Below are 72089 nucleotides of genomic sequence, written 5' to 3'. Positions count from 1 at the left end.
CCGAAAATGGAGAATATGATAAACTGAGGATGTAGCTCGAAGGTTGATAAGGTGAATACTCCATGCGGTCCTGCAACAGGAACGGAGTTAGTGTCGGGCCAAAAAAGGGTTCCCCGCAATGATCTTCCGACGCTTAAGTTAGTGATCCACACAAACATAGAAGAACAATAAGTATGTTGTAGCAAAAGTGTGTTCAACAATAAAGCATCGCATACTTTCTCTTGTAAATGAAAACGTCTTTTATAGTATCATTGTAGCGTTTGTGCATGCATCTCAAAGCATGTACACATTTTCCAAAGCATCTTTGGAAAAGACAAGTCAAAAAGTATCTTTGACACCTTTTCTTAAGCGAGCATATTAATCTTTGACGTGACAAGATGAAAGCTTCTAAAGTACAATTTACCTGTTGGACATGCTCTGTTGTTAGTGGCACAAACCTTCAAAAAGATACGATGAGATACATAGGTAAGTCCCACTATAGGCCAACTGGTAGTCAATCGATTGTGACGTCCGGTTAGCCTGGATGATGGTCCAGGGATTTTACTGTCATCTCTATCATTCCGTCGTAGGCTTTCAAAGACTGGCCGCTCGGAATGGCTCATCTGTTTAGCTCTATGCTCGTCTGCTCGAACTGACTCACCATTCGTCCGGCCTTGCTACCCCGTTCGGTTACCTTCACCTGATCTATGGACCATGTTTCTTTGACTTTGACCTCCACATCCGCTGCTCTTCCCTACTTTGGCCCATCTCTGGTGGGGCCCATTTTCATCATCGTATCAGAAGTCTTCCCCTTAAGTCTAGTCGAAGGAGATTGTTGTTAGTGTAGAAACCACCAGATCGAACCTAAATTTTTATCATGGCAAAGGGTTTAAAGTTAAGTTGTCTTATGATCTCATAAGTTGAACTAAGTGTGCAGAAAAGTCTTAAGTAATCTTAGCCAAAGGAAAGACCTAGCTACGGTTAGGTAACGAAGACCTGGTCCGAAGGACAACGCAAAGTCTTGGCAGGTCGAGGGCATCAGGCAAAATACTAGGATTATGGATTCTAGGTGGAAGTCCTGGGGGTCGCAGACACCAAGTAGAAGACTGGACGGGTCATGGAATGGGCGTCCAGTATGAAGTCTAAAGTCTTGGACATTAAGCAAAAGTCCAGTCGGTTTGAAGGGTCAGTCTGGCAAAAGGTAAACTTTCCTGAGAGGAGTACGCGAGGATGCGTTCCCCGAAGAGGGAATAGTAGGCGTTGGTCTGACCTAAAGTTTTAGCGAAACTCAAAGTCAGAATCGGGCAGTCTGAAGGTTGTTAAATCTTATCATTCTTTACATGTTATTTGTCTTTTATTCTAACTCTATTTTACATGAATACTATCACTTTGCAGGTTAGAATTTTGGCTTGTTTGGTCAACCGAATATCCAGATTAGTCAATCAAACCCCCAAGCAAACAAATTAGATTCTAGCTTGTGGTGAAAGTTTCGCCCAAGGGATTGGTCGATTGAACCTCGAGTTCAGTCGACCGAATGGTGGATAAACTTTAGACCGGGTTGATAGGACCAAACAAGCCAAGGAGCATCAAGGGTTCGGTCGATTTCTTCAAAGATCAATTTTACGTTGGTCTACAATTTTCCATGCATTCCTTCTTCTTTGAAGTTTGCCAGTATTTCCATATTCTCATGCACTAGCTGGTACCTAATTCATTTAGGCTATTGTGTCGGGTGGTGATACTATTCTGTGTGTATGGCATTCCCCTTTTGCCCTGCTTTTTTCACTACTTCTACTACCTCAAAACTTTCTGAGTCGGACACCTTCCATTTTCAAGCCTGAGTGGGCGCTGTTTATTTTGACAAAATACTTACCTCAAATAAGCACTGGAAAGAGCACTATTTCTTCATTCGTTTACTCGCTCAGCCCGCCTTTTCGTCCAGCTAGCAGATAGAACTGTCGAAACCTCCCCCGCTCGGGAGATATTGAGCTGAGTCGGCTTACCTCTAAGCAGCCACGAGTTTGGTCGGTCAGAAGTATCACATACACAGGCTGCTGTTGAGGGAGTCTTGTATGTGTTCGGGCTAAGCCTTATCCGAACACGATTGGCTGCCCCTCTAGGTATGCTATTTTTCTTCCTACCATCTTAACTGATTTCTCTTTCTTATTTGCAGCTCAAATCATGATGAGGGAGATGCTGAGCGGTAAGAGTAAGCTTGCCGACATGGAGATCAACGCCAAAGGAGTGGCCGAGCTAGAGAGTCATGGTCTATTGTCGGTCGAGCATTCTAAGGACCTGACTGACGAGGCAAGAGGAAGTCGAGTGATGGCCAGTGACGCGGTCATCTGTTGGATCAAGACACACATAAGAGGAGGGGGGGGGGGGGGGGGGGGGGGAATCACTTGATTTTCAAAAACTTATTTTTCAATTTTGAAATCAAAGTGTGCGGTGGAAAATTAAGAAAGAAAGCGAAGTAGAAAAACAAGCAAAATAACACGTGTTCAATTTTACTTGGTTCAAAACTTTCGACGACTCCTACTCCAAGACCCAGGTCTTGCGGACCTATCGATGGATAATCTACTAAATGTCTTTTCTGGAGCCACCGGAAGAGGTGATCAAATATAAGAGATAGGGACAGTGTAACATCTTACACTTCCCTTTTAGAGCAATAGTAAAAATTACAACACTTAATAAAATATTATCAACAATTTTGAGAGTGCTCGTGTTGCTGTCAGTCTGCCAGAGATAATTGGATGACTTGGAAAGGTAGCTTGGTGGCAGACAGACTTCTATGAAGTAGTAGCAGGAAGCTGTAGTAGTCGAAACTTCAAATGGATGCGTAGAGGATCGTAGAAGTAATGATTCTTGAAGCTTGGTCAAGACACCCTTATAAAGGGCGTGAAAGGCACCTTCCATAACCTTGAAGACACCTCCAACCTATAAAGTTTAATCCCGAACTCATTGCTCCTTATCCACGATGAAGTTTAAAATTTTATCCTCCGAAATCACACATCCGGATTTCGGGAATCAAACATTCCGACCTACCGGAATCGCACATCCGGTCTTCTCTAATAGGGAATCACACATCCCGACCTACCAGAATCGCACATCCGATCTTCTCCAATTGGGAATCTCACATCTTGACCCTTGCTAGAATCTCACACCTGGACTTCAACTTGTTGGGAATCGAACATCTCGACTTGTCGGAATCACACATCTAGTTTTCAACCAATCAGAAATCGAACATCCTGAATGGAGTTAGTCAATCCTGCACACTTGGTAACAAGATTAGATCACAACACATCTAATTTTAACTTATTTGTCATTCATCAAAACTCAAATTTGACTATTAGTGCAAATTGCACCAACACAACCAACATGGCGATCTGCCTCCCGAGCGCCCCTCTATGGTGCCGATTGCAATTCCGTCAGAGTCGGCCACTTCTGGCAAGCCGTTGATTCAACACTACTAGAGGTACCGAGCAGAGGCTTCCTCCCACTCGACAGTTTCAGCTCTACAAGGCCCAGTTCCTGCAATGACTCCCTGCCCTCTGTCCAAGTGGGGCGAGACTTCTTTCTCTACAATTCCTGAGAGGGAGGTTGTCCTACCTACTCCTCCTTCTTTTGATCAGACTCCCTCTTTGTCTGGGCTGCCGGTTAAGACAATATTTTCCTAGCAGATCGCCTATGTACCACCCACGTCGGTCAACACAGAAGCCTCTACATCCATTATTCGTTCCTCCCTCATGTCCAAATTTAATACGATGATGAAAAAGGGGGGCCCACTAGAGATGGGTCAAAGTAGGAAAGTGCAGCGGACGTGGAGATCAAAGTCAAAGAAACATGGTCTATAGATAAGGAAAGGTGATAAGTTGGTTCGAGCGGAGGCTTTCTCCCGCTCGATAACTTCAGCTCTATAGGCCTAGTTCCTGCAACAACTCCCCACCCTCCATCTGAGTGGGGCGAGACTTATTCCTCTGCAATTCTTGAGAGGAAGGCTATCCTACCTACTCCTTCTTCTGATCAGATTCTCTCTTTGTTTGGGTTGCCGGCCGGGATGATATTTGTGTAGCCGATTGCCTATCTGTCATCCCTATTGGTCAGCACAGAAACCCCTACATCCATTTTTGTTTCTCTCCCATGTTCATGTTTGATATGGTGATGAAAGGGGCCCCACCAGAGATGGATCAAAGCAGGGAAGAGCAGTAAACATGGTCAAAGTCAAAGAAACATGGCGCATAGATCAGGAGAAGGCGACTGAACAGGGCAACAAGGCCGGATGAGCTGTGAGTCGGTTTGAGCAGACGAACATAGAGCCGAACAGATGAGCTTGTCCCAATGGCTAGTCTCTAAAAGCTTACGACGTAATGATACTACAAGAATTCTGACTGTTAGCGACGCATTTTAGCATCACCATATGTACATAAAACGTATTGCAGAACATTTTGCGATGCAAACACGCGTCACTGACATGTGTCACAATTGGTTCATATGCAAATGTCAATATGATCTTTGGCGACGCATTAAGGTACACGTCGCCAAAGGTTATAACATTTCACGATGCAAGTATTGGTGGCACCTTCTTTTATGCATCACCAAATGACGTCGCCATAGGTGTTGTCATTTCGCAACACTAATATTGGCGACGCATTCTTTTACGTGTCACGAAAATGTTCTAACATGTCGCGACCCACGAAATGCGTCGCAAAATGTATTTTTGCTACACTTTTTCTTTAATTATTTGTGATGTATTCTATGCATTACAAAATATATTGCTCATGCAGTGACAACTTTAAAATATGTCTAAAATGCATCACAAAAGTGTAATTTACTATTAATTAGTCAAATATTTTTAAAACATGAACACATCTAGTCAAAAAGTGTTCAAAAGAATATAAGTAGTGAAATATGCATTACATAATGTTGTAAAACAAAAAATCTACATAGTCGATGATGGAGGCAAGGGAGGTGGTGGAGGAGATCGATTTGAAGAGCATGTTGATGAAGGCTGGAATGAGAAACCGGAAATGACATATTGAAGCTGATGCAATAATGCTTCAAATGTTTGATGATGCTCACATATAGTCTAACTCTGTTGATCGATCATTTTTGCATAATTGCACCCACTACAGATAGTTTAGGTAATGGACCTAAACCCTTCACGTAACAAGACTGTGAGCCTAAGACTTACATCATGATATCGACATCTTTTGGCTAATGCACATTATCAACGATAGAGGTGAACACTTCACTTTCTGGCTAAGTCAATCGAAGATCTACCATTTCAACCTAAAAAAAATATTAGTATGCAAAATAATGGATTAATGAATTTATTTTTATGAATAAATACATCAACGATAGGTAAACAATTATAAACAAATTAATCACCATATATACAAATAAATATCCAAATGTTATTTCATTTTATATTAATTCGATGAAGCGGAAGGAATTATGTGAAGTTCGTATCAACTATATATGCAGACAACATAATCAAAATATAATCAGATCAAATAGTAAGTATTATGTATAGATATTCATTAATCAGAATTCTTAAAACAAAACATTAAGAAACATGCAAACAATAGAAATATTCGGACACCTATTACTTAATTAGGTACATAAATTCTTAGCCAATTCTATGTTAACAATAGAAATTCCTTTTATAAGTTGTCTTAGGCTTTAAAGGTACTTTAAAATAAGCATTTGGTATCCTGAATGTATCAACATAATGTATCATTATAAATGCAATTCAAAGTGCGCATACATCTAATGCACAATAAGCTTCTCACTTTGGTGAAGAGACTCTCAAGGTGTATAAATACACATTACAAGACATACATAAGGACATTGACAAAGAATAGAACCGAATAGCATATGCAAACTGATAGTTAATGGACTAGGAGTGGCAACTGTTTATACAATATAAAAAATAATCATTTTCATCTTCCTATATATGTATAAAATAATAAAGTGTTTATGTATGAAACAATAAATACGAAGTGTTGGAAACAAAAATGGAACAACGTATATTGGCATCTGCCAATAGCTAACACAGTAATGCACAACGTATATTGACATCTGCCAATAGGAAGTGAAAGAAATTACACAACTCAATAATAGTTTCACAAACTTCTTTGTTTAAGTATGACTTGATTCCTGTCGGCAATAAACGTTGGAGCAAAACATGACAGTCATGAGACTTAATTCCCAAAATTTTACCAATGGCCTCATTGACAATTTTTGCTAAGTTGGCGGCAAAACCATCTGAAAACTTCACTGATGATTTGATAAACTGGCAAAATAATCTTCTCCTTGAGAACTTAATGTATATGTTGGTGGTGGCTTCTTCCATTTATTTTCATCTTTGTAGAGATGCAATTCTTTCCTAATCCCCATGTCTTGAAGATCTAGTGTCGCATTTTTTGTGCCTTTTGATTTTTCTTCTATATTCAACAATGTACTGAGAACATTATCACTTACATTCTTCTTGATGTGCATTACATCTAAGTTATGCCGAAGAGGTAAATGTTGCCAATATTCAAGCAGGAAAAATATGCTCTTTTGACCAATTAAGCTCGATGGGAGAACGCTTACACTTTATACTTCCATATTGATTATGTTTTCTAGGAATACCAATATGCACATGTTCTAACTGAGCTAGTATTTCTTCAGCAGTTATTTCTCTAGGAGTAGATCTCCTTTCCTTTTGACCATCAAATTGTTTGCTTCGACTCTTTGGATCATTTAGAGGAAGAAAATGTCTATGTCCAATATAAGCTATCTCACTCCTTATGCCTTTTGAAGGAGTTTCTTTATTACAAGTTGGACATGATTTATACCCTTTTGTACTGCATCCAGACATTAAAGCATACGCAGCAAAATCATTGATGGTCCACAAAACTACTGCATGCATTAAGAAAGTATCACTAGTCACTGCATCTCGAGTATTCACACCTTCCCATAATTTTTTTAACTCCTCTATACGTGGCTGAAGGAACACATCCATGTCTTTTCCAGGAGATATCGGTCTAGGTATTAATAAAGACAACATCATGTTTTCAGACTTCATACACTTCCAAAGTGGCATGTTATATAGAACAACTATAATAGGTCATATACTGTAAGCAGTGTTCATGCTGCTAAATGGATTAAAATCATCTGTTGCCAAACTAAGACGAACATTTCTAGAATCCATGCCAAATACTAAAAATTTATCATCAAACATCTTCCAAGTAGAACCATCTTCTAGGTGTCTTAAAACATCATTCTCTTTTGGTCGCTCAACATCAACCCATCTCATATCTTTTGCGGTATGCCTAGAACTATAAAACGCTTCAATCTAGGAGTTAGCTGAAAGTATCGCATCACCTTTTTTGGTACCTTTTTCCTTTTTGTATTTTTGGCAACCCATCTACTTGAGCCACATATAGGACAATTCCCAAACCCAATATTTTCTTTCCAGAATAGAGCACAATCATGCTCACAGAATGTATTGACTCGTACCCTAGTCCTAGTTCACGAAGCTTTCTCTTTGCCTCATAGTGCGAGTCGGGCAATATTTCTTGAGGAAATGCCTGCTTCATTAACTTAAGTAACACCCTAGTCCCAGTTCACGAAGCTTTCTCTTTGCCTCATAGTGTGAGTCGGGTAATATTGCTTGAGGAAATGCCTACTTCATTAACTTAAGTAACATATTAAAAGACTTGTTACTCCACTTGTTGAGTACTTTCACATGCTTTAATTTTACCAAGAAATTAAGCGTCGAAAAATTTACACATCCTGGATACAATTCTTTCTCAATTTCCTCCAACATATCATCGAAATTCTCAATCTGGAAACCTTCTTGTTGAATAGGCTCACTAGATTCTCCAATCTCTATCGGTCCAGTCAAATCAGCTAGAACATTTGTCATTTCATCTAGGATATCAGTATCAAATAAAACTTCATGCTTTATTGGTAGATGTTCATATTGCTCACCATGGTAATCCCACACCTTGTATAACCATTGTATGTCATATCGTACTAGGTATATCTCTACTAATTAAGCTCGATGGCTGTAGCCGATGATTCAAACAATTATTACATGGACATTTTATTTTTCCCTCTTCATTGGTGTACTCAACAACATGTGCTACAAATATCCAAACATCATTTTTATATTTATGAGAGATTCAATTTGTCAAACTCATCCAATTTTTGTTAATCGACATTTTGTGAAACTGGAGCTAATTCAAAATATATAGAACAATTGAAAAATGTTAAGATGTAGGTAATATCTAATCTGTACACAAGTAGAAGAGCATTCAACAGAAATTTTAGTAGAAAAATCATAATGCGAGAATAAGCAAGGCTGGTAATTATAGAGAACACCGTAAATATCATCCAACTTAAAACACAAATTACCAAGAGAAAAAAAGAGTCAGACAATTTCAGTATGCTGGCATGACATAGATTTAGTTAACCAATTTTAAACTACTTTCTTCACTGTTTCTTAAATGCCTACATAAGTATATCACTAATTTGTCAAACATGGATCAAATGATAAAGTATAATTGATTTTACACGAAGAATTGTACTACATAAAATGCATTCATATTCTTATTTTTGTAGATTAATTTAGTAGAAAAACTAATATGAGAGATTAAGCAAGGCTATAATTGTAGAAACTACCATATATATTAGTGAGGCTGGAAAACTAACAGTGACAGCGGCTGTGGCCAAGGAGGTGGAAGCAGGTCAAAATAATAATTATTTAATAAATTTCTTTCTTGTTTTCAAATGGTATTTATTTTGATTTATAATTTTTTTAAAAGATAAATAAACCCAATTAGTCTCATTAACTACCCCTGGGTGACCTACCCGGTGTCACGAAAGTTCCCACCAACCACCAGGGCAAATCGGGAAGCATGCGCGGTGGCGAGTTTAGTAGCCCAGCATCCATTGGTTGCACTCCCCATTTGAAGGAAAAATTCTTGCAAATCATCATACTTGGGGATCGAACCGCGGGTGTCTGAGTGATAATCTAGATGTCCTACCACGACATCATAGCCCCGGGGACATAATATTTTTTAAAAGAGAATGCACGAAAGGTGAATAGGGTTTTAATTTATTAAAATAAAATAATAATTATTTAATAAATTTCTTTCTAATTTATTTTTGAATGATATTTATTTTAATTTATAATTTTTTAAAAAAGAGAATACTTTTAGATAGAGAGAATAGGATTTTCATTTATTAAAATAAAATAAGAATTATTTAATAAATTTATTTCTAATTTTAATTTTGTATAAGATTTGTTTTCAAATGGTATTTATTATATATATATATATATATATATATATATATATATATATATATTTAAAATAGCTCCTTTTAAATAAATTTACTTATGATTTATTAAAATCTAAAACAAATTTTAATTTTGCTTAAAAAGATAGGTCTTTGAAATCCTTATTTTTAGAGTGAGCTCTTTGGACAAGGTTCAAATTCGTCGTGAACGAGTGCTGACCTCACGACCTCACCATAACAAGTTGGGTGAGGGATTTTCATAGATGGGGTTGAAGCGAGGTATTTTCACATATCGAAAAAATTTTTAATCTCGGATTTTATTTTAGCAACGCTTAATGTCTCTATGTCGCCAAATGACCACAATTTGTGGTGGGAAAAATTACCACTACTATTAGTGACGCCGAGTGCAGAATGCATCGCTAAAGTGTCACATTTGGCGACGTGTTTTCTGAGTTGTGTCGCCAAATGATCCAACTTATGGGAGGTGGGGGTGGGGGGGAGGGTGAATTTGTGCTACCTTTTAGCTACGTGGAGTGATGTGCACGTCGCCAAAAGCCTTTTTTTAGCAATGCATATTGTTTAATGTGTCGCTAAATTATACAAAATAAATGTAAGAAAATTTCCTCCTAATGTTCTATCTTTTAGTGATGTGAAACACTCTAAGCATCACCAAAAGGTCACATTTTGTGACATTGACCATGTTGTGCGTTGCTAAAATTCAGAATTCTTGTAGTGATGATAGTAAAATCCCCAGACCATCATCCCAGCTAACCAAACGTCACGGCTGAGCAGCTACCGATCGATCTATAGCGGGACCCACCTACATATCTCATCATATCTTTTTGGAGGTTTGTGCCACTGACAATAAAGCATATCCAATAAGTAAATTGTACTTTAGAAGCTTTCAGCCTGCCACGTCAGAGATTGACATGCTCGCTTAAGGAATGTGTGAGGGCAACTTTTTGATTTTTCTTTTCCTGGAATGCTTTGAAAAACATGTGCACACTTTGAGATGTGTGCACAGACACTATAGTGACACTATAAAAGGAGTTTTCATCCACAGATGGAGGTATGAGATGCTTTACTGTTGAACACGCTTTTGCTATAGCATACTAACTATTCTTCTTCTACGTTTCTATGAATCACTGACTTGAGTGTCAGAATGCCAATGCCAAGAACCCTTTCCTGACCTGACACTAATGTCATTCGTGTTGCAAGACTACATGGTGTCTTCGCCTCGTCAACATTCGAGCCACATCCTCAGCTTATCATCTTCTCCGCTATTGGACAAGATCATATTTGGCGTCGTCTGTGATCCACACAAATGTCCTACAACACGAAGTCAGTGATCCACACAAACGTTAGTCTCGAGCTGGGAAGGGATTCCTAGCGTTGACCCTCTGACGCTCAAGTCAGTGATCCATACAAACGTAGAAGAAGAATAGTAAGTATGCTGTAGCAAAAGCGTATTCAACAGTGAAGCATCACATACCTCCGTCTGTGGATGGAAACCCTTTTTATAGTAGTAGACACTCATTCAATCTCCCAAGTATTCATGGTTTGATTCTCAACTGTGGTGTATTGCATGATATTTTCCTCTGATGGATGATAAATATAGGATATTGGACTACTGAGCCGCTCGCTACAAGAATTTCTAGAATTACCCTAATAACTGATGGAAAACTTGTGTGGGATCAAATATATTATTCCTAGAATTAGTCGACCAAAAAACTAAATGTCAGCGCTAGCTAATAATAATAATAATAATAATAATAATAATAATAATAATAATAATAATAAAAATTTACTTTCTACTTTACAATTGAATGATATCTATTATTATATATGATCAATTTTTAGATAACTTGTTGAGGCTTAAACAATTAGCCTACTTATCTCTTTGAGGTAGGATCCCAAATACAATTAAATGATAAGAAGAGAAAACTAGAAGTGAAGATATATTCTTAGGGCATTGATTCCTCTCTTGTGCTTAGTCTAATCATCATATTTTGATGATTTCACAATGCGATTTAAGTTTCATATTTATATTTGATTATATACATTTAGATCCTTCATGTAGTTCAAAGATTGAGATCAATGAACATGAATGACAAACTTCATGGAATGAGAGTGGATTCTGTTAGAAATTTAATGTAAATGAGAAATTAAATCTTGATTGTTGGATCAAAATTGACAACTTGAAAGGTTTAAGTGCCCTTTGGATGACTTAATCTCATTCATTGATTTCTAAAGGGTGACATCTAATGAAGAAGTAGTATGTCTCTTAGGAAAGGATGCAATCTATATCATCCAATTCAAAATCAATGAATGAGATCTAATTAAACTAAGAGGTTCTTATACCCCTTCACTTAGTATAAATAAGATCCCTCACATCCTCATTTCAATGACTCAATTCCTTCCAAGCAAAGCAAGTATTACATTCCATACTTGCATTAGAGAGTTTGAGAAGCTTCTTCAGTTCATAGATCTTATGATTTGCGGTGCTCCTATCGTAAGATAAAGTCATTGTATCTTGGGAGACGGTTGTCGTGTTCCATGAGCACCGTGTGTAGGGTAAATTCATCATAAAGAGATATAGTCTAACTCTAGCCTTGACTTCGCCAAAGCGATGTTATACTGTCATTCTGTTCGCGCTCAGATTGCACCACAATAAGATCCCAACAATTTTAAGATGAAGTTATTCATGTTGGAGCAATTTTAATGGTCCGTGCGACCATATATTTTGATGTTTGGGAAAAAGGTTTAAGTTATATTTACCCTTGTTATTTGATATGTGTATGTGAGTGTGCAAGTTTATAGGATACACATATGACTCAGCTTGATGACTTTGGGTCTGGTGAAGGATGGAGCATCCAAGGGACCGTGGACAAGGCAGTAAGGACAAGGGTCGAGCGAAGTGACTTTGAGGCATACGTGAAAGATGGCATTGGGACAAGCCGCGGGCTTGGGTGCATCCAAGGGATGAGAGCCAAAGAAAGTAGACTTGAAGGTAAGAGGTCAAGGCTGCAACGAAGAGTCAAGTGAGTCGTAAGGGTGAGGGTCAGAGTGCGTGAGATTATACTCGGGGTACCAGTCAACTGGTACTTTCACCAATCGACTGGGGAGCGAATAGAATGTCTTTGTTCACTCAGCCAGTGTAGAATAATCAACTGGTACTTTCACCTATCGACTGGTATCGAGCCGTTGGGATGTAATGATCAAATCTCCACAAAAGGCAATCTACTAGCACTTTCACCAATCGACTGGTAGGCGGGGTTTGCCAACCTGTGGCTTATATAACTAAGGCTTTGGAGCTTGGTTTAAGGTTGACGAAATTAGACTTGGTTGAAGCCTTATTTGTAGTCAACTAGTTCTCAAGTGCTTCTGTAATCCAAGAGGTCTTGGAGAGTGTTGTGGTGAGGTTTCTCCACCCACAATGAGACTTGAGATAGCCGGAGTTTCCAGGGGCTAATCCACTGAAGGATTGAGGGATCATCCATCTTATAGGCTGGCGTGGAGTAGAAGCCCTAATCTTAGAACCACGTAAATTGACATGCTGTGATTTGCATTTCCTTTCTTTAGTTTAACTTTCTACTTGCTTTATTTGTATTTCCGCTAGTGCACTAATATTGTAGAAAGAAGCGATCAATTGGGGGCAACGTCTATTCAACCCCCCTTCTAGTCGGCTACAAGATCTCCAATAGTTCATGCAATCTTAATGAATTCATCATTGATGACTCCTATTCTACCAGTGCATGGCGAGAAGCCAGAGAAGTTTTTAGGTACGAATTTCAAGATGTGGAAGCAAAAGATATTATTTTACCTAACCACATTGAACCTTGTGAGATTCATATGTGAAGATGCACCCTCTATATCTCAAGGTGAAAATGATAAAGATAAGAAGGCGTCATGTGCTTGGGGACATAGTGACTTCTTATGTCAAAACTATATCCTCAATGGCTTGGACAACACGTTATACAATATGTATCTTCTAATGACAACTGCAAAAGAGTTATGGAAATCTCTGAAAAGAAAGTACAAAACAAAAGATGTCGAATTGGAGAAATTCATCATCAGCAAATTCTTATACTTCAAGATAATTGATTCTGAAACTATGACAACTTAAGTCCAAGAGTTGCAGTCGATCTTACATAATCTACATGCCGAGGGTATGACAGTGAATGAGTCCTTTAAAGTTGCCACGATAATCGAGAAACTTCCACCTTCTTAGAGGGAATTCAAAAATTATTTAAAGCACAAGCAAAAGGAGATAAGACTTGAGGATCTGATTGTAAGATTGTGGATAGAAGAAGACAATCGTAAGCAATCAACATCAATAAAAATGCCTATATTTGCAAAGCCAAATATGCTAAAACCAAACACTACCAAGAAAAGAAAGTATTCTGGTAAAGGGCAAAGCTAAGGGAGAGCCAAGAAGTTCCAAGGAATATGCCACAACTATGGAAAACTGAATTACAAGGCCAAAGACTGCTAACGCCCAAGAAAGTCACTCAAGTGCACATGACTGAAGATAAGTCAGTGCCAATAGATATGTCAAAATTAGACCTAACTGTCATTGTATTTGAAACTAACTTAGTGAACAATCCAAGGCAGTAGTGGGTTGATACTGGTGCCACATGACACATTTGCTCTGACAAGGCCTAGCTTTCAACTTATACCACTATAATAGGAGAAAACTAATCATGGGCAATTCTGCAACTTCCAACATTGTTGGTCTTGACAAGGTGGTACTAAAGATGACATCAGGCAAAGAAGTGTCACTAATTGATATGCTTCATGTTCTCGACATTCGGAAGAATTTAGTGTCAGGGTTAGCTCTTGTCAAAGCTGAATTTAGGCTAGTGTTTGAGTCAAATAAATATGTATTGATAAAAAAATGGTCAATTCATAGGTAGAGAGTTCATGGAGAGTGATCTATTCAAAATGAATGTAATAGTTGTACACCATGAATTCAATGGCAATAAAATTATAAATTCTTCTTATTTGGTTGACTGTTCCAATTTATGGCATCTTAGACTTGGACATGTAAATTATAACACTTTATGATGACTTATAAATTTAAATTTATTGACAACATTTAACGTTGATTAGACACATAAATGTGAAATATGCGTTGAAGCGAAAATGATAAAGTTGTATTTCAATTCAATGAAAAAAAGCACGACCCCTCTAGAATTAATTCACAGTGACATATGTGACTTAAAATTTGTGCAAACTAGAGGAGACAAAAAGTACTTTGTTGCTTTTATTGATGATTGCATTAGAAACTATTATGTGTATTTATTGAAAGGCAAAGATAAAGCCTGGGAAGCATTCAAAAATTATAAGAATGAAATTGAGAATCAAATTGGTCAACGAATTAAAAGAATTTGAATTGATCGAGGAGAATATGATGGTCCATTTAATGAATTTTGTGCATAATCTGGCATTATTCATCAATCGATAGCTCCTTACTCTTCTCAATCAAATGGGATTGTCGAACATAAGAACCAAACTCTTAAGAAAACGATGAATGCTATGTTGATAAGTTTGGGTTTACCCCAAAATTCATGGGAGGAAGCTATTTTATCGACAAATCATATTCTCAATAAAATCCCTCACAAAAAGAAAGATAAAACTCCTTATGAGTTATGGAAAGGTCATAAGTCTTCTTATAAATATTTGAAAGTGTGGGGGTGTTTGGCTAAGGTAGAAGTGTCTAAGCCAAAGCAAACTAAAATAGGACCAAAGACAATCAATTACATTTGATCTTGTCCGAACCAAGAATCAGCGGACGCTGGGCACGTGGCGCTCTCTGCTGGATCCTCGAGTGCTCCGGCGAACCTGCAACAAAACCGAGCCGGGAGGGGTGCCCCGACGACGGTCCTCCGACGCTCAAGTCAGGTAAATGGTGGAGAAAGTGGCTGCCGAATTTGTATCATGCGTCCCTTTGGCGAAGTAATAGCCTCTTTATATAGGACGGAGAAGGAACTGATGCACGCCCACCGAGGTGCGTACGTGTCAACAACCCATACCACGGTATGCACTTGTCAGAGAGCTTACCTGACGCCATGCTGCCACAGTCCGAGCATGTTCTTTGATGGGACGGCAGGACCACCCGTTGTCAGACTAGAAGTATGGCACAGCTGACCGGAACGTCCGGCCCGCCGGGCGGGCGATGAACGTCGTCCGGACGGCCTTGATTCTTTGCGCCGTCCGGGCGGCACCTCCTTCCGCTCGGTCATTATGCACTGCTTTATTTGAGCGTCGGACCCCTGGCCCCTACCAGGGTGCCTTTTACTATCAGATTTCCCTTTCTTCTGAGTCCGGTCGGCTCGCCCTTTTCCGGCGAGCCACTGGATCCTTTGACCTCCCCTCAGCGTTGACTCCTTATGGGGTTCCGGATTTTTACCGCCGGATCACTTGCCTTCCTCTCGAGTCTAGTCGAAGGAGGCAAAGTCCGACTGACTGGACTGCCGATCTGTCGAACAATGATCATTGCCTTAGGCCGCTCGGCCAGGCATAAAGATGCTCATCCGTGCGGCGATATCTGTCTGTCCGGCGATACTTTGCCCATGCCTTGTATTTTCTGGGAATCGATGTCCGTTGTTCTCCCACACTACCCCTCACGTGCTCTGCGCACGGTAAGGGGAGCTCATTAAATGCGGCTAGTAACCGGCTGACACGTGGCGACCGTGCATTTGTCAGAGTATGGCGGTTGCGTCACTTCCGATGGGACAGCCGCCGTTTGAAACGGACGATCCGATGACAACCTCGATATCGACGACCTGGATCGGACGGTGGAGATCGTTTCCGGGCGGCGATATAAGACCCTTGACTTCGTTTCCGCCGCATTTCGTCTTCTTCGTTTCCAAACTCCTGTCATTCCCCCTCTAATCGGCGACTTTGTTCTCAGACTTTCCGATGATCACACGGCTTCTTCCGGTCATCTTCCTCGCCTGTAAGAGCCTTTTTCTCGCTTCAGACGCATTCTTCTTTCTGTTAATCATCCTTTTCAGCCGGTTTTCTTCCTTTGCTTGAACCATCCTCTTCTATCTCGCATTCTGGCCTTTCGATCATGACCAGTACCTCGCAGTCAACCGGCGGTGCTCCGGGTCTTTGGTACTCGAACATGGAAAGTCGGTTCGACGAGGAAGACGCCATGCGCCTCACTAGAGCATATGACCTACCGACCGACCACGAAATAGTGTTAGCCAAGCCTTCCGATCGGCCTAACGATCCTCCGCCCGGCACTGTTGTCTTCTTCCGGGATCAATTCCTGGCCGGACTACGTTTTCCTCCTCACAAGTTTTTCTTAGAAGTTTGCAACTATTTCCGCATTCCGCTCGGCCAAGTAGTTCCTAATTCTATTAGGTTGCTGAGCGGAGTGGTAGTTTTGTTCAAACTAAACGGCAATCCCTTAACCCCAAAAATCTTCCACTACTTCTACTATCCCAAGCAAGCCGAGTGGGGCACCTTTGTTTTCCAATCTAGGATAGGCTTCGTCCTTTTCGATAATATGCCGAGCTCCAACAAACACTGGAAGGAGCATTTTTTCTATATACGCTTTCCCGAGCGGCCCACTTTCCGCACCAAGTGGCAGACGGCTATGCCCGCGAACCGGAGCTCGGCAAGTTTAGAGGTGACGCAGACTATCTCCATGCAGCCGAACAGCTAGTCGGTCAACGCTACCACATTGACAAGATGCTTCTCCCAGGAGTAATGCATATATTCGGCTTGTCTTCTACACCAGCCGATCCGCCTTGTAGCATGAGTAAGCTTCCCTATCTTCCCCTTTATTTTGTTCTAACTGATTTATTCTCCTCTGCACCTGAGGTCATGTGGCGGGCCGAGCCACCGAGAAGCTCAAACTCAAGGCCGCTCGGATTGAGGCGGTGACGAGCCAGGAGGCCGCCGAACGGGGCCCAACGGTCCCAGAAGCCCCGGACGCCCTGCCCCTCCCGATGAGGCCACGGGCAATATAGAACCTGCGAGTGAAGCTGAAGTGGAGGGCGTTCGCAGATGATGTGTTACTGCCGGAACGCCACGACCGAATCCGCCCGCCTACACTTGATGAGCCACAAAGGGTGCAGATGCCAGGTCTGTCCGAATAGCTCTCTCGAGAGTACCCCGACCCTCAGGATTCTCCGAGGGCCAGCTCTGAGGTGCCGCCTCCCAGCCTCAGGCGTTTAGGCGAGCTACCCACCTCTTCCGGGCCATCTCGGAGCGGGCCGAGCGAATTTACTTAAACCGCTCGCGCCTCCCTTCGGAGGCGACATGGCTACCGCCGATCGGGGTGTTTCGAGCAGATGATCACCCCGACGGCCCTCTCGCACAAGCTTGGATAGATGCTCTGAGTCGGATAGCTAAGTTGACTCCCGGCAAGCGACAAGAACCTTCAATCACCACCGGTATAGCCCTTCCCCTCTCTCTCTTATTTGAAGTTTTACCTGCTCGTGTTTGCTAGCGTAACTGGGTGGAGCAGATCGCCATTAGCGATCGGTTGGCCGAGCTGGAGGAGGAATCAAGAAACAAAAACGGCGGGGGATGGCCGCTCTGGAGAAGGCCAAGAAATCGCTAGAAGCCGAACGGAAACGAGCCTCTGATCTGGCGATCAAGGTCGTTCGGCTTGAAACAATGATTAAGCAGCGAGACAAGGAGATCCAGACGGCGATCACTTGGAAGCAACAAGCCATCAACGATATGGACCACATGAAGGTGGAGATCCGGGGGCTGGAGCAACGCATCAAGGACCTGGATGCTCTGCTGGCCACCGAAAAAGAGAGCCGCTCGGCTGATCTCCAAAGATTCGATGGAGACCTGAAGGATCTCCAAGCTGCTAGCGACGCTGCCCATGCCGCGCTCAAGGAGTATCAAGAGGGGGAGTCGGCCCGCTCGGACGAAGTGAGGAAGGCGTTCCTCCGCTCGGAAGGCTTCGGAGAGAAGTTTACCGACAAGATATCCCTCACGTTCGAGGAGGCCATCAAGGCGGCGGTGGGCTATCTGAAGACCAAAGGTCACCTGTCTGCCGAGCTGACTATCCCCCCTAAGGATCTGGCGAGCGTGATGGACGCCATCCCCGACGCTCTTTTTGATTTCGATGTGTGAGGAGCGTTTCTGTAAACTTTTTCGGCTTGCCCCACTTATCTATGTAATGACTTTTTGGCTTGCATATTAGATAGTCTTCTGCTCCTTTCTATTTTAGCAAGAAATTTTTCCTCGTCCCAACTTTAAGTGTCTCTCGATATTTATCGACGGTCTTCCGAGCGGATATTTATAGCCGGTCGGCCTCGATTTTAACGACGGGCTCGCCGGTTCGTCCACGGATTATTTATGACGCCTGCCTCGATATTTATCGTCGAGCTCGACGACGCAGATATTTATAGCCGATCGCGGCTCTCGATTTTAACGACGGGGCTCGTCTTTCGCGGTTTTTATAGCCGGTCGGCACGGCTCTACGGTTTAACGTTTGGGCTAGACAGCGGATATTTATAGCCGATCGCGCCTCGATTTTAACGACGGTGCTCGTCGGTTTTCCGTGAGACTACACCCGGCCGAACGGCTCGGGCCTTCGTCGTCGAGCTTGGCTCGGTAACACCCGGCCGACCGGCTCGGGCCTTCACATCGAGCGCTTGCTCAGATATAATCCTCCCGAGGTATTCTCGCTAAATGTACTGGCCGAGCGGCTCAGCCTTCGCTCCCGAGGAAGTACTCACTAAATGTACCGCCGAGTGGCTCAGCTGTGTTCGAGCCCCTGCCTGATATAAACCTCCTACCGAACTCGGGGTTTCGCCTCGAGCCCTGTGGCTCTGATATAAACCTCCCGGCCGATCGGGGGGCCTTCGAGTTACGATGATAATGCCTTATATTCGCTCTTTTGACTTTTCATCTCGCATTTCAAGTATTTAGTCGAAAAATGAAATACATGGGTGATTTACAGGGATACACCTTTCACCCCGCCAGGTAAGGGTGGTTCGCTCCACGGCCTATCTAGCCGCCGTCCGTCCTCGTCCTCAAACGAGCGGAGCTTTTCGATGATTTTGAAAGGGCCTGCCCATGGAGCTTCAAGCTTGCCGACATCTCCGACCGGCTTGACTTTCTTCCAGATAAGATCGCCGACTTGGAACGATCTGGGAATTACGCGCCGGTTGTAGTTTTGCTTCATCCGCTGACGGTATGCCATCAGCCGAACGGACGCCTTTGCCCTCTCCTCTTCTACCAAGTCCAGCTCCATGTTTCTTCGTTCGGCGTTGTCATCATCATAGCTCTGGATCCGGGCTGACTCAATGCCGACTTCGACCGGTATGACAGCCTCACCGCCATATACCAAATGGAACGGTGTGACTCCCGTCCCTTCTTTTGGCGTCGTTCGGATGGCCCACAAGACGCTCGGCACTTCATCCGGCCAACTCCCTCCCAAATGGTCGAGCCGAGCGCGCAGAATACGAAGAATTTCACGGTTGGCGACTTCAGCTTGACCGTTGCTTTGAGGATAGGCCACGGACGTGAAATGTTGCTCAATGCCGTAGCTTTTGCACCAATCCTCTAACATCTTCCCTGTGAACTGCCGCCCGTTGTCAGACACTAGTCGGAGAGGGATGCCGAACCGACAAATGATGTGTTGCCAGATGAATTTTTTAACCATTTGTTCAGTGATCTTTGCCAGCGGCTCGGCCTCCACCCACTTGGAGAAATAGTCTACCGCTACTAGTAAAAATTTCCTCTGCCCGATCGTCATCGGAAATGGACCCACAATATCCATTCCCCATTGATCGAACGGACATGAGATGGTTGATGCCTTCATTTCCTCTGCCGGTCGGTGGGAGAAGTTGTGATACTTCTGGCATGAAAGGCATGTAGATACTGTCCGAGCGGCATCTGTTTGTAAAGTTGGCCAAAAGTATCCGCCAAGCGGTCTTGGCCAATGAGCGTCCGCCTGGATGACCCCACATGATCCTTGATGTACTTGAAGGATGTAAGTCGAGTCCTCCGAGCTTACACATTTCAAGAGAAAGCTTTCTTGTAAAGTCGATCTCCGATGAGCGTAAACCGACCGGCTCTTCTTCCGAGGAGCCTGCATATTCATCGGATGGTGTGGTGCCCGAACGGAGGAATTCTATAATAGGTGTCCTCCAATCACTGGGAACGAGGCCTTGCATCCGGTCGACATGCGCCACCAGCAGCTTTTCAATTGGTTGCTGAATGGCGACCGACGTTATTGAGCTCGCGAGTTTGGCTAACTCATCGGCCGGTTCTCCGCTCGGGATCTTCAATAAGCACCTCTAAAGTAGCTTTGAGTTTTCAAAGGCCTCAGCCAGAGTTTGAGCCGAACACGCTTGATTTCAAAGGTGCCGAAAAGTTGCTGAGCGCAACTGTGAATCGAATAGAGTGTCACCCGACCGCTCCCACATGTCGTGCCGCCTGCAATCCGGCTATGAGGGCCTCATACCGCTTCATTGTTAGTAGCTTTGTAATCTAGCCGGACTGATAGGTGCATCTTTTCTACCGAGGTGAGAGTAGTAATATTCGATCCCACTTCCGAGCCGAGTGGAGGATCCATCCACATATATTCTCCACATAGCTTCCGCTCCGGCCTTTGCACTTGGTCACAAAATCAGCCAAGGATTGGGCTATAATCGCCGAGCGGGCTGATATTGGATGTCAAATTCACTTAATTCGTCGTCCACTTGATAAGCCGTCCGGACGCTTCGGATTCAACAGACTCTTCCGAGTGGACTGCTCGTCCGGACAATAATGGTGTGAGCCAAGAAATACGTCGCAGCGCCGAGCGGCTAGAACCAAAGCAAAGGCCAACTTCCGAGCCCAGTGTAACGAGATTCAGCATCTTTAAAATGTGGCTTAGAAAATACACCGGCTGTTCGTCGCCCTCACAAGTGCCGAGCCTACAACATGCTCATTTGACAGATACATATAAAGTGACTCACCCCGACCGGCTTGGCACTAGCAGAGAATTAAGATATGTCTTCAACTCTTCAAATGCTCGGTCACATTCTTCATCCCATCGAACTTAGTGGCGGTGCAGATCTTGAAGAATGGCAGGCTCTAATCTGGATAAAGTAGTTATCCGACCGGTCAACCTTGCACTTCTCTTGTATTTCTTGGGGCATGTCTTGCAGTGCTTTAACCTTGCCGGATTTGCTTCGATTCCGCTCGGTCACTATGTACCCAAGAAACGCCTCCTTTGCCGAACAGCACTTTTGGGGATTTAGCTTGACTCCATATTTGCTGCTCGGAAGGTTTCTTCCATATCCTTGAAAAGATCGGCCGCTCTGACGGATTTGATAAGAATGTCGCCCACATAAACTTCCAGATTCCGCCGATCCGCTCCTTGAACACCTTGTTCATCAAGCGTTGATAGGTGGCCCCTGCATTCTTCAATCCGAACGGCATCACATTGTAACAATATGTGTCGTTACGAAGCTTAATTTTTCTTGATCTTCCGGCGAGCAAGACTTGATGATATCCTTGGTAGCCGTCAAGCATGCAATTAATTCGCAGCCGACCGTAGTCCACCACCTGATCTATCCAAGAGGATAGAAACTTGGGCATGCCTTGTTTAAATCTCGAAAGTCGATGCACCCTCCACTTGCCGCCGGCTTGAGACCAAGATTACGCCCACCTGAACCGCACTCGCGATGTGGCCGGCCTTCAAGTTTTTCCACCTCCCGGATAATGGCATTCTGCCCTGAAGTCCCTTTTTCTCCGCTTCATGGCCGAGCGTCCGACATGCAATTCATGCTGCGCTAGGGTCGGCGAAATTCCGGTAACTCGACTAGATGAAGACATCATGATTTCGCTGAGGCATTAATCGCCTTCTCCTTCGCTCTTCCCCGGATCGAGGCGATAAAAGTCGGGCCTTCGATCGGTCTGATGGATCCGACTTCTCCTTTTCATCATAAATTAAAGCGGAGGTTTCTCGGTTATGACGTGTACCTCAATTCGGGGCGCCTTCGAGCGGATCGGATCATCTCTATATAGCACCGCCGAGCCGCTAGCTGATCTCCTCGCACTTCTCCTACTTTGTCCTCCACGGGAACTTTATCTTGGTGGAAGGTTGAGACAACCGCTCGGAATTCTCCGGTCGCCCCAAAATGACGTTGTAGGATGAGGAGAGTCGACCACCACGAAGTTTATTGTCCCGGTCCTCTGAGCGGCTCTTCTCCCAATGAGATGGCCACCGGATTTGTCCGACCTGAACTTCGTTCGTGAAACCCGTAGAGCGGGTCGCATGGCTTGATCAATTTGCACCGATCGAACGCCTTCTTGAATATGATGTTGACCGAGCTCCCTGTGTCAAATATGCTGTGAATGGTGTAATTTGCTATTACCGCTTTAATGAGCAAGGCCGTCATGGGGCACTTCTACTCCTTCTAAGTCCCCGGTCCGAAAGTGATTTCCGTCCACTTGCCCGCTTGGCCGCACCACCGCTGGATCTGCGGACGCCCGCCTTTCGCTCTTGGTTGAGTCTCCTCCGGCCCACCAGCAATAACGCTGATCTCGCCTCGGAAGTATTGCTCCTATTTTCTCCTCCCGAGCGGACTGGCCGTGACCATTCTCCGATGCCCGCGATTCTCCCCGCCGAGATCGGTGCCGATCGGTGTTCACTGATGTCGCCCCGCGGGTCCGCCACTTCATGAGTCCCACGCCTCGCCGATGGGAGGCGCACCGCTCGCTTTCCCGAACAGATTGACACAAAGGAAGGCTTCGCAATCCTCGTGTTGTGCGATCCGTCCGTGGAAGGTGCGAACATAGGGGTCCACCTCTTCTTTGGCTTCGAGCAGCCCACTTTGTGCGATCCGCGTGAGGGATCGAATTGCTTCGCCTCGGTCCTCGGTGGTCAGCTGAGCGCGGTCGCTTCCGCAGATGAACAGTGCGCCTACCGAGTTTTTTTCCGAGCGGCTTACGCTTCTTCCACATTTATATATTCTGGTCCGATGTAGCATGTGATCATAATCTCGGGCGGCTGGATGAGCGACCGGAAGAAGTCCCCATCCACAAGGCCTGCGTGAAGGCATTCATCATCGCCTCCGATGTGGCCGTGGGGATATCCATCGCCACTTGGTTGAATCGAATATAACCTCAAGCGATTCTCTCGGCCTGCTTGATGGCGAATAAGCCGACACTTGTCTTTGATAACGCCACCACCGCGAAGTGGTGGAGGAAGGCCGTTCGAATTCCTTGAAGCTCGTGATGGATCCGTCCGCAACCTCCGAAACCACCGCTGAGCCGATCCCGAGAGGGTGGTAAGGAGACTTACACTTTACTCCATCTGTGTACTGATGGAGCGTGGCTGTATTATCGAACTTACCAAGATGATCATCCGGTCTGTTGTTCCATTGTATTCGCCGATCGTCGGAGGCACGAAGTGCTTGGGCAGAGGTCTCGTAGATAGCCTCCGAAAATTGGCGATTGATCCGCTGGGAGGAGTCCGCGAGCTTTCCCTTCCTGTCATCCCGCCTTGGCATTTCATCCGAGGAAGATCCTCTATCTCTTCGGCCTGGTATGGCAGGGGTGCGAAATAAGGCCCGATGGAATGCGACGGTCGGAGGTGGCTCGGCCACCGACGCAGATGTTGCTTGTTGCTCCGGCCGTGCTTTTGTTTTTGCTCCATGAGTTTGGCGGCCCTCATCTCGACTAGAGCGTCGAGTTCTTCTGCTGAAAGCGCCACCGTGTGTTGTCGCCCAGCCGTCCATTGTCCTTGTTCGAATGCAGGAGCGTTCACAGACGGCACCAATTTGATCCTGTCCAAGGAATCATCGGACGCTGGGCACGTGGCGCCTCCTCGCTCCGGCGAACCCGCAACAAAACCGAGCCGGAGGGGTGCCCCAACGACGGTCCTCCGACGCTCAAGGTAAGTGGTGGAGAAAGTGGTTGTCAGATTGTACCTTTGGCGAAGTAATAGCCTCTTTATATAGGACGGAGAAGGAACTGATGCATGCCCACCGAGGTGCGTACAGCAACCCATACCACGGTATGCACTTGTCGGAGAGCTTACCGACACCAGCCACAATCCGAGCATGTTCTTTGATGGGACGGCAGACCACCCGTCGTAGGATTCTGCGTGTGGCTGTCAGAAGATGTCCCCGTCTTTTACCCACCGTCTGACTGGGGTACCTGGGCGATGAACGTCGTCCGGACGACCTTGATTCTTTGCGCCGTCCGGGCGGCACCTCCTTCCGCTCGGTCATTACGCACTGCTTTATTTGAGCGTCGGACCCCTGGTCCCTACCAGGGTGCCTTTTACTATCAGATTTCCCTTTCTTCTGAGTCCGGTCGGCTCGCCCTTTTCCGGCGAGCCACTGGATCCTTTGACCTCCCCTCAGCGTTGACTCCTTATGGGATTCCGGATTTTTACCGCCGGATCAACATTTTTATTGGATATGCCAATAATAATAGTTCATATCAATTTTTAGTGTACAAATCAACAATCCTTGATGTACATGTTAGAACAACAATTGAATCAAAGAATGTTGTATTTTTTGAAGATATCTTTCCTTGCAAAGATAGGAAAGAGGAAAGTTTAAATAAAAAAACTTATGAAACTACAAGTAAAGATAATCATGGAAATAATGAAAAACCAAGACGCAGTAAGAGGGTCAGGATAGTAAATTCATTTAGTCTTGATTTCATAACTTATATGTTGGAAAATAAACCAAGGACAATAAGTAAAACCTTATCAAGTCCTAAGGCTCCCTTTTTGAAAGAAGTCGTCAATAGTGAAATAAATTTCATCATGCAAAATCATACTTGGGAATTGGTAGATATTCCACCTGGAATCAAGCCTTTAGGATGTAAATGGATCCTAAAGAAGAAATATAAAACTAATGGAACTATTGAAAAATACAATGTAAGACTAGTGGCAAAGGGATTCAAACAAAAGGAAAGTCTTGACTTCTTTGATACATATTCATCAATAACAAGGATTACATCCATTCGAGTACTTATTATTATTGCTGCAATATATAACCTTGAGATACATCAAATAGATGTGAAAATAGCCTTTCTAAATGGTGAATTAGAAGAAGAATTATATATGGAGCAACCTGAAGGGTTTGTGGCTCCAAGATAAGAAAATAAGGTGTGTGGACTTGTGAAGTTACTATATGGGCTAAAACAAGCACCAAAACAGTGACATGAGAAATTTGACAAAACTTTGATGTCAAATGGATTTAAAATAAATGAGAGTGATAAATGTATATATATCAAAGGCATACCTGACTTGTTTGTCATTATTTGTCTATATGTAGACGATATGCTCATCGTGAGAAGTAATCATGATATAATTATGACTACTAAGAAGATGTTGACTAAAAACTTTGATATGAACGATATGGGTATAGTGGACGTTATATTTGGGATTAAGATTGATAAGATATTAGATGGAAGTATTCTTTCACAATCTTATTATAGTGAGACAATACTAAAGAAATTTAATGTATATGATCTTTTCCATGTAAAAATACCGATAAACTTAAGCTTGTACTTGGCTAAAACCATGGTGAACCTATATCCCAATTGGAATATTTGAGGATAATTGACAGTTTGATATATATCACTAAATACACACATCCAGATATTACCCATACGATCAACAAATTAAGTAGATTTGTAAGTAATCCAAATAATGACCATTGAAAGACATTAATAAGGGTTCTTAAATATTTAAGATGCACCTTAGAGTATGAATTACATTATACAAGATATACAACGACACTAGAAGGTTATTATGATGCAAATTGGATATCTGATACAAAAAATTCTAAATCCACCAGTGGATATGTCTTTACCGTTGGTGGTTGAGTAGTCTCATAGAAATCCATGAAATAAACGTGCATAGCTTGATCAACTATGGAATGTGAGTTTATTGTTGGGATGTATACTAAAAGCTTAGCTTTTTGTATAAACATAAGAATCACATTGGTCAAATGTCTGTATTTATGTTAAATGCAGTTACCTATTTAATTTATATTGTAGATAACATGGCGTGTGGTGCCACACAGAAGATCATATTATCAATTCCTTATAAATTATAAATAGTAGCTCACAACCAAGATGGATTGGGACAAACCATTGGAATGATTGTAGTGTATTTTGGTATTAGTTTATCTTGACTATAAAGTTACACTAGTACACTATGTGTGTATTGAGCAGAACTATTTGATGTTGTTTTTTTTATACTGACTGCATAAAAAAACAAAACCTCTGTTATTATGGATGTGCGTACTCTTAATCCTGATATAATAACAAACACATATACTTAGTATTTATTTCTTTAATTTATCAATGGGTGAGATTTAGTTCGATAAATCAACAGACCCGATAAGTTGGGAAATGATATTATTTATATGGTATATGTTGTTGATTATAGAAGGAAACTGTGTCCTAGTAATCTAGGTTGATGATGTCTCCTTGAGAAGCTCATAAGGATTATCATGTAAACCATGCAGGTGGACTTAGTCCGACATGATAATGAAGTTGAGTGGTACTACTCTTGGAGCTAGATATTAATTAAATGAGTTGTCAGTAACACATTTAATTAGTGAGCATTCGATATCTTAAACACAGGGAGACTAACACACTCATGATAAGAAGGAGCCCATAATGTAATTTGGGATTAGTGTGATAGTTCAATAATAACTCTTTAGCGGTATGAGTTATTATTGATGAACTTGAGTTGGGTGTTTGGGGCGAACACAGGAAGCTCAAGCTCATCGGGAGACCAAAACCAATTTCTCCTCTCGGTCCCTGTTGTAACCTCTATAAAGCCTTGTATCCATAAAGTCCACTTTTACCCAAGTCCTTCATGGAGCCCAAGTAGGGGATGGCCAAGCCATGCTTGGTGGCCAAGCCATGCTTGGTGACCAAGCATGGGGCCGACCAAAGTAAAAGGAAAAGTAAGTTTTTGATTAAAAACAAAATTTTGTTAAAATCTTTCCTTATTTGTAGTTATCTACAATGGTTTAAAGAGATATTTTATTTTTGATAAAATCTTTCCTTTTGTAGTTATCTACAATGTTTAAAAGAAAGATTTTAATTTTGTTTAAAACTTTTCCTTTTATAGTCATCTACTAAGGGAATTTAAAAGAGAGATTTTAATATTTCCTTTTATAGCTATCCACATGGTTTTAAAAGAGAGTTTTAATTTTAAAATCTTTCCTTAAAAGAGAGATTTTAATTTTTGATAAAACTTTCCTTTTTGGTAACCATGATTTAAAAGAGAAGTTTTAATTTTAATCTTTCCTTTTTTGTAGATGTCTACATGATTTAAAAGAGAGAGATTAATTTTAAAACTTTCCTTTATTGTCATGTATAATAGGAAATTTAGAAAAGAGATATTTTAATTGTTGTTAAAATTTCTTTTTTTTTTAAAGGGAGGCCACAAATAAGAAAGTTTTAATTATGTTTAAAACTTTCCTTTTTTTGCCATGAACAAGGATTATAAAAGAAGAGGAGGTGATGTCTTATGGTGTAACATATATTATTATTCTCCTCTTCGCCTTGCTTGTGGCCGACCCTCTCCTTCTCTCTTCCCTTAAGGCCGGCGGCATCTATATTCCCTTCTTCCTCCTTTTCTTCCTTCTAAGGTCGGAGCTTGAAGAAGAAGAAGGAGAAGACAAGAAGTACCTAGGTGGCCGGTTGCTTGGAGGGGAAGAAGAAGAGAAGGAGTTCCCTATTTTAGCATCTCTTGGTGGCTCGAGAGTCTTGGAGGAGAAGAAGTGGTTTGGGTGGATTCCATCTTGGTAGATCGTTGCCCACACAACGTCCAAGAGGAGGAGAGAAATACAACAGAAGATCAAGAGGTCTTTAGCTACAAAGAAAGGTATAACTAATTAATGGTTTCCGCTTTGAATTAATTAGTTGGTTTTCTTTGCATGGATTCTGAAACACCAACACAAGATGCTAGCGATTTTATGTTTCGATTTTGTGCTATCAATTTTGTATTTCGATTTTGTGTTTCGATCTTGTGTTTCTATTATGGTCTCTGTAGTTAAATCTAGGGTTAATGTAAGAAGTTAAATATCCAATTTCTTTGAAAGGCTTTGTCTAGGAAGTGGTGGATGATCCCATAACCAAGAAGGCCTAGTGCCTCATCATGTTTAACCTGGAAGCCGATCTTTAAAATAGATATGTAATCAACTTCTGTAATATAGTTTAACTTAGGAAGATCACATCGGTTAAACTTGGAGTAAAAATGTTAAGTATCGTTTCCAATCCAAGTTTAACTTTTGAAGAGCAACTTGGATTAATAATGTTAAGCATCGTTTGCAATCCAAGTTTAACTTCAGTAGAGCACATGGGTAGCTAGGTTAAGTTCTGTGCTTGTACAAATTTTTGTACAGGGGAAACAGAACGGTGTTTCGAGTAGTAACCAACATTTATAGCCTTAGATAAAGCCGCAGAAGAAGTTGAATGCCTTTGATGATACATTATGATAATCAATTGGAAATTACAAGGGCACACGATAGCATGTATAATGGTAAGTCACGATATAATATTCTTTGATGACACAATACTATTAAAAGGTTTGAATAGAGATCAAATATACTGTATATCAAGAGGAATGAGATTAAAAATCTCCAAACAAGAACATTCATAATGGTAACCCAACTTTGTTGATTGGAGATCCCAAGATCTTGGTTTAATAGAATAACAAAATTATGAAAGTTTAGGTGAGCAGTTGGACTAGTTCCCCTCTCATTCCTAGGATGGAAAAGTGCTACCAGACGATCGGACCTGAGTTTTAATAATGACAAAAGGTTCAAAAATTAAGATGTCTTGTGATCTAACAAGTGCGACTGAACTTGTAGAAAAGTCCTAAGTATTCTTAGGCAAAAGTTCTAGTGGATTCTAGGCAGATAGAAAACCCTAGAGGGAGGTAACCTTAGGTCCTAGGGGGAGATAACCCTAGGTTATAGAAAGTCCTAGCTGCGATTAAGCAACGAAGTCCTGGTCTAGGAGACTAGATAAAGTCTTGGCAGGTTAAGGACATCAAGCGAAATCCTAGGGTCATGGATTCTAAGTGGAAGTCTTGGGGATCGTGGACACCAGGTGGAAGATTGGACGGGTCATGGAGCAGACGTCCGACATGAAGTCTGAAGTCTCAGACGTTAAGCAAAAGTCTAGTCGGTCTGAAGGACCGATCTGACAAAAGGTAAACTTTCCTGAGAGGAGTAGGTGAGGACGTATTCCCCAAAAAAAGAACAATAGACATCGGTCTGACCTAAAGTTTCAGTGAAACTCAAAATTAGGACTAAACTGTCCAAAGGTTGTCAAATCTTATCTCTAAACCTATGATTTATATATATATATATTTTCAATGTGAGATTTAATTATATTCCCAACGTGGTAGTAAAAGATAATTATACTCATCTCATGCGCCCATTACAACCCGTCTCTAGGTTATGTTAAGGGACGTAAATCATAGGGTCAGTTTTAGCCGACCACCAAGTTGGCTAGGAAATGAGAGGTTTTCTTTCCTAAAACATGTGTCCGTCGAGAATTGATCACTTGTCCTATTATAACAAGTCTATCGGGAATTGTATTCGCAACATATGGCAAAAAAAGGCAAAGTGCTCGGCCCCAGTGCCCTCGCCAGTCTGCTTCATGACAAATATGAAGGAGGTAAATTATGATGACTGAGAAGACAAATAGGTGGGGTGAGTTACATGGGACGCAGGGATTTACGCTCCGCTAACCCGATTCGACTCCTCATTTTAAAAAGTAAATCTCTATCTAATTACCGCCTTATATCCATCGACGCGAATTGTATTCCTAACATGTGGCATAAAAAAAGTGATTCGCTCGCCCCCAGCGTCTCCGTCAATTCGTCTCTAGGTCAATACGGAGGAAATAAATCACGGGTGACTACTAACCATTAGTACATGTGATAAGACATGGAAAAGATATACTCGAATATGTCAAATTTCGATTCTAAAATTTTATATAATAATACGTTATATTTTAACTATCATATCATTCGAGGGAATAAATATATTCCTACATGATTTAGGTAGAGGGTGCATGATTACTAGAATGTATTGTCCGGACTAACTAGAGAGGAGAGATAAATAGATAAAGTTTACAAATTAAAATTCTCTTTTGTAATAAAAAAATAAATCAAACGATTAGTTCCCGTAAGGTGATTGCCAACTAATAGTCAATTGGAATAATATTTAGGGAGGGTTGGGGAGAATTTTTACTTAATCAACTTGAATTATTTTCAGTTAATTGGCCAGTCAACTAGTAGTTTGGAAAGCTCAATTTGAATACTTAAATATATAAAAATTTATTTAAAAAAACAGAAAATATCTTCAATTTTTTATATAATATCATATGTATATATATAATTTCATTTACATCCAGTCTATTGCATGAAGGAACCACACTCGAGGAACAAGTTAACGAGTGGATCTCTCATATATATATATATATATATATATATAATGGTTTAAATTCCAATGACCTCGGAGATGATAAGGATACAGAGAATAATATCCTTTCTATATAGTAATATGTTACTGATTTTGATGAATTTTTGCTTTGATTGACTACGCAAAACAATCTTTGTCAATGGCTGACATCAAGGCACAAGAAATTTATAACATTTTTTTGGTTCTAAAAAATCAAAGTGAGAAATTCAAACTTGCCGATGGCCAGATGCATCCACACGGAATTTTTTCTTAATTAATTAAATTTGACCACGCACACATACAAAATCGCAAACCGAGAAGACCCACGAAGCGGGGCCGTCGACAACTCGCGAGGTGTTTGGTCGAAGTGCCGAGAGAGAAAAAGAGGGCGCGGGAGCATGGCGACGACGGGCAGTACTGGGTGCCCTGCGCCACCACCGGTGACCTCGAATGGGTCGTGGGACGGTGACAATCCCCTCCACCACGCGCTGCCGCTCATCATCCTGCAGATCTGCCTGGTGGTCGTCGTCACTCGCAGCCTCGCCTTCCTCCTCCGCCCCCTCCGCCAGCCTCGCGTCATCGCTGAGATCATCGTACGTCGCCAATCCCCCATGAATTACACCTCTCAAACTGATATTTTAGTTTTCAGTAGACGCACGTTTGCTTAACAATCATAGTTTAATCAGGTTTTTAAAGATGTTCATGAATAAATATATCGTCCGCTAGTCCAATGCATTAACACGTATATCAGTGTGAATTGCTATATGTACTTAAAAATGAATAATTCGAAGAAAAAAAATAATAAAAGGACGAATAAAATGAAGAAGCTTAAAAAGTCTGTTTCAACTGCGTGACAAGTCAAGTCACACGTTTACATATTCACGTCAGAGATTTGGAAATAGCAAGGAGAATGGTGAAGATTCTTTAAATTAATTAATTAATTAATATAATATAATATAGTACAATTTTGAATTGGGATGCAGGGTGGAATCTTACTTGGGCCGTCGGCTTTGGGCCGTAGCTCGAGGTTCATGGACAATGTTTTCCCCAAGCGGAGCTTGACGGTGCTGGACACCCTCGCCAACATCGGCCTCATCTTCTTCCTCTTCCTCGTCGGCCTCGAGCTCGACCTCCGAACCGTCCGCCGCACCGGAAAGGGCGCCCTCTACATCGCAGTCGCTGGCATTACCCTCCCGTTCGTCCTCGGCGTCGGCACCTCCGTCGTGTTCCACTCTACCATCGCCAAGGGAGCCCGCTATGGCCCCTTCCTCGTCTTCATGGGTGTCGCCCTCTCCATCACTGCTTTTCCCGTCCTTGCCCGCATCCTCGCGGAGCTCAAGCTCCTCACCACCGACCTCGGCCGCACGGCCATGGCCGCTGCTGCCGTCAACGACGTCGCGGCCTGGATCCTCCTCGCCCTCGCCATCGCCCTCTCCGGCTCTGGCTCCCCAATCGTCACCCTTTGGGTTCTGCTCGCCGGACTGGCCTTTGTAGCCGTCGCAGCCTTCTTCGTCCGACCGGTTCTCGCCTGGATGGTCCGCCGTTCCCACAACGAGGGAAGCATAAAAGAGTCCTACATCTGCGCCACCCTCGTCATCGTCCTCGCGGCGGGATTCACCACCGACGCGATCGGCATCCATGCCCTCTTCGGGGCCTTCGTGATAGGCGTGGTCGTGCCCAAAGACGGGCCTTTCGCTGGTGTGCTAATCGAGAAGATAGAGGATCTCGTATCCAGCCTCTTCCTTCCTCTCTATTTCGTCTCCAGCGGCCTCAAGACCAACGTCGCCAGTATCAGCGGCGCGCGTTCCTGGGCTCTCTGCGCCCTCGTCATCATCAACGCCTGCCTCGGCAAGATCATTGGCACCATTGTCGCCTCCCTCATCTCGAAGGTTCCCGTCCGAGAAGCCGTCACGCTTGGCTTCCTCATGAACACTAAAGGCCTTGTCGAACTCATCGTCCTCAACATCGGCAGAGATCGCAAGGCTTGACTCAAAAACCCTATAGACGAATTAAGACTCTGTTTCGATATGTTCAAATCTTTGTTCTCACGATCATTTCATCGAACAGGTGCTGAATGACGAGACGTTCGCCATCATGGTGCTAATGGCACTGTTCACCACCTTCATCACCACCCCTATCGTTATGAGCATCTACAAGCCGGCTCGGCAAGCGCCTCCATACAAGCACCGATTAGTGGAGAGGGGCGACATGGACAGCGAGTTCCGTATGCTCGCCTGCTTCCACGGCAGCCGCAATATTCCCACGATCATCAGCGTGGTGGAGTCCTCCCGCGGCACTGGCCGCCGCCGCCTGACTGTATACGCCATGCACCTCATGGAGCTCTCCGAGCGCTCTTCCTCAATCTCCATGGTCCACAAGGTCCGCCGCAATGGTCTCCCCTTCTGGAACAAGGCCAGCCGTAACTCCGACCAGCTGGTGGTCGCCTTCGAGACCTACCGCCAGCTTAGCTCCGTCACCGTTCGTCCCCTCACGGCCATTTCAGACCTCGAAACCATCCACGAAGACATCGTTGCCAGCGCTCAGCAGAAGCGCGCCGCTCTCATCATCCTGCCCTTCCACAAGGTGCAGCAGATGAACGGCGGGCTCGAGTCCATTGGCCACGCCTACCGCCTTGTCAATCAGCGAGTCCTCCAGCATGCCCCTTGCTCCGTTGCCGTCCTCGTGGATCGAGGCCTCGGTGGCACCACTCAGGTCGCCTCCAGCGAGATCTCCTATACTGTCGCGGTCCTCTTCTTTGGTGGCGCCGATGACCGTGAGGCACTCGCCTACGGCGCGCGCATGGGGGAGCACCCGGGGATCGCCCTTACGGTCCTCCGCTTCTGCCCCGCGGCTGCAAATCCAGAAGACATCAAACAAGACGAGGCGTGCATAGCCAAGTTCAGGGCTATCTTGGAGTCCTCCACAGAGGCGGAGCGGTCGGCCAGGTTCGAGGAAGCGGAGGCGGCCGACAGTGCCGGGATTTTAGCGGCCATCAAGCGCCTTGGGCGGTTCCACCTGTTCCTCGTGGGCCGCTCTTCTTCGGCGGTTCCGCTGGCGGAGAAGAGCGACTGCCCGGAGCTGGGCCCTGTAGGTGGCTACCTTGCCTCGTCAGAGTTCTCAACCATTACGTCGGTTCTGGTAATACAACGATACGGTTCCATGGTCGGAGCTTCGACTCTGGTGTAGGATTTTGATAAGCAATGTGTATAATAGCCGGTGGTTAACATGGTCTTAGTCACTTGATGGTTATTATCTTTTTATTTTATCTTCCTAATTGTCAAATGAATTAGGTAATCTACTGTACCTGAGTATATATAATCTGCATTATACGGAGAAATCCTTAACAGAAGAATACACGAAGTTACAGATTTTTAATACTTCGTCTCCTCTTCGCTTGTAGAACGCTCTTGGTGATACCAGAGTCATTGTCGCCCATCGGCAAGCATGGTTTTTTTTCTCCGACATCATCAACCACTCGCCAAATCCGAATATAAATCATCAAAATCCAGCTTCTACTGCTCTGTCAATAATCGTTCAACCTAATCTCAATTCCCTTCCATCACTTCTTTTCATGAATGAGTCTCTTTATATTAAATTAGATGAAAATAAGTATTTGATTTAGAAAAATTACCTTTAAATATAGAGATTGCTAATGACTTAGAAGAGTTTATAGATGGTACACATCCTCGCCCTTTCAAATTCTTTGATCTCAACAATTTAGTTGTAAATCTTGGGTATACCTTTTGACAATGTTACAATCATCTAATAATGAACTGGATTCATTCATCATTGACATTGACTGAAGGATTCAAAACTCAAATAACAGTACGTGCAGAGATGGAGTAAAAAATTTTATATCTAACGGGTGAAATGATGATCCTGTCTAAAAGTCAAAGAGATAAAAAGTTAGGGATGTGACGCTCATGCTGACCTCCCGTAGACTCCACGCGGACCTGTAACACAAACTACGTCAATACTGAGTCAGGGAAGGGGTCTCCGGCGTTAGCCCTCCGACACTCAAGTCAGTCACCGGCGATGAGGAATGAAGCGGAGCAACAAGAGAACTATAGCGCAAACAGTGAATATCACATACCTCCGCCGATTCTTGGACCCCCCCTTTATATAGAGCTCCGGTAGCGCGCGTGCATGCTTCCCAAGGCGAGCACGCTTCTCAAAGCTTCCCTTAAAAAGACTTTTTAGTAAAGTGTTTCTTACACAATACCTTAACAAGCCGAGCATATCTCTGAAGTGATAGTGGAAGCTTTCGCCATATGATTTTTTGGCAGTCCATGCCCGGTGACGGCGACACCAACTCCAAAAAGGATATCACTGGATATCAATGTACTGCACCGCTAGGCCGAACGGGTTGGCCGCTCGGCCAGCTATTCGCCACTCTGGTGCCCCTTCCGGTCGGCAAAAACCTCGATACTCCTTTGTCTGCTTGACAGAAGTTCCACTCTGCCACTGTTGAGACCTGCTGTCAGGCCGACCGAGGTAGCCGTTCGGCCAAAGTTGAACTCTGTCGATGTCAGGCTCTGCTATCTGGCCAAGCGGGGCAGCCGCTCGGCTAGACTTCTGCATGTCATTCTCCCTTGAGCGTCGGTGTTTGATTGTTCCCCGTATCGAAGGCGACGGTAGGTCGAATCCTTATCCCCGGTCTAGGGGTGTAAATGAGTCAAGCCGCTCGTGAGCTATTCGAACCTCAATTCGATAAAAGTTCGTTTGAGCTCGTTTAATGAGGCTCGTTAAGATAAACAAACTAAGCTCAAGCTTCATAATATTCAGCTCGTTAGCTTGTGAACATGTTCGTTAAACTCATAAATCAACTTTTAAATAAAAAAAATAATAGTTTTGATATTGAATTTATAGATTTTACACTCTACTTATGAAAAACATAGACAAATATATTAAATTTATTTATTAGAATAAAATTATAAATTTTAACAAGAATATTATAATTTTTATAAAATATATAATTTAGTTTTTAATAAATATTTAAATTTATAATTTATATTTATTAAGCTCGTTTAGACTCGATAAAAGCACGAATAAGCTCGTGAGCCATGAATATATTCGTTAAATAAAGCTCGAGCTCGGCTCGATTATAAACGAGCCAAACTCAAACATCCAAGAGTTCGACTCAGCTCGGCTCGATTACACCCCTACCCCGGTCAGGGCATGCTTCTCCCGACCGGCTGATGTCATCCATCGTTGACCGTCTTGACTTTGACCTCCTTTGACCTCCACCATGGCAGTGGGGTGGGGCCCTTCATCATCACAGCATCACAAGCTTCCCTCTCAAGTCTAGTTGAAGGAGGTTATAAGTCCGACTGATTGGACAATTGTCTGAGCAGATTTCCTCCCGATTGGCCTTCAACACTATGTGGTTTCTGATCGGGATGTGATCATTCCCTACAGATCGGCCTGTTGAAGCTTGTCGTTCGACTGTAGATATGCTCCCTCAATCCGATCGGCACAACGAAGGTTTGCACTTGTAAAATCTTTGCTTGAACTGTCTTGGGCGAGCGCAAGCGAGGCTTACGTCACCCAGATTTATGGGAAATCGTGCAAATCTCTACGCATTAAGAATGAGCGCGCTCCCATGCTATAATTAAATGTCGACCCGTGGTGATGCGCCATGTGTCCTGCCCACTGCTGCTGCACGCTTGACGTGACAGGGTAGCAATGTGACATTTGGCGGTTTAAATTCAACGATCAGATCTAGGCCTAGGTTTCTGCGACCTAGATCGGACAACTCCGGTCGACCAACCCCGAGGCTTATAAGCCCGTCGCGTCGCGTTCCTCCCCTACGCTTTGCCATCTTCAAGTGCCTCCGGCGACAGTCCTTCTCTTCTCCTGTGCACCCTTCGACCTCCGATGACCTTCCGCCCTTCTTCTCCGGCGATTTTTCTTCCTTCGTTGTTTCGCCGACGACCCATTTTCAGTAAGCTCCCTCTGTTGACCTTTTGCTTTCGCGTCATCCGGCTTCTGTGTTTCCTCATCTTCCTCTTTTTCGGTGTCTATGTGTTCCGACGACCATTCCACCGGCAAGTTCATTCTCTTGCTTTCTTGTTTTGCAATGACAAGTTCATCGCAGCCTCCCGTCGGCATCTCGGGGCTCTGGTATACTTCAACCGAGTCCCAGTTCGACGTCGGCGATGTTGAGAGTCTAAAATCTGCTTTTGAGCTTCCTCCTGATTATGAAATCTTTTTGCCCTCTCCTTCCGATCGGCTAGATTCTCCGCCGCCCAGCTGTGTCACCTTCTTTCAAGATCATTTCACAACCGGTCTGCGGTTTCCCATCCACTCCTTTTCTTCCGTGTGTAAATACTTCCAAGTCTCCCTCCATCAGCTTGTGTTGAACTCCTTTTGGCTGTTGTGTGGGGTGGTTGTTCTTTTTCACCTGCATGACATTCCACTCACTCCCTGGCTCTTCCATTAATTTTATTATCCCAAGTCGTCCGAGTCGGGGACTTTTCTTTTCCAAGTCCGAGCGGGCTTGGTTTTCTTTGACAAAATGTCAACTTCCAACAAACACTGGAAGGAGTACTTCTTTTTCATACGCTTTCCTGAGCGACCGGATTTCCCAACACACTAGCAGCTCGACGTGGTGGCCTAGCCTCCATTGAAGAAGTACAAGAGCCGATCGGACTACCTCAACGCAGCTTCGATGTTGGTGTTGGAATGTATACTAAAAGCCTAGCTTTTTGTATAAATATTTACTTAGAAATAAGAATCATATTGGTCAAATATCTACATTTATAAGTTAAGTGTAGTTGTTCGATTAATTTATATTGTAGATAACATGGTGTGTGGTGTCACACACAGAAGATCATGTTATAAATTCCTTATAAATTATAAACAGTAGCTCACGACTAAGATGGGAAGGAACAAACCATTGGAATAGTCGTAGTGTAATTAGGTATTAGTTTATCTTGACTGATAAATTACACTAGTACACTCTGAGTGTATTGAGCAGGACCATTTAAGGTAAGTTCTTTTTATACTGACTTAATAAAAGAACAAGACCTTAATTATTATGGAAGTGTGTGCTCTTAATCCTAATATAATAACAAGAACATATATTTAGTATTTATTTCTTTGACTTATCAAAGGGTGAGATTTAGCTCGATAAATCAATAGGCCCGATAAGTTGGGAAATGATATTACTTATAGTGTGTGTTGTTGATTATAGAAGGATACTGTGTCCTAGTAATCTATATTGATAATGTCCCCAAGAGGAGCTCATAAGAATTGTCATGTTAAACCCTGCAAGTGGACTTAGTCCGACATAACAATAAGCTTGAGTGGTACTACTCTTGGACTAAAATATTAATTAAAGAAAGTTGTCAGTAACTTATTTAATTAGTGGGCATGCGACATCTTAAACACAGGGAGACTAACACACTCATAATAAGAAGGAATCCAAAATGTAATTTAGGGTTGGTGCGGTAGTTCAATAATAATTATTTAATGGAATGAATTATTATTGATGAAATTAAGTTCGGTGTTCGGGGCGAACACGGGAAGCTTAATTTCATCGGGAGACCAAAACCAATTCCTCCTCTCGGTCCCTATCATAGCATCTTATTTATAAAGTATTATACCCACCTATACCTACCTTTATACCCATCCTAAGGATGAGCCATGTTGTGTGGTCGGCCCTGCTTGAATCCAAGCTTGGTGTGGCCAGCCATATTAAATTAAAAAAAAAATTATTTTTTAAATCTTTCTTATGTGGATACCATGGTTTTAAAAGAGAGTTTAAAATTTAGATCTTTTCTTTTATAGCTTTCTACAAAAGATTAAGTGAAAGGTTTGATATCTTTCCTTATTTGTAGTTAAAAGGAAGATTTTAATTTTTGATAAAACTTTCCTTTTATGAAACCATCCTCATGATTTTAAAAGAGAGTTTTAAAATTAAATCTTTCCTTTTATAGTTTCTACAAAAGATTAAGAAAAGATTTGATATCTTTCCTTATTTGGAGATTGAAAGGAAGATTTTAATTTTTGATAAAACTTTCCTTGTATGAAACCATGTTCATGATTTTAAAAGAGAGTTTTAAAATCAAAATTTTCCTATTATAGTTTCTACAAAAGATTAAGAAAAGATTTGATATCTTTCCTTATTTGTAGATTGAGAGGAAGATTTTAATTTTAAAGATAACTTTCCTTTTTGGAAATCATCCACATGTTTTAATAGAGAGATTTAAATTTATAAAATTCCTTTTATAACCAACAGTGAAGGAAAAAATTATTAGAGAAATTTTTATTTTAAAATTTCCAGGAACAAATTAGGAAGTTTTAATTTTGTGTTAAAACTTTCCTTGCTTGGAGCAATGAGGTGGCCGGCCATGATAGTTAGGAAAAGGAAATTGATTTTAATTAATTAAAATTTTCCTTTTCGTGGCAAAGAAAATAAGGAAGGTTTTATTTAATTTTTCCTTATTTGCCAAGACCAAGAAATATAAAAGAGGGGATAGGGGTGCCTTCATGAAATACATCTCTATTCTATTTTCCTCCCTCTCTTCCTTGGTGGTGGCCTTAGACCTTGCTCTTCTCCTCTTCTCTTCTTCTTTAGTAGCCGGTTTTATCCCTCTCTTGGAGCTTTTGTTTGGTGACCGGTTCTAGCTAGGAGAAGAAGGAGAGAAAGGAGATTTTGTTTCTAGCATCTCTTGGAGCTTGGTAGTGGTGGCCGAAACTCTTCATCCCAAAGAGAAGTGCTTGGTAGAAACTTGCAAGAAGGAAGAAGAAGGGCTTGGGTGGTTCTCATCTTGGTAAATCGTTGCCCACACAACGTCCGAGATAAGAAGAGGAATACGGTAGAAGATCAAGAGGTCGTTGCATACAAAGAAAGGTATAACTAGTAATTCTTTTCCGCATCATACTAGTTTTTCTTTGTATAAATTCCAAATACTAGAGGCTAGAGATTCTAGATTTTCGGATTAGATATTCGAAGTTGTGTTTCTTTTGTTTTGTTTTTCGAATTTGTGATTTGATTGTTCCTTTTGGTTAAACCTAGAGTTATATAAGGAAATTAAATATTAGATTTCTTTAAAAGGCTTTGTCTAGGCGGTGGTGGATGATCTCATACCCAAGAAGGACTAGTGTCTACGCCATGCAGTCTTGGAAGCCAATTTTAGAAATTAATATTTAATTGAATTTATAACATAGGTGGATTTGGATCAATAATGTTAAGTATCGTTTACGATCCAAGTCTAAACCATTAAGAACGGATAAATTAAATTTAGAATCAATAATATTAAGTTCCGTTTACGATCCCGAATTTAATTTCTAAAGAACACAATAGGTTGTTAGGAAAGGTTCAGGACTTGTATAAATTTTTGTACAGTGGAACTGGTACGATCTTCCTAGGACCAACCAACAGTTGGCCGGTCAGAAATACGACATCCACAAGTTGACGCTGGAGGGTGTCCTTTATATCTTCGGCTTGAGTCTGATCCGCACTGGCTTTCGTTCAGCCTAGGATGCGACCACTTTACTCTTTTCTTTGATTCTAACTGATTTTTCTTCCTTTTGTGAAGCCGAAGTCATGATGCGCACACGTCTGGCCGGTAAGGCGAAACTATCGAATGTCACAATCAACGTGGTCATTGTCGAAGAACTAGGGAGTCAAGGCCTCCAGTCGGTCAGCTCGCAAGAGGAGCCGCAGGACGAGAGCGAGGCGGCTCCCGCTCTAGCAAGTGTGGGAGCGACCTGTGGCTCCCAACCTTCTGAACGGCTGTCGGTTGTTGAAGTTGAGGGGGCCTCGGGCTCAGCCTCCTCGGCCGAGCCATTGATCAGGCGCAAGAGGTACCCATTGGAGCCTTCATCGCGCTCCACCACTTTCGGGGTACGCTCCACCAAACGGGTGGAGACGTCGACCCCTACTCCCGTCCAAGAGTCCACTGCCCCTGAGTCGTCGGATCGGACGCCCTCCCTATCCGGTCTGCCTCAAGGGATGGTCTGCGCACCGTCGGTGGCCTTCCTGCCACTAAGGGCGAAGACTAAGAAGTCAGGCATCCGACCGGCTTGTTCATCATGGTCGTCCGGGCGGGCGACTTCTGCACAGTCAGCCTCGAGCGGCCAACGCCACATTACGACGATTTTGCATCTCCCGACCGAGGAGTGGCGCGAATCCAGTGCTGAGTCCCGAGCTCCAGAGCACCAGATCATCATCCAAGGGTCGCTCGCCAAGATATGGGAGGATGCCCGATCCCGTGCGGCGATGATGCCTCCGGGGGCACTCGCGGATAACCACACCCAGATGTCTACTGGGGTAAGTTTTACATTTGCATAATTTACTCCCGATAGATGCTTATATTCGCTTGTTATTTGTAGTATTGGGCAGAGAGTCTGGCCATATACCAAAGGCTTACCTTTTTGGAGGAGGAAGTAAAGCAACTGAAGGCGTCGAGCGGCCAATCTGCGGGTCGACCTGGAGAAGAGCAATAAACTGCTCGAGGCCGAACGGGAGAAGAGCTCCGGGCAGGCCACCATACTGGCTTGGCTTAATAAGCAGGTCACCACTTTTGACAATAAAATTAAGTTGGCCAATGCGCGAAAGAATCGGGCCATCGAAGACCTCGAGCGAAGAATAAGGAGGCTTGGGCTCTCGCCCAAAAGCTCAAGGAAGCTGAGGACTTCCTGGTCGCTGAGCGGAACAGTCGGTCGGCCGAAGAAACAACCCTTCGCGGCCAACTCGCCTCCAAAGACACTGTGCTAGCCACCGCCAAGGATGAGCTGGAGGCCTCCCGAGTGGCCTTAAAGACCTACCAAGATGCTGAGCAGAGCTGTTTTGAGGCCATGAAGAAAAATTACCTTTGCTCAGATGTTTTAATAAGAAAGGTCGTCAATTGGGCTCTGTGCCTCTTCGATCTAGCCATTGATGGGATGATCGACCAGCTCCACGAGGGAGACTATCTATCGGCCACTCTGACCAGCAACATTATCAATCGGGATAAGCTCACTGCAGCGTTATCGGATGATGTTTTGGACTACCTTGAGTGGGGACGAGAGTCCTTGTAAAATATCCAAAGAATTTTGAAGTCTTAATGAATGCTCATCCGTTCAGACAAATTTTATCTCCTTGAATGTTTTTTTGACTCCCCTTTTCTTTGAGCATTGCATGAACTCGTGGCCTCGTAATTCCGATCGTCTGTAATGTCTATCCAGCCGACCGATCCCTTTTGAACTCAGTGACGTCCTGATTTTATGAATTGTCGATCGGCCCCGGGGACGTCTTGAAAAATAGTGTCGAACGATCACTATATTTTGAAGACTTAAGCTTTTGAGTAGCCAACACTTGTCTTCTCACTGAGCCAAGGGTTTAAAGTCATTGCTCGACCGTTGCTGTGATCCCGGGTTTAAGGCCGCCGCTCGACCGTTGATGTTGACTCGAGTTTAAGGTCGTCGCTCGACCGTTTATATAAACTCGAGTTTAAGGTCGCCGCTAGACCGTTGATGGAGATACGCGTTTAAGCTCGCCGCTCGATTGTTGATGTCGACATCGTTTAAGGTCGCCGCTCGACAGTTGGTGGATACATGCATTTAAGGTCGTCGCTAGACTGTTGGTGGAGACACGTGTTTAAGGTCGCCGCTCAACCATTGATGTGAACTCAGATTTAAGGTCGCTGCTCGACCGTTGGTGGAGACACGCATTTAAGGTTGCCGCTCGACCGTTGATGTGAACTCGGGTTTAAGGTTGCCACTCGACCGTTGGTGGAGACACGCGTTTAAGGTCGCGGCACGATCGTTGGTGGAGACACGCATTTAAGGTCTCCGCTCGACCGTTGATGTGAACTCGGGTTTAAGGTCATCGCTCGATCGTTGGTGGAGACACGCGTTTAAGGTCATCGCTCAACTATTGATGGAGACACGCATTTAGGTCACTGCTTGACTGATATGTAAACTCGGGTTTAAGGTCGTCGCTCGATCGATGAGGGAGATGCACTTCAAGAGGCCTTCACTTTTTATTCAAATTTTACCCTACGTTCGAGAGGCATACAAAAAATTCAAAAAGTACAGTATTCACTCGTGCACCTCTCATCCAGCCCTGTAGGGTTGGAGATGATTCGCGCTCTATGGCCTCTCGAGTTGCCTTCCCTCTTCATCCTCCAGATAGTAAGTACTCGAACAGAGCATGTGCACGACCTTGAAAGGCCCTACCCATGGGGCCTCGAGCTTGGTGACTTCGCCGACCGCCTTCACTTTCTTCCAAACGAGATCGCCTACCTGGAAGGACCTTGGGATCACTCTCTGGTTATAGTTCTATTTCATCCGTTGCCGGTACGCCGTTAGCCGAACTGCTGCTTTGAAGGCGCTGGAATTCCGTTCTGTTTAAATTTCCCTGTACAAAAATTGTACAAGTACAGAACTTTTCCTAGCAACCCGTATGTTCGATCAGACATGTGTTTGATCAATCAAGCAAGTTCTTGATGGATCAAAGCATACCTTGATCGAAGTACAAGATCGCTGGGCTCTTGTGTTGGTATTCAAAAGCGATACAAAAAAAAACTAAACTAATTACGCAGCGGAATCAAAGAACTAGTTGTACCTTTCCTTTGTAGCTAAAGACCTCTTGATCTTCTGCTGTATTCCTCTTCTTTTCTTGGATGTCGTGTGGGCGACGATCTACTAAGACAAAAACCACCCTTCTTCTCTTCTTTGTTTCCAACCCGCCGACCACCAAAAGGAGACTCTAGGATGGGCACCCTCTCCTCTTCTTCCTCTCCTTCAAGGCGTGGCCCTAAGGTGGAGTTTGAAGAAATTTGTGCCACCGACCCTAAGGTGGAGAAGGAGAACCTTGTGCCGCCGGCCTTAAGGTGGAGAAGGAGAACCTTGTGCCGCCAGCCCTAAGCAAGAGAGAAGGAGAACCTTGCCACCTTGTGTCGCCGATCCTAAACAAGAGAGTTGTAGAAAACTTATGTTTAGGGGGTGCCACCTCCCCTTTTTATAACCCTTGCCATCGGTTACAAAGAAAGAAAAATAATGGAATTCTGTTTAGAAAAAAACTCCCTTTTTATAACCGAATTATGTTGGGGTGGATGCGAGGCTTTATATAGAGGCTACAACAGGGACCTAGAGGAGGAATTGGTTTATGCCTCCTGATGGGCTTGGGCTTCCTGTGTTCGGCCCGAACACCCAACTCAAGTCCATCAATAATAATTCATACCACTAAAGAGTTATTATTGAACTACCGCACCAATCCCATATTATAATATGATTTTCTTCTTATCATGAGTGTGTTAATCTCCCCGTGTTTAAGATATCATATCTCCGTTAATTAAATAAGTTACTGACAACTCAATTAATTAACAGCTGATTCCAAGAGTAGTACCACTCAACTTTATTATCATGTCGGACTAAGTCCGCCTGCAGGGTTTATATGATAATCCTTATGAGTTTCTCAAGGGGACATCATCATCCTAAATAATTAGGACACAGATTCTTTCTATAATCAATAATACACTATATAAATAGTACTATTTTCCAACTCATTGGGCCTATTGATTTAACGAATAAATCTCACCCATTGATAAGTTAAAGAAATAGATACTAAGTATACGTGTTTGTTATTATATAAGGATTAAGAGGACGCACATCCATAATAACAGAGGTTCTGTTCTTTTATGTAGTATGTACAAATCAAATAACCTCAAACGGTCCTGCTCAATACACACATAGTGTACAAGTGTAATTTTATAGTCAAGACAGACTAGTACCAAATTACACTACAACCGTTCCAATGGTTTGTTCCAATCCATCTTGGTTGTGAGCTACTATTTATAATTTATAAGGAACTGATAACATGATCTTCTGTGGCACCACACACCATGTTATCTATAATATAAATTAAATGGACAACTCTCTTGTAAAGCTGGTCCCCGATCCAGGTAAACCTCCCGACCCTCTTCTTCAATAAGCGAGCTTCTTCCGGATCGGAAGGTGTAGCTCTAGAGCGCAGAAACTCCGTCAAAGTTGTCCTCTAGTCATTCGGGGAGGTTATTCCTTCCATTCGGTTGATATGCGCCACAAGCGAGACTTGTTTGATCGGTTGACCTATGACAATCAGCGTCAACGAACTGGCTAGTTTCGCTAACTCATCCGTCGTCTGGTTCTCCGATCGGGGGATCTTCTATATAATGACCTCTTGGAAGTTGGCCTTCAGCTTCTCGAAAGCCCTTGCATAGAGCCTTAGCCGAGCGTTGCTTATCTCGAATGTCCCGGATAGCTGCTGGACAGCAAGCTAGGAGTCCAAGTGGATGAGGACTTTAACTGCTCCCACATGCTGAGCTGCCTGAAGGTCGACTATCAATGTCTCATACTCTGCTTCGTTATTAGTGGCTCGATAGTCCAGCCGAATGGAGAGTTGTATCCGGTCTTCCCGTGGTGAGATAAGCAGTATGTCGATTCTGCTACCTTACCGAGTGGACGAGCCGTCCACATATATCTTCCATGTTGCCACCGGCTCGTCACTTTGGACTTCTATGACGAAATCCGCCAAGGCTTGAGCCCTGATTGCTGCTCGAGGTTGATACTGAATGTCGAATTTGCTTAGCTTAGTCGTCCATTTGATTATCCTTCCTGATGCTTCCGGGTTGAGAAGGACTCACCCTAGGGCACTGTTAGTTAGCACGATGATTGTGTGCGCTAGGAAGTACGGATTGTAGGATCGAACGAGAGCGATAGAGGGGGGGGGTGAATATCGCACTCTTTTAAAAACTTTTCTTTTAATATTTTAAAGACAATTAGAATATGCAGCGAAAAGTAAAAGACTCAGTTCGATTACTTGGTTCGAAGCCTAGATCGACTCCTACTCCAAGGCCCGCGATCCTTGACCATATCGATGGACAATCCACTAAAACTCTTCTTTCCGAAATCCTCGAAAAGAAGCAGATCGTACAAATGCAAATAGAAGATAGTAACAGACTACTATCTTCTTTTTAAATCAAATACAATGCAAGATTTAAATAATTATACTGACAAGAGTAGAAGATGAAGCTCGGTCGGCCGGATGGTGTTGCTTGCTTGAAGATGTGCAGAAGACTTGTAGCGCAAGTAGCTTGTGCAGAGATGAACTTTTAATCGATCAGAATCCGTATCTCAGCCTCAGACCTCGAGCTCTCTTTTATAAGAATCGTCGACATTCGGTCGACCGATCCCCAGGTTTGGTCGACCGAACCAGCTTCCTTCCATCTTCGTTGAGTTTGATGTTGATTCGATCTTCGACATTTACTGTAATTGAAGTGTTTGGTCGACCGATCACCTTTTTCGGTCAATCGAACAGATAATTTCCTTGTTCGCTGAGATTCGCACTTAATGTTGTATTGATGAGGTATCGATTGGTCAACCGATCTTCTAGTTCGGTCGACCGATCAACTTAGCTTCTTTCTCTGCTTCTGACCGAGCTGATTTGTGCCACATCATCAGGGTTCGATTGACCGATCCTTTGGTTCTGTCGACCAATCAAGCTCTGATCGAATTCGCTCTGGTTTGGTCTGAACTTGTGTCTGTTCTGAGTTAGTCTGGTTCAGTCAATCGATCCTCCTGTTCGGTCGACCGATCCTCCTGTTCGGTCGACCGATCAAGCCGAACTTACAAAATAGAGTTAAATAGTATTTTCCTACAAAACATAGATTAGCACAGTAATATATAAACTGCATGAGTAATGATAATTGATAGTTCAACTATCTTGATCTCAACTTGGAAACCTTCCCGGTTTCTTCAATTGGATCAGCGACCTTAGGTTATTCCTTTCAGGAACACGACCTCATTGTCACTCCTCCAGTTGCTTACCTCAACTTACCTGCCAAACATTGATCCTCCAGACTTGTTTGGACTTTCTCTGCTCAGTGTCTGATCACCTGATCCACCAAGGCCTTTCCTGCAATACTACATTAGCCAGCAGCAATAATAGTAATACAGAATGTTATGGTAAAACTAAACTTAGAATCACCAAGATCCGCTGGTCCAGTTGACCGCGCGTGGTCGAAAGGAAACCATCTGATCAACCTTACTTGGATTTTACTCCTCCGAGACTTCTCGCTACCTAAGGTTATATCCCCTTAGGATTTTCACAATCTGGCTTCACTTACCAGAATACAAGGTTACCACCCCCTAGGGTTTTATCCACCTGGCTTCACTCACCAAGACTCAATATTTGGCTACCCAGGGATCAGGTCCTCCAGACCTATTGAATCCACTTGGCCTCCACAAATATATCAAGATTTCCCTTGCCTAGCCTACAACTAGGACTTCCCTTACCTAACCGTAGTTAGGACTAGTCACTCGGTTGACTTCCCACCCTTGCCTAGCCACGACTAGGACTTCCCATAATCAAGCTCCATTAAACTTACTTAAACATATTTGTCGGACATTAAAATCTTGAAGGTCGATTGCACCAACACGGATGAAGCCTCCGAGCGGCGAGAATCAAAGCATATGCTAGTTTTTCGAGACCGGTGTAGCGAGATTCAGCATCCTTCAATATATGACTCAAAAAATATACAGGCTGTTGCTCTTGGTCGTTCTGCCTAAACAGAGTCGATCCAACGACATATTCGTTGAATGATAGATAAACCCAAAGTGACTCACCAACAACTGGTTTGGCTAATACACGCAGAGAGTTTAGATATTCCTTCAACTCTTCCTGCACCCGGTTGCACTCGGAGTCCCATTGGAATTTCATGGCTCGGTGAAGCACTTTGAAGAACGACAGGCTCGGATCGGACGACTTGGATATGAACCTAGACAGTGTCATGATTCGACCAGCCAGCCTTTAAGCTTCCTTTAAGTTCTGAGGTGGCAGCATGTCTTATAAAGCTTTGATATTGCTCGGATCGGCTTCAATGCCCGGCTCGATGACTATATAGCCCAAGAAGCGGTCACTCTTCACGTCGAATAGACACTTGTCAGGGTTCAGTTTTATCCCATAAGTCCTCAGTATATGGCAAGTCTCATTAATATCTGCGCATAGGTCAACAGCTCGAAGGGATTTAATTAATATGTTGTCGACGTATACCTCCATATTACGATTGATTTGCCGTTGGAACACCTTGTTCATCAGCCTCTGGTAAGTGGTTCTAGCATTCTTGAGTCCGAACGACATGACGTTGTAGCAGTACGTTCTATCGGTCATAATGAAGCTAGCCTTCTCCTGGTCCTCACGGGCGAGCGGTACTTGGTGGTACCCCTAGTACGTGTCAAGCATGCAGATCAGCTTGCAGCCCGCCGTTGAGTCCACCATTTGGTTTATCCTGGGTAGCGAATAGAAATCCTTTGGGCAAGCCTTGTTCAGATCGTGGAAGTCGATGCAGACCCGTCATTTGTTACTCAGCTTGGAGACTAACACAACATTGGCTAACCAGCTTGGGAATTGAACTTCCCTAATATGGCCGACCTCCAGCAGCTTCTCTATCTCCACCTGGATGATCACATTTTGCTCCGCGCTGAAGTCTCTTTTTCTTTGCTTTACCGGTCGAGAGTTCGGTCGGACATGAAGCTCGTGCTGAGCCACGCTCGGGGAGATGTCGGGAAGCTCGTGTGTCGACCAGGTGAACACATCATGATTTTGTTTAAGGTAGGTGGCCAGCTCTGCCTTCTTCTCCTCCTCCAAGTCGGTGGCAATGAAGGTTGTTGCCTCCGCTCGGCTGGGATGGATCTGGACCTCCTCCTTTTCTTCGTATACCAAGGTAGGGGGTTTTCAGTAATCATGTTTACCTCCAGTCGCGGAGTCTTCCGAGCGCTTCTCGCCTCAGACTTGATCATCTCGGCGTAACACCACCGAGCAGCCAACTGATCGCCCCTGCATTCGCCAACCCGATCATCTACCGGGAAATTGATTTTTTGGCAGTAAGTAGATACTACTGCCTGGAACTCGTTGAGGGTCGGTCGGCCCAATATGGCATCGTAGGCCGACGTCGCGTCCATCACGATGAAGTTGGTGGTCCTGGTTCTCCTCAGTGGCTTTTCTCCGAGCGAGATGGCCAGGCTGGCTTATCCGAGTGGCAATACTTCGTACCCTGTGAAGCCATACAGTGAGGTCATCATGGGCAGCAGCTCGCTTCGATCAATTTATAACTGATCTAACGCCTTCTTGAAAATAATGTTCACCGAACTCCCTGTATCAATAGAAGTTCGGTGAATTATGTAGTTAGCAATTATCGCTCTGATAAACAACGCGTCATCGTGGGACATCTCCACCCCCTCCAAGTTGCTGGGACCGAAGCTGATCTGGGGCCCTTCAGCCTTCTCCTTACTGCATCCCACGGCGTGGATCTCTAACCGCCGAGCGTATGACTTCCTGGCTCTGTTGGAGTCGTCGCCGATCAACCCTCCAACGATTATGCCTATCTCTCCTTGGGAAGCGTTGTTCATGTTTTCTTCTTCCCGAGCGAATGATCTATTTCGCTTGGCCAGGACTCGAGAGGGATCGGTGTCCTCCCTCCGCTAATGTTGGTGATGGCGCTCGGGCTCTCTTTTTTCTTCCTCTCGTCGCCCGGTCGATCAATACCCTTTGTCGCCGATCGGGAGAAGGAGATCAGCGGCGATATCTGTGTGGAGCCGGTTGGCTGACGATTGGTCCCAGGCCGCGATAATCACGCGTGTTGTGGGTCACCAACTGGTGGAAAGAACAAAACATTGGCGTTCATATTTTGCCCTTTGACGTCTTCGGTCGACCAGACGCCACATGTTGTACAGCATGTGCCCTGGTCTCCTGGTGTGGCTGCGCTCCTTCGACCCCTGGCCCCTTGGGCGGTTGATGGCTGCTCGATGGTCGGCTCTCAGTCGGCGCAGAGGGTTCGATCCGCGCCTCTTTTCTTCTAGCCGCTTAGGCTTCTTCCATATTTATATACTCATTGGTCTTCTTGAGCATATGGTCGAAGTCCTTGGGTGTCTTTCTGATGAGCGATCGAAAAAAATCTCCCTCGGGGAGCCCCTGAGTGAAGGCGTTCATCATTGTCTCGGACGAGACTAAGGGGATGTCCATGACCACTTGGTTGAAATACTGGATGTACGCTCAGAGCGCTTCCTTGGGCCCTTGTTTTAGAGCAATGAGGCTGACACTCGTCTTCTGATAGCGCCGGCTGCTAGCGAAATGATGTTGGAACGCGGCTTGGAAATCTTTAAAGCTTCATATTGAGTCGTCCGACATTCTTCGGAACCAGCGCTGCACCGATCTGAAGAGCGTAGTGAGAAAGACTCTGCACTTCACTCCGTCTGTATACTGGTGCAACGTGCCCTCATTGTCGAACCGATTCAAATGATCATCTGGATCGGTCGATCGTTGTATGCCCAGATCGCCAACGGGGTATAGTGTCGGGGTAGAGTGTCTTGTAAGATCTCTGAGAACTGTCAGTTGATCCGTTCGGACGACATGTTGCTCCGGGGTGCCTTGCCTTTTGTGCATCCCGAATGGGAGCATTATCCGAAGATGATCCCCGCTCTTGATGCACCTAAGCTATCTCCGAGGGGGTTTGAAATAGGGTGCGATGAAAGGGGATCGACGCAGGCAATGCCTCCCCCGTGTGTCAGTCGGCCTTTTGTTCTACCCCCATATAAAGATTTGCTCTGCTCGGTCTTCCTGCCTCGCTCGCCTATCGGCCGCCGATGTTGCAAGCTGTGGCGCTTGTCGATCGGCTAGCGTCTGTTGTTGTTGCTCGATCATTTTTGCTACTCAGGCTTGAATGAGCATCTCAAGCTCCTCCTGAGTGAGCATTATGGTGGTGAGTCGTCCAACATCCTCCATCTTCTCGGCTCGGATGCAGGTGATGTTCCCACAAACGGCGCCAAATATAATCCTGCCGAAAGTCTGAGGGACGAAAAGCAGGGGATGTGGCGCTCACACTGACCTCTTGTGGACTCTGCGCGGACCTGCAATACAGACTACGTCAGTGCCGAGCCAGGAAAGGGGTCCTCGGCGTTGGCCCTCCGACGCTCAAGTCAATCACCGGCGATAAGGAATGAAGCGGAGCAACAAGAGAACTGTAGCGCAAACAGTAAATATCGCATACCTCCGTCGATTCTTGGACCCCCCCTTTATATAGGGCTCCGGTAGCGCGCGTGCATGCTTCCCAAGGCGAGCACGCTTCTCAAAAATTTCCCTGAAAAGACTTGTCAATAAAGTGTCCCTGACACAATACCTTAACAAGACGAGCATATCTCTGAAGTAATAGTGGAAGCTTTCACCGTACGATCTTTTGGCAGTCCATGCCCGGTGTCGGCGGCACCAACTCCCAAAAGGATATCACTGGATATCAATGTGTTGCACCGCTAGGCCGAACGGGTTGGTCGTTCGGCCAGTTATTCACCACTCTGGTGCCCCTTCCGGTCGACAAGAACCTCGATACTCCTTTGTTTGCTTGACCGAAGTTCCACTCTGCCACTGTCGAGACCTGCTGTCAGTCCGAGCGGGGTAGCCGTTCGGCCAAAGTTGAACTCTATTGATATTAGGCTCTGCTATCTGGCCGAGCAAGGCAGCCGCTCGGCTAGACTTCTGCACGTCGTTCTCCCTTAAGCATCGGTTGTTTGATTGTTCCCCGTGTCGAAGGCGACGGTAGGTCGGATCCTTATCCTCAGTCGGGGTGTGCTTCGTCGGACCGGTCGATGTCATCCACTCGTTGACCGCCTTGACTTTGACCTCCTTTGACCTCCACTATGCCAACAGTGTGGGGCCCTTCATCATCAAAAAATTTGAACCTCCGGTTTGAACCAGCGATTAACCGTCAATGGGCAATTTTTGGAGAGGATGAGCTGGAATCGGCCCGAGGTTAGGCCTAGTTCAACCCGAGTCAAAAGTCATGACCTCTCAAAGTTTAAGATTTAGCATTCACGTTATAGTAGTTATGATTTTATTACTACTATAACTAAGTTGTCCTACAGTTGTAACTGCTTTAACGTGAATATTAAACCCTAATATTTGAGAGACTTATAACTTTTGACTCGAATTGAACTACGAGACACACAATATATCAAATCGAAACTCATTCAGAGATCTACAATTGATTATGGGATAGAATCCATAACGATTATGTTTCAAACTCAAAAATATTAATTTTTTTTCAGAGGCTCCGAATAATTTTATTCTTAATTGATGTGTTGTAGCAGCATGGAATCCTAGTTGCTACAACTACGTAATATATATAAAATTGTAGCTGCTATAATATATATATATATATAATATGATTATATTCATGGCTCATGAACTTATTCGAATTTTTATAGAGTCTAAATGAGCTTAATAAATATAAATTATAAATTTAAATATTCATTAAAAATTAAATTATATATTTAGAAAAAAATTATAATATTCTTATTAAAATTTATAATTTTATTCTAATAAATAAATTTAATATATATGTTTCACAAGTAGAGTGTCAAATCTATAAATTTAATATCAAAATTATTATTTTTTATTAAAAAGTTGATTCATGAACTTAACGAACATATTCACAAGCTAACGAGCCTAATATTATGAAGCTTGAGCTTGATTTGTTTATTTTAACGAGTCTTATTAAATGAGCTCAAACGAACTTTTATTAAATCGAGTTTTGAATAGGTCATGAGTGACTTGATTCACTTACACTCCTAGATAATTATATATGGGAGTATGTCATTTTTTTTATATATAAAAAACATAAAATATGGTGTCATCCCGGTGGTTCAATAAAAAAAATTCCCTTTTTAACTTTTGTCCAATATAATATGATTGTATATGATTTAAGAAAGTAGATTAAAATATGAATTAAGAGAAGTGGTGAAAAGAAGGTGTTTTAAGATTTAGACTTAGTAAGATGCGTCTAACTAAAAATTTAAAAAACTACTACAATTGACCCAAAGTTGTGCATCTAACTTTATAATTTTTTTAAGGATTCATTTATATTTTATTTTACTTCTTTTACTAAGTATTATGGTGTTCTATTTAAAAAACAACACCATTCTTGGGTTGGATTTTAAAAAACAGCATCATAATTATGTTACATTTTAAAAATCAATATTACAGTAATATTTTTTTATTTTAGGATTTGTCTTTGATATTGATTTTTGAAATGTAATACCATTATAGTACTATTGTTTGTAAATTAATATTATAGTGATATAAAACGCAGCACCATTGTGATATTTTTTAAAATCTAACATCATTTAAATACAGTATCACAATAGTTGACAAGAGGGTAAAACGAAAAATACATGAGAAATTTAAAATTAGATTCGTCGTTTCATAATTTCACAACGTGACGTCAATTGCTGAAAAAAAAACTAAATGAGTGCATTAAGTATTTTATATCTAAAAAAAAATTAGGGCAGTAAATAAGAACTGAGTCCAGTTTTGGGATATTTAAATCTGTTTAATAAGATAATCGAATGAAGCTAAGCTGAATTTAAAATGAATCAAGTTTTTAAAATTATTTTCAAGCTTGGATTGATTTATTTTTTACGAGCTTAAGTTTATTTGAAGTTAGACTTGATTTTTGTTCATTTAAATATTATCGAGCTCTCAATTTAAGTTTGGTTTGAGCTTGATTTGAGTTTGGTTCGTATAAATGTTATTGAACTTTCAATTCAAGATTGTTTGATTTTTTGAAACTTTTAATTATTTATTTGATTGATTATTGAGTTTGATAAGTCAAACTTATTTGTTTATTTTATTTTATTTTATTAATTATTTAGTATATTGATAATTCTTTTATTAATGAATATGATTCATAAATATTGTTCATGAATATTGTTCACAAATGAATATTGTCCCCTCGGGGCGGTGCGATGGTTAAGACATGGGGTATTGTCACATGAGGTCTTGGGGTCGAAACTCGATGTAACCGAGCATACCCTCCCTCATGTCTTAGCCATTTGCACTTACATATATATGTTAAAGCTTATTTATTTAATTTAACGAGTTATTCAAACTTATTTGTTTAATTGATCTGGTGTATATTGAACGAATATAAATAAATTCTTACCAAGTTAAACATCAAACTTGTTCATAAATATTTGGTATGGTATATCTTCATTCTTCACATATAAATTATGTCTTTATATAATTTCGAGTACCAAAATTTTCTTAACTTTTTCCCCATTACGAAATAATTACATTAAAAGACTTCATGCCATTCTCAATTTAATAATAGAGAACCAAATGACTCCCGCGCCCGCTTCCTCCGCTCTCCCGCACACCCCAACGTAACGCAACTTTTCTCCTTCCTCTTCTTCTGATTCCTCTTTTCTTTCTGATCTCTTCTTCTCCGTGCAATGCAACTCAGGTCAACCTGATCAGGCATTCTCCGCCTCCTCCTCCGTCGTGAAATTCGCTGAGATTCCAATATTACCGTCGATGGTTTAATAATTGTTGGAGCTCTGCACCGCCATTGCTGTTGATGTTGTTATGATGGAGGAGGAGCACGGGAAGAAGGTCTCCGGGTGCGGCCTTTCCGTCCTCTATAACAGCTTCTTCCGCCGCGGGACAGCGGACCCGAATTTGAGCCCCCTGCAGTCGTCGTCGGCCCCTCAGAGCACCAGGGCCTCCCCGGTCGACCCCAAGCGGCGCCGCTCCACGTTTGATGAGGAATTCATGTTGGAGTCGACCAACGCACCCAATGTCCGTGCCACGCCGGCTCCTTCCATGCCCAAGGCCGCCGCCTCCGGCGGTGGCTACGTCAAGGCCTCCGGCCGCCCGGCGCCGGGCGGCAGAAAACCTGGTCCACTGGGCTTGTCTGGGGAACTCGACAGCTTGATCCACGACCATCAGCGGAGCAAAGGAAGCAGCACCCTCGTCCGCGCCTCCTCCGGCAACGTCATGGTCTTCGGCAACCTCGGCAACATACGCGCCCCCGGCGCCACCACGCCCAACCGCAACGTCCTCGACTATTTGCCGAAGACGTCTAAGGAGAAGGACGGGGAGAAGGAGGCTACTAGGGACAGGCCCCGGCCCAACGCCGGCTCCATGGCCCCTCCAAGCACCAACGAGGAAGATGAAGAGGAAGAGGATCCTCAACCGCCCGAGGTGCTCTGCCGCGCTCTGTCCAAGAGGCTGGAACCGGAGGAGCTGAAGGAGATGGGCAACGAGGAGTACAAGAACGGGAGGTACGCGGAGGCAGTGGCGCTGTACGACCGCGCCATCGTGATGGACCCTCACAAGGCGTCGTACTGGTGCAACAAGGCGGCGGCGCTGATGGCCATGGGGCAGCTCCTCAAGGCCGTCGCGGAATGCAAGGAGGCGGTGAGAATAGACCCGTCTTATGGCCGGGCGCACCGCCGTTTGGCCACCTTGTACCTCAGGTACTCGATTAAATTCCTCATCGACAACCACACTTGCCAATTCCAACTAAATTCGTTCTGGAAAGTTGGCCGCAGATTAGGGGAAGCCGAGAAGGCGATCCATCACTTCAAATTGGCAAAAAGAGAGGCGAATTCCCAGGACATGGCGCAAGCCTATCGACTGCAAGGCCATCTCTCCCAGAGCGTAGAAGCGCGCAAGAAAAGAGACTGGCACTCGATGCTGAAGGAAGCGCGAGCGGCTGTGGCTTCTGGTGCTGACGCAGATCCGCAGGTCTCTCAATCCTCTTCTGCTCCACGATATCATACGATTGCATTAGATTCCAGAACTAGATTAGATCTCTCTGGCTTTGTTCTCTAGATCTTGGGTGCCAACGTGGAGGCTCTGCTTGCACTCGGCAAGCAGGAAGAGGCAGAGAGCACGCTAGATTCTGCGGTCAAGTTCGACATCGATGCCTCTGCCAAGTTCTTTGGTCCTTCCAGAACCGCTTACCTGCTGTCAGTGAGAGCACAAGTTCAAATGGCTGCTGGCAGGTGAGGGCTGAGTGCTCGCGTTATCTGAGTACTCATGAACTAAATAGACATTTATTTCGTCGGTTCTTGCATTTAAGGTTCGACGAGGCGGTTGCGATAGCCCAGAAAGCTGCGCAGCTCGACCCGAGCAGTAGGGAAGGCAACGCCATAGCGCGCAAGACGAGGGCAGTAGCGTCTGCTCGTTCGGCAGGCAACGATCTCTTCAAGGCATCGAAGGTTAACGAAGCTTCTGTGGCCTACAGCGAAGGCCTTGATCATGACCCCCAGAATGCAATTCTACTCTGTAACCGAGCGGCGTGCCGAGTGAAGCTTGGCCAGTGGGAGAAGGCCATCGAAGACTGCAATGCAGCACTAATCATGCGCCCTTCCTACGCCAAAGCTCGTCTTAGACGAGCTGACTGCAATGCCAAGGTAATCTAGCTCAGCTTGTGCCATGCATGTCTGAAAATGGAGAATCAATGCATGGTTTTGAGGTGGGTCGTCGTGTTTGCATGCGTTTATATAGCTTGAGAGATGGGAAGCATCGGTGCAAGATTATGAAGCTTTGGTTCAACAGCTTCCAGGAGATGAGGAGGTGGGCAAGGCCTTGGTCGAGGCACAACAGCAGCTCAAGAAACCGAAAGGCCAAGATCATAATAAATTTGCCAACAATTTTACCAATGTCACGAGCAAAGATCAATTCAAACAGCTCATTACTGCACCAGGCGAGTTTCTCCCTTCATTCAAAATAATTTTTTTTGCCTTTTTCTTTTAGTTGTTGACATTTGTGTTGACTAATTTTCAGGGGTGTGTGTTTCCTTATCTTTCAACAATCTAAGTGAGCTTCCAGGGCAGACAATTCCTTTCATGGAGAGAATGTCAAAGAAATATCCTAGTGTTAACTTTCTCAAGGTGAATTGTTACTTGGTGTCGTCCACAGTCAAATTTGTCGAACGTTTTCCTATTGAATTAAACTGCAAAGTGTTTGCAGTTGGAGATCGATGAGCACCCATCCTTGAGGGACTACGGTTGCTCTGTGCCGGTGTTTACGATCTACAAGGACGGATCCATGGTCAGGGACATGGATGGGCTCGACCAGGAACAGCTTGAGACCTTGCTATCATCCTTTGTCAGGTAATGAACTCATATCAGCTAACATGTACAGAGAGAACCAAGTGAAACTGCTGAAATCAATTCAGCTCACAAATTCAAAGGAGAATGTAAAAGATTAGTGACGATATAACTAACGGTGCCTGCAAATAAACATAAACTATAGAGAAGTAATTTAGAGACTGTTTTTCATTTTTTTTTTTTCCATTACAGATCTTTGTCGTGTATGTGCATATATGTAAATCAAACTCTTTTCTTTTCCCCTATGCTGGTTCTTGATTTTTTTTTTATTATTGTAGAACTTAATTTGTTATGAGTACAGTATAAATTGAATATCTCAAACGGGGTTGTGCTGACCACGCCATTGTCACAGAATGATCATTTGGGCACCTTCATTAAGTTTTATACTCGGTCTGACTCAATTACCTTATCAAACAATTTTAACAATACAAAATTTGGTGGTTATTTTGTTTACAATCCTCATCGTCAAACAATACGACATCTATCAAGCAGTGGGCGTACTACAGGCAACATGAGAGCGAGAGGGTAAACCATATTAATTGTGTGCAACCATGTTTGTAACACAAAGAAGTTGCATGGTTAAACTGCGAGTATAACTCCTACCAGATCTGCGTAAATGAAACAGAGAACCAAGTCCATAGAAGACCAATAAAAGTTGAACAAAATTCATAGAAATAAAGCATTAGCCACCCAGTTCTCAACAAAGAAAATAATAATAACGATTGCATTGACAAGATAATAAGTGCTAACTTTTGGGTAACAAAATTCATATCAAAAAATAAAACATTAGCCACCCAGTTCTCAACAAAGAAAATAATAATAACGATTGCATTGACAAGATAATAAGTGCTAACTTTTGGGTATATTTAGCCCAACGATTTTGGCAGGTGTTATTCGAAGAAGATTGCCAGGCTTACCAGGAACAGCTCCTTTAATCATGACTGCTCGCAGTTCACTGTCAATTTTGACGACCTTCAGTTTTCTGATCTTGTTTTTGTTTCCTCCCATTCGACCAGGCATCTTCTTTCCCTTGTATACACGACCAGGAGTAGTACCGGCACCAATTGAACCCAAGGCTCTGTGACTTTTGGAGCCATGGGTCATTGGCCCACGACGGAAGTTGTGCCTTTTGATTCCACCTGAAAAAGGGGAAATGCTGAATGTTCATGTTCAACTCAGAGGTTCTTGTAGTTGGTTGTTTGCTTTCTTCAAACATGACCAATGTTCAAATTACATGATTTTACTCAGCATTTGGTTGCAGCAGGAAGATGGATGAAACATACTCTTTTGGTTGACCAAGTCACTAGTTCAAGCAAGAAAAATATATAAAGATATATAGATTGAAGGCCATATATGCCTGAATAATACGTGATGTGGATTTGCATGGAAGATCAACAATTTGCATTTTTCATAAAACATTGGAAAAATTAGGGGGTGTTTAGTTTGCGTTTTCCACGCTGTTTTCTGTTTTCATTTTCTGAGAAAATGAAAAACGTGTTTGGTTTGTGTTTTCCACGTTCATTTTTAAGAAAATGAGAGCGTTTTCTAAGAAAACGAAAAACGCGGAAAAGTCATTTTCTAAAAAACGAAAAACGCGCGTTTTCCAGAAAATGAAAATGAAAATGGGACAAACCAAATGCACCCTTAGTTTCCCTATCTGTATTAACATCAATTCTACCAATCAATAAATTTTTCATCTCCCCAAAATAGTTGATAATAGAAACATTAATAATTAAGAAAGGAAAAGAGCACGTGTCTTTCCTACTACATTAACAATATATGCAAAACGGATCCCTAATAGTTGGAATCTGCAGTTGATGTAAGCAATTTATAAGCCACTGGTAACTCTATGGTCTTCATTTCCTTGTGAATATTACCCAGACCATTTCCATTAGTCAAATTTTGATCGATCTATGTTAATTGGTGTGGAGAACAAATCTATATCTGATCTTAATCAGATCTGTTTTTTTAATTTAGCCGTTGTAGTTTGGAAAATGGCAGATTTGCCTAATTTTTGGCTTTCTATAAATTAAACTACCTAATCTGGTATATTCCAAGACCAGCCCTTCTAAAAATGTTTGAAATTTCTCTTTTAACTCCAATTGAGGCAGCATGATGCAGATCTTTTCTCTGCCAATTAACGTGGTATCCTTTCTATGCATCAAACTTAATATTTATAACTATTTAGTTTGGAAGATGTAGTTTCTCACACTACTTAGAGCTCTCACAAGTCTGGGAGGCCCTTGCTCAAGCCTTGACATTCACTTTTGAGCATGTATCCTGCAACTTCAAATCCGGCTATAATCCTTTCAACATGATATTTCCATCAATAAGCATCTAAGACCATCGCCAACAAGCAAGTTGCCAGTGGCTATCCAGTGCCTGCTCATGCATGATTTTGTAGGTTTAGGTTCTCAATAGGAGTCAATGAGTTGCTATGCTGACCAGACACTGTAAAGCAGGGGATGACTTTCTAAGTCCCACTTCATCTCTATTGACCTTTAGAGCCTTTGATGATGATTCATCCCCAACATAAAGTCTTTGAAGCTAACCAAATCATTTGTCCTCATTTACCAAATGCAGTAACTTTACAATCCTCACCACCTTGGTGAGGATGCTCCTCGACACCTTGCTCCTCTTTAGTAACATTTATGCATGATGTCTTCAAATGTCACTTGATTTCTTCTCTTGAGAGCTTTGGTGTTTGAAACAACTTGCTTTATACACAGTGAAAGATCCGAATTGCCACAGAACAATGGTGGATTGCTGCGCAACAATGGCTACAAAATTTTATGTCCTTTCTCGCAATGGAGCATGCACTTCAGTTTCTAAACTGCCTCCATGAATGTTGTGAGCTCAAAATGGATCTTCCACCTCAAGTATCGAGATGGTAATTCCCTTAAATGCCAAAAAGCTCAACTTATTGAAAAGAACTTCATAACCCATCACATATTGACTTCAATGTCATGTTCAGTCAATCATTAAAACTACAACTTTCAGGTTACTACCATCTATTGTAGTCAACTCTAATTAGTCAATTTAGAAACTAAATGCTTTCAATACCTTTATCATGGGCATCTAAAAAAACAACAACAATTTGTATAGAGTTGTCGTCTATATACAGGTGGCAATGGTTCTAAAATCAAAATGTTAAATTTCTTTATAGAAAGGAATGGAATAAAGATATTCATTCTTTAGAATTTACATTGAAATATCAAACAAAGAAGAAAATGAAATAGATACTCATTTATCGCAGTAAGATACCTAATTTCATCCATATTAGATGACACATGAAATGACACTAATATTTCTCATCCATACATCTCATTTGTTGACAAAACATGTAAAATTTTCATACATATTGGGACATGCATGGATATTATTTCCATGAAGACCTTTATTAGGATCCAACTCACACCAAACCTCAACTGAATCTTTATATGCATTGGTAGGCTAGAATCACTTTGCATCACAAAAAGAGGTATAACTCATATCCATTACTGATTAAACATGATTTAACATTCTCCCTTTGAACACCATCTATATCATCCTTAGTAGATAGTGGTTGTATGATCTCTTTATAACAAATGATGGAAGGGAAAATACATTTACTTTAAAATATAAAGGAAAGAAAATCATATGTCATTCTTAAAAATCTAAACCTATACTGCAAGTAACGAAGGAAGCCCCTTATACCCTAACATTAAGAGATCCTAAAAAAAGTATGAAACAATCTAGAAAAAATGTTAACCCAAGTACTTTAAAAGTCAACACCTGAAGCTTCACCTTCTTGGAGTCATCCATCTCTTGGGAGAGCCCAAAGATATGACTTAATTTGTCATCATCATGAATTAATCTTCACACTACAAGAGATAGTCTGTACCTCACTTAGTGATTCTTCTCTTGAAAGCAAAGGGCCTTTAACTAGCCTGTGTACCTAATCACAAAGATCACCCTAATAAACAATTCTCTTTGAAAAACATTCATGATACTAATCTCCTAGTCATTCTTCTCTTGAAGCAAAGACTTTTATTAACCCTTGTATCATGGTTTGAAATCTCTTACCGTGTCAAGCGAAATATATCGTTCTGATAAATTCTTGAAACTCAATACTAATCACTGAGATAATGTCTCCTATGTCGTGTCAATCACGTTGATGAGTATCATTTCATGTCAACACTCGATACTCCTTGTCCTTGGCATGCTAAAATTGAGATAATGTTGTCATTTTTAGTTTTGTAGTTTGTCTCCATACAAGCTAACATCAAAATTGTAGTAATCCAACATTGAACTTAACTATATAGTTATCTTATCTTTTTCTTCTTCATCTCTTTCCTCTTTCCACCTCTAATTTACCACTAACACCGTACATCGGTATATTGATATGATATTGAAACAATATCATTCTAGTCAAAGACCAAAACACTAGCATGGCTCGAGATTGTGAACCTTGCTTGTACTTAATTCCAAAAAAAACATCCCAAAAAACTATTCCATTTGGAAAGCATTCAACATGACACTGATCACATAACCATCGTAATTCTTACCTAATTCAATACTCATCTCCTAATACTGATAATCTTTTAATCAAAGCTCCTAAAAGGGGGTCTATGATAATTCACCACCTTAAGGGAACATTCATCATGTTAATAACACACTACCCTAAAGGCTCAAATAACCAAGTAAACAAAATAAACAAAAGACATATTAGGAATTTGAATTTCTCTTTTAGCAATTGAAAACTTTGTTTATAACCATTATGTTAAGGAATTTGCGAATACATATCCATTTACAATCTAAGCAAAGAATTGCATTACATAATCTTGATTATAAAAAATATGTTGATGATGCATCCCATAGACTAACCATATAGGGTATACTTATTCATTTATTAGCCCAAGCAATCCCATAATAACTCATTCAAAAGGTTAATTCTAAGGATTACTTATTTAACTTGTCAATTTATTTAAATATTAATTTAATTTGTGAATTAGAAGATTTCTAAATTTAATTCCAGACATTCAAGCCTCCATCCTTCAACTTATCTCTAACTCCCAATCAATCCTTCGATTTATCCCTTCATGGAAATAAGCCCAAAGACCAGTCCAACTCTCAGCCATACATTGCAAGAATCCTTAGGATGGCTTCGTTACCTCTAGACCTGAATCTGATCTTGAGTGTAGTTACACTTCTCAGGTTCTCCAGATGTACAACCCTTAATTGGCTTCTAACTTGAGGCTCCTTGATCCATTTGGATTGGATCTTAGTGTGTAGAAGGTTGGTTTTTTTTACTTATGATCATCTTTTGGCAAGAAGCTGCCTATGGGATGTAATCTCTCAACTGAAATCATCAGGCCGAAATATGCACGAATTGAAGTACTTGTGAGGGTAAGTACCATCAGATCAAATGAAAATGAAGAATGCGGAACAAAGATGCTCAATTAGACAGGTTGGAATCACGATACCTTGGAAACCCTTGCCGATAGAGTTGCCGGAGACATCAACGAGGTCTCCCTCCTTGAATATATCCTCGATGACGAGCCTCTGGCCGGGCTCGAATCCATCGACGGACTGGAGGCGGAACTCCTGGAGATGGCGCATAGGGATGGCGCCGGCCTTCTCAAGGTGGCCCATCTCGGGCTTAGTGAGCTTCCGGTCGCGGACGCGGCGGTACCCCACCTGTACGGCATCGTACCCGTCGGTTGCAGCGCTCTTCACCTGGGTGACGATGTTGCCCTCGCGGAAGCCGACGACGGTTACGGGGACGACAGTACCATCAGGTTCGAAGTACGTCATCATGCCGAGCTTTGTTCCCATGACGCCGATGCCTGCCTCCATGCTCATGACCGTCACTCCTCGAGGGCCGCGGTGGGGTAGGTTTCCGGTGGAAAAAGAGCGGGGAAAGGAATGGAAGGGGAAGCGGGGGGAGAGGGGGGCAGGACCGGGTAGAAGGGATAATACGGGTTTCCCGGTGCGAGCGGAGGCGAAGGAAGAGCAGCGGACGCCGCTGCACGTCACCGACAGCGCCATTGTTGCTTCGATGAGGGCGTTCGATTTTCTTATCTTCTTATCCAGCGAAATCGAGCATCACAGCGGGTGCGTTCTGTTCATGGGCGAAATTTACACAAAGATCCTAAAATCATTCATTTAAAAAAGTTTTTGCCCCTGGAAAATATCAAAACAAAAAAACAGTGCTCATTTTATCAAATTGTAGAATATTAACGTGGCAACTGGCAAAAGATGATTTATTAGTTCCTGGATCAACTCAAATTGTAGGATATCAAGAAAATAAGGTTAGACAAATCGAACTCCTGATTTAGATGATGTTTTCAGAATGGTTATCGGAGGTTTACTTTAAACTGAAAGGGAGGTTCCAACTTTTCTTCACATGCATGGATGTGTAATCCTTTGGAGCATGCTCATCTTAAGTTGATATTGTATCACAAGTACACATTTGTCTTTTGTTTTTTTTTTAATCTCCTTGGGCTCAAGTAATGCGGGTAATGCCTTGTAGCTGGGATTCAAACTAATTTAATGATGTGTAAGTAATAAAATCTGTAAGTGCATAGAAATATCAAGTAATAAAAAATATCGATCACATGAGTACTATGAATCAAGTACTATTTAGAATGATAAAATAAGTTATCTAAACAATTAAATGTATGTGTGTGTTACTAGAATAAGAAAGAAAGTTATAGTTGAGAGAGTAAGAAAAAAAAAATAAGAGAGTTGCAGAGAAGATCACAGAAAGAAGGCAGAGAAATTAGAGTAGAAGTCAATGAGATCATAGAGAGGAGACAGTAAGATCTCAATGAGAACGTAGAGATGATCACAGAAGGGAGACCAAGATATTTGGGTCATAAAGCAGAAAGATCACAAAAGGTTTAGTAGTGAAGGGTAATCTAGGACTTCAGTTTCACTCGAATGATTGTAAATATTTAATCTATCTTTGGTTTTTTATTCTCAATGGGTATTTATATAGGTAGATCATCCTATGAAATCCAATGTGAACTTTTATTTTTACAATGACGTATCATCATAATTATTTTCTACGTTCGTAAAGATCGTAACTAGTTATAGTAACCTAGAGGGGACTCTGTCACTAGATCTCACAACCACTAATTAACCACTTATCCTATTGTATGACAACGAATTAGATTTGATCCATTAGCCTCTAAGACGGCCTAAGGCTCCTCGTAGCATATCGAGTTGTACTTTTGTATCCGACTCTCCATGTCTCAGTTTTCTAAGGGTCGGAGGGTCAGGTTCTCTTTTCAATTCATCTCTAAACCCTCATAGGATACGAATCTCATGTTTTTGGCATCAAGATCATGTTAATATGGTAGATCCATATCATAAATACATATTTAATCAAATAAGAAACATACAAACATATAGATTAATCAAAAAGATGTTCACATATTAAAAGGGCTACTCCCTACATTCTAAAATCAAGAAAACTACTCCATTGTAAGAAAATTACAAACCAAAGACACTAATAAAAGCATTCAAATATACCAAAATAGAGAATAGAGATAGAGAAATACTTAGGGAGAAGATTTTTGGTGTCTTCGAAGTGGTTCTCTTGCACCACAGGTGGACGGATCGCCGGAGTTGATGAAGATGATGCTTTTAGGATTCCCCAAGAGGGGGAAACCCACTCCCCAAGAGGGGGGTGAAGTCCCCTAGTCCAAGCTTTTTCAAATAAGGGGTTATTTTACCCTTTTATACCTCCTTTATACATTCTAGATCTGCCCTCATTTGATGGGCTAGGCCAAAACTGACTTTTCATCTCTTAGACCCAGTTTTCTCGGTTGAACCCCGAAGAAAACTTATAGATATGAAAGTAATCTATATTTTGATAAGTGGTTCGAGCCCTAGTTCCAATCGAATCGAAAGTTATAGCTCTTCAAAGTTTGATCTATAGTTTGGGTCGGACAAGGCATATCCTATGATTCAAACCAATGATTCGAACCAAACTAAAAGTTATAGCACGACCAATGATTCGAACCAAGGCAGATCTATAGTTATAGCTCTTCTCGGGTTAGACCCTGAATCAAAGTTGTAGATCTTAAAATTATTTACATTTTCATATATGGTACGACCTATGATTCGAACCAAGCTAAAAGTTATAGCCTTTCGAAGTTTGATCCATAGTGTAGGAAAAGGCTGACACAGACCATGTTGGTTCACATGTCCACCCATGTGAAAATGGCAAAACCTAGCACATGTCATGCCCAGCCACACGAGTTGGCCGTGTGAGAGCTATTTGGAGTCATCTTAGCATCGTTTTACGCTCGATTTCTTCCGTATGAACATGCTTGTATTATGGGATATTGCCAGAGCATGTTTCTTGATTAAAATTTCATTTTGATAGACTTTTGAATTTTTTTTTTTTTCTTCATGGATGGTTTGTGTGTTCGACTCCTTACTCTACTCCACTTTCAATAGTCCATTTTAGCTCTAAATTCACGTCTTATCAATAAAAACATGTAAAGAGCAGTTTTTCAAACTAAAAGTAATAAAAAAACACACTAAGATGAAAACATGAAATATATGTATATAAAATGGGATAAGATGCATATCAAACTATGATAAAAAAAAAACTTATATGAAATGCACATATCAAAATCCCCTAGACTTAAATCTTTGCTTATCCTCAAGCAAACATCAATATTAAAAATACATGTGAATTCATATCTCCCAAATTTCAATAAGTTTATCTAATCATATCAAATAATATCATCTTTAAAAAATTAGTTTCACCAAGCCTAAAGAGCTAGCTTAAGTACCTAGTGTCTAGTTTGTTCCTAAGATTTCAAGTTCCTTTCTAGTCAAATCATCAATCTATTGTGTTCTCATAGTTTCCAACATTAGACACTTACCTGCTATACACGAGATTCATCCCCTCTTCCCAACACCAAGTCTCAAAGGCATGCTCGGTATTGAAAGAAAAGGATAAATATTTTTTCAGTAATTTAACTCGGTCTCAAAGGGTCATATCATCCTTTCTACCCATGACAACTATTTTCTATCCCATTATTGACACTCTTGTTTTTCTTTTTTCACTTGGATATTTTATTGCATCTCAAACATTTTTTTCTCTTATTTTCCCCTCATTTTTTGCAAATGAGATTTTGATTTTTCCAAATAGGCTTTCACAAATCGAGCATAATCCAGTAACTAAAATGTTGGGGAAAGGATCACCTATGGTCACCATGATACTGATCCAATAAAATGAATCATGACTATGTGATAATAAATCCACCTTTTGGAAACAAATCAAAAGTGAAGTGTAATGATTAAACTATCAAGTAGGCATATGGTGAAACAAAAATCAACACAACATCGCTTCTATTAAATTTTACTACTAGATGGCAAAACACGAATCACCAAAAATGAGAGATTGCATCAACATAGTAGCATTAATACTAAACACATCAAAATAATGCTTAATGGATAGGGCATGCATGAGTGCTTCTATTTGATACAATGTAAACTAGAAGAAAAAATTTATTACATAATGAGAAACATGACAAAACTAACTAATAACCCAAAGTGTATACATTCCCCATATTTAAAATTTTCAATGTCTCAAAGATAATCATAACTCTAATTTGGAGGAACTTTAGAGTGAGAGGAGTTACCAAGTGAGATGTGTCAAATGTTTAAGTCATTCATGTGTTAAAGGCGCCCCTCTATTCGTTATTCACATTTCTCCTCAACTTTGAATCCTAAAAGAGAAAATTAGATAAGAAAAACCAAGTAGAGGGTTAGGGTTAGGAGAAAGGAAAGAAGTAAGATCAAGGTAGATATGGCTCGTGATTGCTCTTGGAGAAATTTAACACGAAAGCTTCATTTTTTTATGGAGCGCCTTGACACGGCCTGTGTCAGCTGACACGGCCCGTGTCAGCTTGCATGGCCCATGTTGACTTTTGGAGATTAGACATGACCCATCTCGACTGGCACAAGTGTTCATGTTCATCTAGCCAAAAGGAGCACACTCATGCCGCTAGACAAGGGGCTATCATGGCCAGCAACCCGAGCTTGGCACGACCCATGCTGCTAGGCATGGGTAGTCGTGGAGAGTTCCAGAATTTGTCTACCAACTCCATTTTCGCTACTTGCTTGCTCCAAGTCTTAGGCTATCATTGAATATGCTCATCTTCAAATGGTTCCCATGAAATCGTCCATGTGGTTGCTATGAAAAATATACCGTACCACAAGCATGCTTGAGAAAATATTGATTAGTAGCTTCAAATATATCAAATGAAATTTTACCTACATCAATCATCAAAGTCAGTAAATCATCGAATATGATTTCATGTGTGGTTAGGGTAGGTTCTAGCTCCGGTGGGTAAGTGACTAAAAGAGGTGGATTCTTGGGGCTTAGTCTCCACTATATAAGTCCCTACACTTTGATCATCAAAAAATCCTAATCCTACAACATTAATAGTGTCCAGTGATTGTGTGACTGAAAGAAGTGATTCTTGGAGCATTGTTTTCAAAGTACAAGTCCCTATACTTTCATTCACAATATCATCATAGGTAGGATAGAATATATCAAAATTAACGTTAGCAACAGAAGTAATAACAATATCAATAGACACAACTAAATATTTTTCTTCAAGTGCTATCTTCATGACTTCATTTGCTTTGTTTTGAGTTGCAATAAACTTTTCGAACTTGATTTGTAAGCTGTGAGACGTACTGTAATTATCGGATGTATGTCCTGTTGTTTCATATACCTCACAATATAATTGTTGTTGCAACCAATCATTATAGTCGAAGAGAACACCCTATTTTTCTCCACCTACTCTATATGTAGGGTCAACTATTAGTGAACAATCATCAATCACATGTCATATTGCACAACAAATCTCACAATAATAAGGAGAAAAATTCACAGCATTAAATTGATTAAATCATTGATTATAAGCATCCATTTTTCTTTATCAAAACAAGACAAGAAAATACAACAAAAGAGAAACAAGAAAAGAAATATAGATTAACCCCAATGATATCCAACTAATATTGATTGGCAACAATGTCAAAAACTTGATATAAATAAATTCGTAAGTGCATGGAGATGTCGTCAAGTAATAAAAGATATCGATCTCAAGAGGACTATAAATCAAGTACTAATTAGAATGGCAAAATAGGTTATTTAGACTGATACAACGTGTTATGAGTAGCTCTGAAAGTAATATGAGATGGATAGTCAAGATGATATCACAGTCAAAGTCAATGTGAGGTGACAGTTAAAGTCAATGTGTACATAGTCAATCAGTCACTTCATGGGCTCAACTCCCTACTCTTCAAGGGCAAGGATCCCAGCATACATCTAGTCGGCCTAAGAGTTGATCAGACTTTTGAGACTCAGCTCTTCACTTCTCGTGTGCAAGTCTTCTAGGATACAGTCGGTCGACCTAAGAGTCAGCCATCAGCTCCTTACTTCTCATGTGTAAGTCTCTTAGCATACAGCCAACGGGCCATAAAGTCGGTTAAGCCTTCCTAGTTCTCAACTCTCCTCTCATGGGCATGACCCTATCATATAGCCGGTAGACCTAATAGCCGGTCGAACTTCTGGGACTTAGCTCCCTACTCTCTAAGGCAATGCTCTCATCATACAGCAGATAGGCGTAAGAGTTGGTCGGACTTCCGGGGTTCAGCTCCTCACTTCTCATGTGCAAGTCTCCCAACATATATCCAGGCAACCCTAGCACTAGTTGGATCTTCGGGGCTTAGCTTCCCACTTCTCATATGCAAATTGTAGGACCGTTAGATTCGATAGAGGGGGGGGGTGAATATCGATTCGAAAAAGACGAGTATAAACGCAGCGGAAAAGTAAAATAGACACAGTTGTTTTACTTCGTTCGGAGCCTGTGACGACTCCTACTCGAAGGCCCGTGGTCCTTGACCACTTTCGTTGGGCAATCACTAGCAATTCGAAATAATGATTACAAAAGAACCGTACAGTGAATGCTAATGAAAACTAAAAACAAAATACCGACAAGAAGGGAAAAGAATGGAGCGTAGTGTCGGAGCTTTGTTGGCGTCGCACTGAACGTTGAGCAGCAAGACCAGCAGTAGAAGAATTCTCAGCTTGATTGATTGATTCTGAAGCTCCTGCCTGGGGCTTCTTTTATATGCTGTTCCAGGCGCCTGGATCCCTTCCGGGCGCCTGGAATGTGACGTAACTGCACAAACCATGATGCTCCACGTGGCGACGACTCGGCTGGATAGAATTCGCCTTCCGGGCGCCCAGATCCCCTCCGGGCGCCTGGACCACCTTGTTCCAGAAATCTCCATTTTCCTGCAAAACAAAGTTAGTCCGAGACAATATATATCCTGCAAAACAGATTATTAGCACATTTATAATAGTATGAATTAGCATAAGTTAGTATGACTTAGATCCCGTCTTTCCGAGACCGGAATCTAGTCACGATCTCGACTTAGACATCCGAAATGGTTCTAAGCCGGATCGACGCCTAATGTTCCCTTCCCGGGAACGCGTCCTCGCAGTCACTCCCCTCCAGTGACTTACCTCACTTACCTGTCAGACGTCGTCTGGACTTCTTGCCAGCTATCCGGTCAGCCCGTCGACCTAGCTGGACTTCTTACCAAGCGTCCGGTCAGCCCGTCGACCCGCTTGGACTTCTCGCCAGCTATCCGGTCAGTCCGTCGACCTAGCTGGACTTCTCGCCAAGCGTCCGGTCAGCCCGTCGACCCGCTTGGACTTCTCGCCAGCTATCCGGTCAGCCCGTCGACCTAGCTGGACTTCGTGCCAGACATCCGGTCAGCCCGTCGACCTGTCTGGGCTTCTCCTGCACACTTGATCAAAGTGTCAGACAACAACAAGACTAACTTAACCTATTTGTCATTCATCAAAACCTAGGTTAAATCATTAGTGCTAGCCGCACCAACACAAATCTCTCGTCATATAGCTGATTGGTCATTGAGCCGATTAGACCTCCCTAGTTCTCAGCTCCCCTCTCATGGGCATGATCCAAGCATACATCCGGTCAACCTAAGAACCAGTCGGACTTCCGGGACTTAGCTCCCCACTCTCCAAGGGCAACATTCCTAGCATATAGCTGGTTGGCTCCAAAGTCGGTTAGACTCCTTCTAAGAGACAACATTGTTAATGAATCACAACTACCTGTCAGAGAATAACAACTACTCATCAAGAAATATTTTGCTATTGACATATACAAACAACGGAACCTTCTAGGTGAGGGATAATGTACAACCTCTGTTACCCAACATATTCTGCCACCAAACATTCTCTAACGCCTCATTATTATGGAGGTTATGAGGGTCAATATAATAAGGGGGTCTTCTCCATTGGCAGGTACGTTACGCTACGCACACACGCGCGCACACACACACACACACACACACACACACACATCTATGCCAGGGACCCCCTCCCTAGTTCTCTCTAACGTTTCCATTTTCTCTCTTCGTGGTGTACGCAGAAAGGATCGCTCGGTGCTATCATCTTGCAGCTCTGAGTCTTCTCATGGTCAACAACAGAGTCACCTATCCAGCACATCATCTTCCTCAATTTTAGACATGATCATAGACAATCAAAGGTTTATGTGTGTCACTAGAACAAGAAATAAAGCTAGAGTTGAAAGAGTAAGAGATAGAGGTGAGAGAGAGATGCAGAGAAGATCATAGAAAGAAGGCAGAGAAATTAGAGTAGAAGTTGGTGAGATCATAAGAGAAACAGTAAGATCTCAATGAGAAGGCAGACATGATCGTAGAAGGGAGACAGAGAGATCTAGATCAGAAGCAGAAAGATCACAAAAGGTTTAGTTGTGAAGGCCAATTCTAGTACTTCAATTTCACCTAAATGATTATAAGCATTTAATCTATGTTTGATTTCCTATCCTTAATGGGTATTTATATAAGTAGACAATCCTATGATATCATATGTGAACTTTTGCTTCTACAATGGTGTATCACTCCTAATCCTTTTCTACTTTCTTAAAGATCATAACTATTGATCATAACTTAGAGAGGACCCTATCATTAGATCTCATGATCTCTAATTGACCACTTTTCCTACTACGTGACAATAAATTGGGTTTGATCCATTAGGCTCTATGACGACCTAAGGTTCCTCGCGGCATACCGAGTTGCACTTTCATATTCGACTCTCCGCGTCTTGATTTTCTACAAGTCAGAGGGTCAGATTCTCCTTTCGATTCATCCCCAATCCCTCATGAGTACGAATCTCATACTTTTGGCATTGAGATTGTGTTATGCGGTAGATCTGAACCATAAACACACATTTCATCAAACAAGAAACATGCAAACATATAGATTAACCGAAAAGATATTCACATATCAAAAGGGTTACTCCTTATATCCTAGAATTAAGAGAACTACTCTATTGCAAAGAAATTACAAACAAAAGACACTAATAAAAGCATTCATACATATCAAAACAGATAATAGAGATAGAGAAATGCTTAGAGAGAAGATTCCCAATGTCTTCAGAGTGGTTCTCTTGCAACAGAGGTAGACGGATCGTCGGAGTTGATGAAGATGATACCTTTAGGATTTTCCATAGAGGGAAAAACCCACTCCCTAAGAGGGGAATGAAGTCCCTTGGTCCAAGCTTTTTCAAGCAAGGATTTACTTGACACTTTTATACCTCCTTCATACATTCTAAATATGCCCTCATTTGATGGGCTTAGCCAAAATTGATTTTTCACTACTTATACCCAATTTTCTTGGGTTAAATCCTGAAGAAAACTTGTAGATTTTGAAGTTATCTATATTTTGATAGGTGATTCGACCCCTGATTTCAATCGATTCGAAAGTTATAGCCCTTCAAAGTTTGGTATGCAATTTGGGTTAGGCAGGGTAAGTCTGCCAAATTTACAAGACTCCATCAAAACGTCCTTTTTGACCATTAGATCTAGTATTCTCGGGTTGGACCCTAAATCAAAGTTGTAGATATTAAAATTATCTACATTTTAATATGTGGCATGACCCATGGTTTGAACCGAGCTAAAAGTTATGGTTATTTGAAGTTTAGTCTGTAGTGCAAGCAGAACCTGACACAGGCCGTGCTGGTTCACACGGGTACCCATGTGAAAATTGCAGAACCCAGCATGGGTCGTGTCCAGCCACACAGGTTGGTCGTGTGGGAGCTATTTAGGGTCATTTTAGCACCATTTTGTGCCTAATTTCTTCCATATAATCATGCTCATGTCATGGGACATTGTCAGAGCGTGTTCCTTGATTAAAACTTCATTTTGATGGGTTTTTGAATTCTTTTTCTTCGTGGGTGCTTCATGTGTTCGGCTCCTTGCTCCACTCCACTTTCAATGCTCCATTTTAGCTCCAAATTCATGTCCTATCAATAAAAACATGTAAAATGTAATTCTTCGAATTAAAAGTAATAAAAGGAAGTACACAAAGATGAAAACATGCAATATATACATATAAAATCAG

The 72089-nt window shown here is 42.5% G+C and overlaps 3 protein-coding genes across 4 annotated transcripts; 2 read left to right on the top strand and 1 right to left on the bottom strand.

Moving 5' to 3' along the window:
* The first annotated feature begins 31035 nt into the window (after positions 1-31035).
* On the top strand, positions 31036-34022 carry LOC121982115 (cation/H(+) antiporter 19-like). The gene is made up of 3 exons (XM_042535023.1): positions 31036-31291; positions 31682-32680; positions 32766-34022. The coding sequence occupies exons 1-3, from the start codon at positions 31097-31099 to the stop codon at positions 33882-33884; spliced, it is 2313 nt and encodes a 770-aa protein (XP_042390957.1). The 5' UTR covers positions 31036-31096; the 3' UTR covers positions 33885-34022.
* Positions 34023-53845: 19823 nt separating this feature from the next.
* LOC121983317 (TPR repeat-containing thioredoxin TTL1-like) lies at positions 53846-56848 on the top strand. 2 transcript variants are annotated; one of them, XM_042536256.1, is made up of 6 exons: positions 53846-54974; positions 55050-55245; positions 55333-55505; positions 55583-55916; positions 56011-56396; positions 56476-56848. In XM_042536256.1, the coding sequence occupies exons 1-5, from the start codon at positions 54082-54084 to the stop codon at positions 56257-56259; spliced, it is 1845 nt and encodes a 614-aa protein (XP_042392190.1). In that variant the 5' UTR covers positions 53846-54081; the 3' UTR covers positions 56260-56396; positions 56476-56848. The 2 variants fall into 2 exon arrangements, with proteins under 2 accessions (XP_042392190.1, XP_042392189.1); XM_042536255.1 differs by having other exon boundaries at positions 56467-56848.
* Positions 56849-57325: 477 nt separating this feature from the next.
* On the bottom strand, positions 57326-62707 carry LOC121982114 (50S ribosomal protein L3, chloroplastic-like). Its single transcript, XM_042535022.1, has 2 exons — positions 62081-62707; positions 57326-57754 (listed from the first exon to the last, which is right to left on the bottom strand). The coding sequence occupies exons 1-2, from the start codon at positions 62643-62645 to the stop codon at positions 57465-57467; spliced, it is 855 nt and encodes a 284-aa protein (XP_042390956.1). The 5' UTR covers positions 62646-62707; the 3' UTR covers positions 57326-57464.
* Between the last annotated feature and the right edge of the window lie 9382 nt (positions 62708-72089).

Source organism: Zingiber officinale, chromosome 5A (assembly GCF_018446385.1).
Source record: "Zingiber officinale cultivar Zhangliang chromosome 5A, Zo_v1.1, whole genome shotgun sequence".
Taxonomy (NCBI): domain Eukaryota; kingdom Viridiplantae; phylum Streptophyta; class Magnoliopsida; order Zingiberales; family Zingiberaceae; genus Zingiber; species Zingiber officinale.
This window is presented reverse-complemented; position numbering and strand designations above follow the sequence as displayed.

Excerpts from the sequence above, each read along its gene's own strand:
- LOC121982114 (XM_042535022.1), bottom strand. The coding sequence starts at position 62,645 with ATGGCGCTGTCGGTGACGTGCAGCGGCGTCCGCTGCTCTTCCTTCGCC. Across the intron at positions 57,755-62,080 it reads TATCGGCAAGGGTTTCCAAG|GTGGAATCAAAAGGCACAAC; the intron begins GTATCGTGATTC and ends CCCCTTTTTCAG.
- LOC121983317 (XM_042536256.1), top strand. The coding sequence starts at position 54,082 with ATGATGGAGGAGGAGCACGGGAAGAAGGTCTCCGGGTGCGGCCTTTCC. Across the intron at positions 55,246-55,332 it reads GTGCTGACGCAGATCCGCAG|ATCTTGGGTGCCAACGTGGA; the intron begins GTCTCTCAATCC and ends TTTGTTCTCTAG. Across the intron at positions 55,506-55,582 it reads GTTCAAATGGCTGCTGGCAG|GTTCGACGAGGCGGTTGCGA; the intron begins GTGAGGGCTGAG and ends CTTGCATTTAAG.
- LOC121982115 (XM_042535023.1), top strand. The coding sequence starts at position 31,097 with ATGGCGACGACGGGCAGTACTGGGTGCCCTGCGCCACCACCGGTGACC. Across the intron at positions 31,292-31,681 it reads GCGTCATCGCTGAGATCATC|GGTGGAATCTTACTTGGGCC; the intron begins GTACGTCGCCAA and ends ATTGGGATGCAG. Across the intron at positions 32,681-32,765 it reads ACATCGGCAGAGATCGCAAG|GTGCTGAATGACGAGACGTT; the intron begins GCTTGACTCAAA and ends TTCATCGAACAG.